Source organism: Carassius auratus, chromosome 10 (genome assembly GCF_003368295.1).
Source record: "Carassius auratus strain Wakin chromosome 10, ASM336829v1, whole genome shotgun sequence".
Lineage (NCBI taxonomy): Eukaryota > Metazoa > Chordata > Actinopteri > Cypriniformes > Cyprinidae > Carassius > Carassius auratus.
The window spans coordinates 17,436,456-17,508,544 of record NC_039252.1 but is presented as its reverse complement, the minus strand read 5'-3'; the positions used below and the strand labels follow the sequence as shown (position 1 = coordinate 17,508,544).

The 72,089-nt window shown below is 37.1% G+C and overlaps 1 protein-coding gene and 2 long non-coding RNA genes across 12 annotated transcripts; 2 read left to right on the top strand and 1 right to left on the bottom strand.

The window, feature by feature from the left end:
• The first annotated feature begins 20,510 nt into the window (after positions 1 to 20,510).
• On the top strand, positions 20,511 to 21,970 carry LOC113110486 (uncharacterized). The gene is made up of 5 exons (XR_003293157.1): positions 20,511 to 20,656; positions 20,762 to 20,884; positions 21,014 to 21,096; positions 21,404 to 21,490; positions 21,905 to 21,970. It is a non-coding gene; the product is annotated as an uncharacterized LOC113110486 (long non-coding RNA).
• A 14,023-nt stretch (positions 21,971 to 35,993) lies between these two features.
• LOC113110117 (uncharacterized) lies at positions 35,994 to 39,109 on the bottom strand. Of its 3 annotated transcripts, XR_003293073.1 has the most exons (6): positions 38,919 to 39,107; positions 37,612 to 38,040; positions 37,324 to 37,429; positions 36,739 to 37,002; positions 36,389 to 36,554; positions 35,994 to 36,281 (listed from the first exon to the last, which is right to left on the bottom strand). It is a non-coding gene; the product is annotated as an uncharacterized LOC113110117 (long non-coding RNA). The 3 variants fall into 3 exon arrangements; XR_003293072.1 differs by having other exon boundaries at positions 35,994 to 36,554; positions 37,546 to 38,040; positions 38,919 to 39,109; XR_003293071.1 differs by having other exon boundaries at positions 35,994 to 36,554; positions 38,919 to 39,105.
• A 13,067-nt stretch (positions 39,110 to 52,176) lies between these two features.
• LOC113110114 (uncharacterized) lies at positions 52,177 to 67,707 on the top strand. 8 transcript variants are annotated; one of them, XM_026274123.1, is made up of 11 exons: positions 56,630 to 60,978; positions 61,114 to 61,366; positions 61,477 to 61,646; positions 61,758 to 61,842; positions 61,918 to 62,020; positions 65,595 to 65,722; positions 65,891 to 65,967; positions 66,070 to 66,178; positions 66,568 to 66,805; positions 66,921 to 67,071; positions 67,162 to 67,707. In XM_026274123.1, the coding sequence occupies exons 7-11, from the start codon at positions 65,893 to 65,895 to the stop codon at positions 67,432 to 67,434; spliced, it is 846 nt and encodes a 281-aa protein (XP_026129908.1). In that variant the 5' UTR covers positions 56,630 to 60,978; positions 61,114 to 61,366; positions 61,477 to 61,646; positions 61,758 to 61,842; positions 61,918 to 62,020; positions 65,595 to 65,722; positions 65,891 to 65,892; the 3' UTR covers positions 67,435 to 67,707. The 8 variants fall into 8 exon arrangements, 5 of the variants coding, with proteins under 5 accessions (XP_026129908.1, XP_026129909.1, XP_026129907.1 ...); XM_026274124.1 differs by having other exon boundaries at positions 66,057 to 66,178; XM_026274122.1 differs by having other exon boundaries at positions 65,816 to 65,967.
• Positions 67,708 to 72,089: the final 4,382 nt, after the last annotated feature.

Below are 72,089 nucleotides of genomic sequence, written 5' to 3'. Positions count from 1 at the left end.
TGCTTTGTCTGCTACTTCCAACCTACTTACCTGCCTGCTACCTGCCTTGCTCTGCTTACCTGCCCTGTTTATCTATCGGCTGGAATCCCGTCTCATCCACCTCAAAAAAGGTACAATTTAAGTTTCTCTGTGTTGGATAGCTTGTCAAAGAAGCTAAGCAATACGTCCCAGCTAAGAGTGGTCCGCCAATACAGTACATGATGCTGATGTCAATAGCAGGTGAGTAGATAATGCTGATTTCACTAGTAACAGGTGAGTAGATGATGCTGATGTCACTAGCAGGTGTGTAGATGATGCTGATGCCACTAGCTAGTGAGGAGGAGCATGATGTTAGTAGCAGGTGTGTAGACGATGCTGATGTCACTAGCAGGTGTGTAGATGATGCTGATGCCACTAGCAAGTGAGGAGGAGCATGATTTCAGTAGCAGGTGTGTAGACGATGCTGATGTCACTAGCAGGTGAGTAGATGATGCTGATGTCAGTAGCAGATGTGTAGATGATGCTGATGCCACTAACAGGTGAGGAGGAGCATGTCACTAGCAGGTGTGTAGATGATGCTGATGTCAGTAGCAGGTGTGTAGACGATGCTGATGTTACTGGCAGGTGAGTAGATGATGCTGATGCCACTAGCAAGTGAGGAGGAGCATGATGTCAGTAGCAGGTGTGTAGACGATGCTGATGTCACTAGTAGCAGGTGAGTAGATGATGCTGATGTCACTAGCAGGTGAGTAGATGATGCTGATGTCAGTAGCAGATGTGTAGATGATGCTGATGCCACTAACAGGTGAGGAGGAGCATGTCACTAGCAGGTGTGTAGATGATGCCGATGTCACTGGCAGGTGTGTAGATGATCCTGATGTCACTGGCAGGTGAGTAGATGATGCTGATGTCACTAGCAGGTGTGTAGATGATGCTGATGTCACTAGCAGGTGTGTAGATGATCCTGATGTCACTGGCAGGTGAGTAGATGATGCTGATGTCACTAGCAGGTGTGTAGATGATCCTGATGTCACTGGCAGGTGAGTAGATGATGCTGATGTCACTGGCAGGTGAGTAGATGATGCTGATGTCACTGGCAGGTGTGTAGATGATGCTGATGTCACTGGCCTGGCAGATGTGTAGATGATGCTGATGTCACTAGCAGGTGAGGAGGAGCATGATGTCACTAGCAGGTGTGTATATGATGCTGATGTCACTGGCAGTTGTGTAGATGATGCTGATGTCACTAGCAGGTGTTTACTCCTGCTCACTCACGCCAAAAAACTCCCTGCTCAAGCTTGCCGTCTCTGCAAGATTAATCAGAATCAGAATGAGCTTTATTGCCAGGTATGTTTACACATACAAGGAATTTGTTTTCGTGACAGAAGCTCCGCAGTACAACAGAATGACAGCGACAGAACATAAAACGCGTAATAAAAGAATAAAAAATACAAATAAGTAGATAAGTGACAATTGTAGGCAGGTATATTACAGAATGCAGTTATGTATGTATGTATGTGCAAAATTTAAGTGTATACTAAGTATGTGTGTTAGATAAATAAGTGTATGTGTATATAAATATAAATACTGTAGTGTGTTCGCAGTTATTATCAGCTGTTCATAAGATGGATTGCCTGAGGGAAGAAACTGGTCCTGTGTCTGGTCGTTCTGGTGCTCAGTGCTCTGTAGCGTCGACCAGATGGCAACAGTTCAAAGAGGGAGTGTCCTGGATGTGAGGGGTCCAGAGTGATTTTGCCAGCCCTTTTTCTCACTCTGGATAAGTTCAGTACTTGAATAGAAGGGAGGGTTGTAACGATGATTCGCTCCGCAGTCCGGATTACCTTCTGTAGTCTTCTGAGGTCAGATTTTGAAGCTGAGCTGAACCAGACAGTTACTGAAGTGCAGAGGATGGATTCAATGATGGTGGAATAGAACTGTTTCAGCAGCTCCTGTGGCAGGTTAAACTTCCTCAGCTGGCAAAGGAAGTACAACCTCTGCTGGGCCTTTTTCACAATGGAGTCAATGTGAATGTCCCACTTCAGGTCCTGATAGATGGTGGTGCCCAGGAATCTGAATGACTCCACTGCGGTCACAGTGCTGTTCATGATGGTGAGTGGGGGGAGTGCAGGGGGGTTTCTCCTGAAGTCCACTATCCTCTCCACTGTTTTGAGCGTGTTAAGCTCCAGGTTGTTGAGACTGCACCAGACAGCCAGCTCTTTAACCTCCTGTCTGTAAGAAGACTCGTCACCGTCCTGAATAAGGCCGATGAGTGTGGTGTCATCTGCAAACTTCAGGAGGTTGACAGAGGGGTCCTTAGATGTGCAATCGTTGGTGTACAGGGAGAAGAGCGGTGGGGAGAGAACGCAGCCCTGGGGAGCTCCGGTGCTGATTGTACGGGTGCTGGATGTGTATTTTCCCAACCACACTAGCTGCTGCCTGTGTGTCAGGAAGCTGTTGATCCACTGACAGATGGAGGTGGGCACGGAGAGCTGATTTAGTTTGGGCAGGAGGTTGGGGATGATCGTGTTGAAGGCCGAGCTGAAGTCCACAAACAGGATCCTCACATAAGTCCCTGGTCTGTCTAGGTGTTGCAGAACATAATGCAGTCCAATGTTTACTGCATTGTACACAGACCTGTTTGCTCTGTAGGCAAACTGAAGAGGATCTAGCAAGGGCCCACTGATGTCCTTCAGGTGGGCCAGCACCAGTTTTTCAAATTACTGCATGACTACAGACGTTAGAGCTAGGGGTGTGCCGGTTTCAGAATTGGTGATGACGGTTATGACGTGAGTCAAATGTGACGGTTCATAACATAACCGTCGGGGGGGTGTTTCAAACACCAGATAGGGGGTTTCATTTTGTTTCATATTGTCTCGCCACCATGCTAGTGGATCTGCCGTAGAGTCAATTGGTTGATCTTGGAGATAGCGGGTTAACTCCGTTTCAGCGCGCGCTCTGATCGGTAAAGGGGCAGAGATTTCAGACCTCCGTTTATTAAGGAGATCTGTCACAAAACTCATCATCCGCGCCAAAGTTTTTTGAGCAAATTTCAAAGCCGCACCCGCCCGCCATCCACTGATTGTTTTGCGGTCTATGCTTTGCTGATGCGAGCCGCAAAAAAAAAAGCCATTGTCTGTTCTGGAAAGGATGCAGCAAAAATATTTAATGCTAGAGTATGAGGCATAGGCCTACGCTGAGTTTCATTTACAATGAGATCTAGTTCAGTGCAGTGCAGTGCAAGTGAACGCGGCGCGCTGGTGCTTCCATGTCACGGTTATCATTGTCTGCTATATTTGCTTTTTATTTATTAAAATACATGCAATTGGTTGATGAAACATCTATTAAAATTAAGATAAAATTTGTTCAAAACGAAATTCGTTTTTAAGAAAGGTTTTCTACAAAGCAAAATTTAATGAAGTGGTAAATATCATGTCTGACAATTTACAAAACTTCATTAAGTGGTAAAAACCATGTCTCCCGATATATTGCGCATCTGATGATCCTATCTAAAAAATGAAAATAATTTTAGATAAATGTTTGTAAAAAATATTTTAGTGACACGGTTTTGGCGGTTATAAAGTTCTAATGACGGTGTTCAACTATAACCGCCGGTCTCACGGTTATATACTAACCGTCACACCCCTAGTTAGAGCCACAGGCCTGTAGTCATTTAGTCCTCTAATTTTGGATTTCTTAGGGATGGGGATGATGGAGCGTTTGAAGCATGAAGGGACTTCGCACAGCTCCAGCGATCTGTTGAAGATCTGTGTGAAGATGGGGGCCAGCTGGTCAGCACAGGATTTCAGACAGGCTGGTGTAACACAATCTGGGCCTGGTGCTTTTTTCCTTTTCTGCTTCCAGAAGACCTGGCGCACCACATCCTCGCTGATCTGAATTGCAGGTGTGGGGGAGATGGGGGATGCAGGAGGTGTGAATGGTGAGAGTGCTTGATTGGAGAGGTGTTCAGGATGGGTTCCAGGAGTTGTGAGTGGTGTGAACGTTTGTTTGGAGAGGCATTCAGGGCTGGTTGCAGGAGTTGTGAATGGTGTGAGTGGTTGTGTGGGGAGGCATTCAGGGCAGGTGATGGGTGTTCTTTCAAACCTGCAGTAAAACTCGTTCAGATCGTCGTTGATTCTCCACAGTGCTGGGGGGTGGTGTCTTGTAATTGGTGATCTTCCTTAGACTTTTCCACACTGCTGCGGAGTCGTTACATATAATAAAATATTTACATATTTTAAAATATTTACCATTTTAAAATATGTAAATATTTTAAAATATATACAGGCATGTGTGTGTATTTATATATGCATAATAAATATACACGGTACACACACACATATATAAACGAAAACTTTTATTTTGGAAGCAATTAATAGTTTGAAAGCATTAATATATACCAGAAAACAAGACAAATAGTAAGGAAGAAAATCTCTGTATTAATCACTTAATCGTTTGATTCTGATTCATTCAGACATTTCTAATAATGTTAATACAAATGCTAAAACTGCACTGATGTTTATAATAAAAGATGACCTAATCATTCATAAAACTTTTAAACCCAGCAAAGAAATAATGGATGTTGCATTAAATAACTTCATTTCTCATTACATACAGTCAAGTATATTACAGATCTCTTCATACTCTTCATACTTCGAATTAGATCTATTGGCGTATATATTCCGATTTGAGAGCTTAAAGGGCAGAGAGCATGATCACTATACAGCGGATTCCTCACTGCTTCACATCAGCAATAATCTGGGGAAGACAAAATGATTACGCTCTGTATTCCAGTGCTAATATATGAACATCACGAAACAAAGACATTTGCAGGAGATGCATAATGACCTCATATATTAATTTTTATTATCTACTCAATATATTTATTTTTGGATTTTTATGGGTTAATGCTTCGAACGATGGAAAAAAAATCTGCCAAAGGTGAAAACTATTGTTTTTCTGAGCCGCTGACAGATATTTGTTCTTGTTTTAAACATGAACTCATTTATATTTCAGTAAATGCTTCTCGATTTAAGGATGTTAAGATATTTGAGCTGGAAAACAACAGGAAGAGCATCATTCTCTGGGATGGTACTGAAATGGTTCAGGTCATACTTAGAAGGGAGAGGCTAGGAGAGCATAAGTCTAAATGGATGTCCATGTCATGTGGAGTCCCACAAGGCTCAATTCTTGCACCACTCTTGTTTAGCCTGTATATGCTTCCACTGAGTCAAATAATGAGAGAGAACCAAATTGCCTATCACAGCTATGCTTATGATACCCAGATTTACCTAGCCTTATTTCCAAATGACTACAGCCCCATTGACTCCCTCTGCCAATGCATTGATGAAATTAATAGTTGGATGTGCCAGAACTTTCTTCAGTTAAAATAGGAAAAAACTGAAGTCATTGCATTTGGAAACAAAGATGAAGTTTTCAAAGTGAATGCATACCTTGACTCTAGGGGTCAAACAACTAAAAATCATGTCAGGAATCTTGGTGTGATTCTGGAGACAGACCTTAGTTTCAGTAGCCATGTCAAAGCAGTAATCTAAATCAGCATACTATCATTTAAAAAACATGGCAAGAATCAGATGTTTTGTTTCCAGTCGGGACTTGGAGAAACTTGTTCATGCCTATATCACCAGCAGGGTGGACTATTGTAATGGGCTCCTCACTGGCCTTCCCAAAAAGACCATTAGACAGCTGCAGCTCATCCAGAACGCTGGTGCCAGGATTCTGACTAGAACCAGAAAATCTGAGCATATCACACCAGTCCTCAGGTCCTTACACTGGCTTCCAGTTACGTTTAGGATTGATTTTAAAATACTTTTACTCGTATACAAGTCACTAAATGACCTAGGACCAAAATATATTGCAGATATGTTCACTGAATATAAACCTAACAGACCACTCAGATCACTAGGATCGAGTCAGTTAGAAATACCAAGGGTTCACACAAAACAAGGGGAGTCCGCCTTTAGTTACTATGCCGCCCTCAGTTGGAATCAGCTTCCAGAAGAGATCAGATGTGCTAAAACACTAGTCACATTTAAATCTAGACTCAAAAACCATCTGTTTAGCTGTGCATTTATTGAATGAGCACTGTCCAATGTCCGAACTGATTGCACTATATTTTCAATTTTTTATATATATATAAAATCATTTTCTAACTGTTTTTAAATTGATTTTAAGTAAACGTTTTATTCATTTTAAAAGTTTTAATATTGCTTGTTTTATTTTGTCATTTTTCTTCATGATTATTTTACTTTCTTTGATGTAAAGCACTTTGAATTACCATTGTGTACGAAATGTGCTTTATAAATGAACTTGCCTTGCTTTGCCTTGAAGAAGAACACCATGACCTTCATCAAATTAATTAATTTAATTTGTGTCCAAGTCGAACGGTGGCAGGTAAAAGAAAAGAGTAAAAAATAAACCCTGGACAATTTTCCCGAAACATATGTCTGCAGGAGCCTCGATGTTTATAAATATGCCGTATCTTTATCACAGTATCATTTCATCACGCCTGGTGTTCAACTCAATATTTATACTGAAAATAAAAGCAGCTGTGATCTCATTCTAGTTAGGGCTCTGAAATCAAGTGACAGCTGATTGGTTGATTCACAAATATCTTCACACACAAAGTGCTTCATATTTAAACACAGTTTAGATTAACACTCGTATAACTGTATGGTCTGTGTGAGAGGAATCAAATCCTGCGATCGTTTACTCTTCCTCAGCCTGAGCAAATGTTTTTTTTTCTGCTGAACACTAAAGAAGATGTTTTTTTTGAGAGCAAACAGTTGACGGCACCCATTGACTTCTATGCTACAGGAAGAAATACTATGGAAGTGAATGGGTACCATCAACCATTTGGTGTTTAAAGCATCATCTTTTTAGCATTCAACAGAAGACAGAAAATTATAAAAAAATATATATTTATTTATTTGTAAAATAAGCACACACAGTTAAACTTTTATTCCTAACTAGTAATTCCCAAAGCAACCAACTATGTGTCATTGTTGTTAACTAAGACTGAAACTACTAAAAACAGTTTTCTGTAATTGTAATAAAGCTAAAGTAAAATGATATAGATAAATCGTGTAAGCTACTACTAAATATTGTAGAAACTTAATTTTCTGTAAAGTTGCTTTGCAATGATTTGTAAAGTAAAAAGCACTATAAATTAAATGAAAACAGTACTAAAATTAAAGTATTAACTTTTTACAAAAAAGTTGAAATGCCAAAATGACTAAAACTGACATAAACATAAAGGCAATTTTTTTTTTATAAAACTAGTTCCTAAACCTCAAACTGCAACCATGAGGCTAAAAGCTATGCTATGTGTCACTCTGAGTAAGTGCTGTAACAGTTTATAAAGACCTTGATGTTGTTTGGACGCCAGAACCGTGTGTGTGTGTGTGTGTGTGTGTGTGTGTGTGTGTGTGTGTGTGTGTGTGTCTCCTGTCCGTCCTGCAGTGAACAGTCCACCTGGATGTTCCCGTGTTTGGCTCCTGGGATGATCTGAATCCTCTCAAAGTCCCTCCCCAGGATGATGTTGTCACAGACAGAGTAGTACGCCTGTCCCACGAGCCCCGGACTAAACAACACACACAGTCTGACACTGATAATCACCGAGAGTTCTACATATCATCTGAATGTAATGTTTTGCTAAATTTTTATTTATTTTTTTTAAAGCGAGGAATCAGAGTTTTAAATGTTTTCATTTACAGTTAATAATCTCTGCTGCTGCTGTTACACTCACAGTCACCAACAGCTTGAATCATCTGGACTTTTTGAGTCAAATATTTTGCCAATTTTTTTAGCATTTGTATTTTATATTATTTCTTAATATATCAGACAATATCTTCCTTCATTTTGCATGCATCTTGTTTATTCTCGCTTATAAAGTTTTTGTTGTGTAGTTTTTTTTTTATCCTCATTTGTATGTCGCTTTGAATAAAAGCGTCTGCTAAATTAATAAATGTAAATGTAAACTTATCAAATTTGCTTCGTTTCCTTACATGAATATCGAAATATTCAACTCAAATAAACACTTGTATGATGCAGTATTAGAATTAGAATTTAATTTGGGGTCCTGAAATACCCTGAACACTGCACAGAGGTTAAGCTGACCATTGCTACATAAAATTAAAATTGAAACTCATCCTATTTTGTTTGAATTTTCCCTTACTAAATTATACAGTTACTGGTGGACTGTGTGATTAATAACAGGCTATTAACAAAATTGTGTCTCTATACCTCTTTTCTCTTTATTAAAACTTGATCGAGTAGCCTATGTGATAGAATCAAATGTTTTGCAAATCTGCTAGAAAGACCTGATCTCAAATGATTTGCGAAGCGCGATTTCGGAGTCCCGATCTGAATCAAATGTTTTGCGAACTCCGAAGCCCGGATCAAATGATTCGTGAAAGGCCATTCGGAGTGCCGATCTGAAAATGTTTTGCAAACTCCGAAGCCCGGATCAAATGATTCGTGAAACGCGATTTGGAGTCCCGATCTGAATCAAATGTTTTGCGAACTCCAAAGCCCTGATCAAATTATGCGCGAAACGCGATCCGGAGTCCCGATCTGAATCAAATGTTTTGCAAATCCGCTACGAAATGTGCATCAGCTGGAGACTCCTAGGCGGATCCGCTTTCAAGTCGCCAAACCCGCGTGACTGTCAAATTCGTTTGGCCGTCAAACAGCGGATCCTGGGACCCGTGTAGGATGCTTGGACACGAACGTGCACGCAACCTTATTGCAACGGTTGAGTACAGCACATCAAGAGCCGACATTAGTCGAGAATTTCTTTGCTGGGACAAGGTTGCGCTGAACCCTCTTTTGAGTAAGTATTGATATATTGCGACATTCACAGCATTGGGTTTTTAAATCATCCTGTATATTAAATATTGTAAGACGTTGTTTGATATTAGGAACATTTTAACATGTTCACTTGTGGATAATGGTTTAGCGGTAGCTTCTAGCTAGCTGTGCATTATTAAGTTTGCATTTTTGTAATTTTGTTCTCGTGTGTGTGTAAAGTTATCTGCCTCTTTATAATGAAAATTAAGCTTCAGCATTTTAATCACTGTTTGAGTTGGTTCAGACAATAGGCCGCCTGTTTGAATGTCAAAAAGTGCGGGCTTAGCTGCTAATGTTAGCTTGAAACCATCCAGCATTGATTTAACATAACAGCTAATTTTACACAGTTTAACAACAATTAACAGTAAATAAATCAAATTCAGTGTCCCCAAGCTGTCATATTTTACGCATAGAAAGTAAAATAAATGGACACAGCGACGCCATTGGATTCAACGAAGAAAGTTTTTTTTTTTTTTTTTTTTTTTTTTTTTATTGAACACACTTATTTACAAAATCTCTCAATGGGAGACTTATTGGCAGGACATATATAAACACAATTAAATCAAACAAATTTCGATAAAGAAAATAAATAGAAATAAATGTAAAATAAAATAAATTAAGCAAAGGCACTTCAGTCAGTAAGGCATGACAAAATTGTGTATATACATATATTGTCCTCAGTCAACATATATTCTTCAACTAAAGTTACATGGAAGCTTAACAAGTTATAATGACAAGTATTTTGAGACATCTTCACATAGCAAGTAAATGTTATCATTGGAGCCTTTCAGACGTTTCAAAGAAGCAAAATATTCCCTCAGTTCAATTGTAAACACCACTAGGGATGGATTTTTGTTTTGCCATTTACATTTATGAATATGGTATTTACCCATAATTGTTATGATATTGGACACCCTAAAAAGTTCCATCGGAAGGTTTTCATTACCAAAAATAATTTGCTCTAACTTTGTGTAATTCTCTCCATTTTTGTTTCCACCCTAAAAAGTTCCTTCGGAAGGTTTTCATTACCAAAAATAATTTGCTCTAACTTTGTGTAATTCTCTCCATTTTTGTTTCCAGCCAATTCGTGACATTTTGCCAGAATATTTTTACGGTCAATAATCTCTGCTGCTGCTACACAGTCACGAACAGCTTGAGTCATCTGGACTTTTTGAGTCAAATATTTTGGCTATTTTTTTTTAGCATTTTTATTTTATATTATTTCTTAATATATCAGACAATATCTTCCTTCATTTTGCATGTATCTTGTTTATTCTCGCTTATAAACTTTTTGTTGCTCTTTTTGCTGTGTAGTTTTTTTATCCTCCTTTGTAAGTCGCTTTGGATAAAAGCGTCTGATAAATGAATGAATGTAAACTTATCAAATTATTGCTTCGTTTCCTTACATGAATATCGAAATAGTTAACTCAAATAAACACTTGTATGATGCAGTATTAGAATTAGGATTTAATTTGGGGTCCTGAAATACCCTGAACACTGCACAGAGGTTAAGATGACCATTGCTACATAAATAAAATTAAAATTGAAACATCCTATTTTGTTTGAATTTTCCCTTACTAAATTATACAGTTACTGATGGACTGTGGGACTACTAACAGGCTATTAACAAAAATGTGTCTCTATACCTCTTTTCTCTTTATTAAAACTTGATCTAGTGGCCTACATGATAGAATCAGATGTTTTGCAAATCTGCTCGAAAGACTGATCTCAAATGATTCGCGAAACGCTATTCGGAGTCCCGATCTGAATCAAATGTTTTGCGAACTGCTAAGCTCCGATCAAATGATTCCCGAAACGGGATTCGGAGTCCGGATCTGAATCAAATGTTTTGCGAACTCCGAAGCTCCGATCAAATGATTCGCGAAACGCGATTCGGAGTCCGGATCTGAATCAAATGTTTTGCAAATCCGCTCCGAAATGTGCATCAGCAGGAGACTCCTAGGCGGATCCGCTTTCAAGTCGCCAAACCTGCTTGACTGTCAAATTCGTTTGGGTGCCGCCCAGAAGATCAGCTCCGCCTCTGAGCGGCGCCGTCAAACAGCGGATCCTGAGCGGACCAGTGTCGGATGCTCGGACGCGAAGGCGCACACGACCTTATTGCAACGGTTGAGTACAGCACATCAAGAGCCGACATCAGTCGAGAATTTCTTTGCTGGGACACTGTTGCGCTGAACCCTCTTTTGAGTAAGTATTGATATATTGCGACATTCACAGCATTGGTTTTTAAATCATCGTGTATATTAATGATTGTAAGGCGTTGTTTGATATTAGGAAAACTTTAACATGTTCACTCATGGATAATGGTTTAGCGCTAACTTCTAGCTAGCTGTGCATTATTAAGTTTGCATTTTTGCTATTTTGGTCTCGTGTGTGTGTATCTGACTCTTTATAATGAAAATTAAGCTTCAGCATTTTAATCACTGTTTGAGTTGGTTCAGACAATAGGCCGCCTGTTTGAATGTCAAAAAGTGCGGGCTTATCTGCTAATGTTAGCTTGAAACCATCCAGCATTGATTTCACATAACCGCTAATTTTACACAGTTTAACAACAATTAACAGTAAATAAATCAAATTAAGTGTCCCCAAGCTGTCAAATTTTACGCATAGAAAGTAAAAGAAATGGACACACCAATGGACACACCATTGGATTCAACGGAGAAAAATTAAGTCTTTTTTTTATTGAACACACTTATTTACAAAACACAATTTACAAAATCTCTCAATGGGAGACTTATTGGCAGACCATATATAAACACAATTAAATTAAACAAATTTCGATAAAGAAAATAAATACAAATAAATGTAAAATAAAATAAATTAAGCAAAGGCACTTCAGTCAGTAAGGCATGACAAAATTGTGTATATACATATATTGTCCTCAGTCAACATATATTCTTCAACTAAAGTTACATGGAAGCTTAACAAGTTATAATGACAAGTATTTTGAGACATCTTCACATAGCGAGTAAATGTTATCATTGGAGCCTTTCAGAAGTTTCAAAGAAGCAAAATATTCCCTCAGTTCAATTTTAAACACCACTAGGGATGGATTTTTTTTTGCCATTTACATTTATGAATATGGTATTTACCCATAATTGTTATGATATTGTACATCCTAAAAAGTTCCTTCGGAAGGTTTTCATTACCAAAAATAATTTGCTCTAACTTTGTGTAATTCTCTCCATTTTTGTTTCCAGCCAATTCATGACATTTTGCCAGAATATTTTTATCACTGGACAAGAGAAAAACAAATGTTCAATAATCTCATCTTCCTGGGAAAAGAACACACATTGCTCCACTTCAAAACCAAATCTCTTTTTAAGCATAGCTGCTGCTGGATAATATCCATTTATAATTTTAAATTGAATTTCTTTAATTTTAGAAGGTAAAGGCCATTTCATAAATTTTATATTTTTGTTATTTTATCATCATCATGCATTATTTTTATATTTTGGTCAAAATCATGAAAATAAAAGTAGCTGTGATCTTATTCTAGTTAGCGGCTCTGAAATCGAGTGACAGCTAAATGGTTGATTCACAAATATCTTCACACACAAAGTGCTTTTATATTCAAACACAGTTTAGATTAACACTCATAAAACTATTTTCTGTGTAAGACGAATCAAACAATCAAATCCTGCGATCGTTTACTCTTCCTCAGCCTGAACAAGTGTTTTTTTTCTGCTGAACACTAAAGAAGATGTTTTTTTGAGAGCGAACAGTTGACGGCACCCATTGATTTCTATGCTACAGGAAGAAATACTATGGAAGTGAATGGGTACCATCAACCGTCTGGTGTTTAAAGCATCATTTTTTTTTAGCATTCAGCAGAAGACAGAAACTCGTACAAAAAAATATATAATTTTTACATTTTATTTAAAAAATAAATAAATATGTAAAATAAGCACACACAGTTAAACTTTTATTCCTAACTAGTAATTCCCAAAGCAACCAACTATGTGTCATTTGTTGTTAACTAAGACTGAAACTACTAAAAACAGTTTTCTGTAATTGAAATAAAGCTAAAGTAATATGATATAGATAAATCGTGTAAGCTACTACTAAATATTTTAGAAACTTAATTTTCTGTAAAGTTGCTTTGCAATGATTTGTAAAGTAAAAAGCACTATAAATTAAATGAAAACAGTGCTAAAATTAAAGTAATAACTTTTTACAAAAAAAAAGTTGAAATGCTAAAATTATTAAAACTGACATAAACATAAAGAATAAAAAAAATTGATAAAACTAATTCCTAAACCTCAAACTGCAACCATGAGGCTAAAAGATATGCTACGTGTCACTCTGAGCCCCGGACAAAACAACACACACAGTCTGACACTGATAATCACAGAGAGTTCTACATATCATCTGAATGTGATGTTTTGTTACATTTTTATTTGTTTTTTTTAAATCGAGGAATCAGAGTTTTAAATGTTTTCATTTACGGTCAATAATCTCTGCTGCTGCTGTTACACTCACAGTCACGAACAGCTTGAATCATCTGGACTTTTTGAGTCAAATATTTTGCCCATTTTTTTTAGAATTTTTATTTTATATTATTTCTTAACCTATCAGACTATATCTGCCTTCATTTTGCATGCATCTGTTTTATTCTCGCTTATAAACTTTATGTTGCTCTTGTTGTGTAGTTTTTTTTATCCTCATTTGTATGTCGCTTTGAATAAAAGCGTCTGCTAAATGAATAAATGTAAATGTAAACTTATCAAATTATGGCTTTGTTTCCTTAAATGAATATCGAAATATTCAACTCAAATAAACACTTGTATGATGCGGTATTAGAATTAGAATTTAATTTTGGGGTCCTTAAATACCCTAAACACTGCACAGAGGTTAAGATGACCATTGCTACAGAAATAAAATTTAAAATTGAAACTCATCCTATTTTTTTTTCCCCTTACTAAATTATACAGTTACTGGTGGACTGTGTGATTACTAACAGGCTATTAACAAAAATGTGTCTCTATGCCTCTTTTCTCTTTATTAAAACTTGATCTAGTAGCCTATGTGATAGAATCAAATGTTTTGCAAATCCGCTCGAAAGACCTGATCTCAAATGATTCATAAAATGCGATTAGGCATCCCGATCTGAATCAAATGTTTTGCTAACTCCGAAGCCCCGATCAAATGATTTGCGAAATGCGATTCGGCATCCCAATCTGAATCAAATGTTTTGCGAACTCTGAGGTCCCGATCAAATGATTCGCGAAATGCCATTGGGAGTCCTGATCTGAAATGTTTTGCAAACTCCCAAAGCCCCAATCAAATGATTCGCCAAACGCGATTGGGATTCCCGATCTGAATCAAATGTTTTGTGAACTCCGAAGCCCCATCAAATGATTCGGAAACGCGCTTTGGAGTCACGATCTGAATCAAATGTTTTGTGAACTTGCTCTGAATCCCAGATAAGTTATTTTCTGGTGAAAGCGCTATAGCGTTCATACGCTTGCCGAAAATGGCGGAGACTAATATGTAGTGTGTGTTTTTATTTATTTTTTTAAACAACCTTATTTATAATTTCATAGTTTTCCCACCGACGAAAATTGTTTTTTAAAAAAAGCGTTGAAATTGGGCTATATGGCTAGAGGAGGAGGCAACAATTACTGTGAGGAAAGGTAGGCTACTTTAGTGTGTGCTAAGCACTTCACGGAGGATGAGGTCCGTGTCCAACCGGAGTAGACTGGTCGATCTCGCACTGTGGGCTGGGCCTTCCAGGTTTGCGTGGAAAAGTTGCGGAGACGTTAAATCACGCGTCAAAACGGAATGTTTGTGGTGCAGAGCAGTAAATGTCCAGATGGTACAGGAGCACGATTACAACAGCCGTCCAGTCCCAGGTGAGTGTAATGTGTTAACTAAAACAATAACTTATATTAAAAGCTAAACGGCAACTGTATAGACATTAATCAAATATATTATGTTTTATTTGTTTTGTTCGATGTAATGTTATAGGCTACATTTAATGTAGCACATGGTAGCAGTTATGCTAACAGTCGAGCAGGTTAGTGAAGCTGTGTTTTTATACTTTTGCCATCATCCTTTTATACTGCTCTCTTTCTGGCTTAAGTCACACAAAATTAACAGACATTTAAAGTTATCAATAAAATCCACAACAATGTAGGAAATATGAGCAGTTGAACAAACATCTGTTGTACAAGCAGAATTCAAATTATTTTATAATGGTTTGTAGGTTATTTACCTTTGAATTGATGTTCATAAATGCATAAATGTGATAATAACTTTCCAAATAAATGAGTTTTTTTTATTTATTAAAGTGTTATATTTAGCACAAAATAATACATGTATTCCCACATAGGAGGGGACGTTCTCGCGACCTTGTGCAACGTTCCCTAAAAGTTAACATTCCCTCTTTTGGTTATGAAAGTGCTGTAGTTTAAGGTCCTGTAGTTAAGGTCACATAGCAAACGTTAGAAAAAAGAGGACATTTGAGACGTTAACAGAACGTTCTCGCATGGTCCGTTGTTCGTCATATAATAACGTTCCCAATGTGGTTATTATATGGTGACACAACAACGTTACAAAATATGACAAATTAATGAACGCAAAGATGTATTAAATCTACATCTAATTCATGAAAATATTAAATAATAATAGAATAAGTATTAAACTTATATGTTAAATAATAACACTAACATGCTAGCCAATTTATTAATTTTGGTGGTAGGATTTAATATTTGTTACTTCAAAATAAAAACTATGACTTTTACTCTACAGATCTAAAATCCTTGATGTGTCCATAAATCCCTTATTAACAAATAGACATACAAAACAATAGATTTACATTGGAAAATTGTGGAGTTTTGCGGAGCTCTGACACTCTCTAATAGCACCCGCTTCGAAGTCGTGCGTTAAATTTGAATTTATCAAGTGCATTTACGACTAATATAGTCTAAAAATACTATAATAATAATAAAAAACATCCCTGCAGAATGGTGAACACATTTACCATTTATTTTTTTCTATATAAATGTCTTGTATAAATGTCTATAGACGGTTTCAACGGCATCAACATAAACAAACGTTAATGCCCGTGAGCGCTTTTGTGGACCTAACTTAACTTCCGGTAGACTCCAAATAGAATCAATAACAACAGCCAAGTCCCTCTAGAGTAGATATTTTTTGATAACAAACAAAATGTGTTTTCTGTGTGGATCCACCTTGCCTAGTTAGTTTTGGCTACGTTCCTATGGCCCAATGACGCTACGATGAGCATGTATTGCTTTTTACAAATGCGGGTAGGGTACAATATTTAATTGTTATTTTTTTGCGGTCCGAGTTGCGGGCGGGTTAGTTGAAAACGTCGGTCTGGTACAGGTTATTAATACATCGACCCGCGCATCACTGGTGCGAGTGGATAGATTCGCGCTTGCGCATTATTTTAATGTGCTTTAATTTGCGCGACTATAATGCACTCTCGTTGCTGCTTCTGAACCGCTTACACATAGGATTAACTTACTGTATACGCACTGCAGATGCTACAGTGACCCTTGGGCAATAAATATATTGGGCAAAACATACAACACCTGAGGCACCGCTACAGTAAGCTAGAGATAAAGCTCTCATTGGTTTTCTTTTGGAAATGTTTAAAATTTATACTGGATGCATTTATGACTGTAAAGCATGTCTGTGTGTGTCAAAATCGTGATTAAAATCGAAATCGCAAAATGGATCAAAAAATCGTGATAGGTTTTTTTTGTCCGTATAGCACAGACCTTACTGTACATTTCTATACAGATATTAAAAATGAATATTTTGGAGAGGCACTGCCACACCCACGGCTGACTGTATTCAGAAGGGAGAGCTGCAGCCCAATTCAACTCTGAGCCACTGCTGCTGGTGCATTGGCATTTCTTTATGTGCGGAGTGGGGAGCGCGCGCACTGCAGGGCATGGAAGCAGCCATGCAGTCGCTTGCAGTTTTTTCCTGTCAACAGTGTAAACAACTTAAAATACTAAATTTTTGGTCAGAAGAATAATACATTATTTAAAGCTTTTATTTGTGTGAACTCACAATATCAAGAAAACTTTAGCAAAATAAACCACCACAAAAAGGACTGTTTTAAATCTGCTATGCATATGAAGTTTGAAGATTGTTGTATTGTACTGTATCTTCTATAAAGATGAATTACATTTCGTCAATTTAAAAAGCACTTTAATGTTGTATAAATAAATAATAAACTTTTGTATTGTTAGGTGTGTTTTGGCTACTTTTTGTATGTTGTATAATCATAATATATGTATCTAGGTAATGAAAAAAAATACAAAAAAAAAAACCATTATAATCTTATACATTACAACAATGAACGATTTGTCTGGGGTCTGTGACCATCGCGCTCACACACAGCGTACTCACACCTCACTCACTCAGTGGACATCCCAACTTTCAGTTTCTCTGCGGTAAATCTTTTAATTAACCATTCTATTTAAATTAAAAACACAAAACAAAATGACATGTAATTTACTTTACATTATAGAAATAATAATAATGTGGAATTATAAGGACAGTAGCTTTTGAGCGAAATTTTCTCATGGTAAAACGGCCGTTTCCACAAGAAATTTAATAAATAGTTATAAAATTGATTGACTCTCTTTTCCAGTAATAAATGTACCACATTTACTCCGTCTTTAACTTTATACCAGTCGTCCGCACTGTCGTCGCCGTTATTTGTCGTTAAATACCGTTATGTTTACGTGACGTCATTTGGTATAGCTTATCCTTGCAGATAAGCTCATTAATATTTTAGGGTCTGTCATGTTAACATTAAAGTAACATTAACGTTACTTTAAAATAAATTATGAATATCATTATTGTAAATTATACTTTATTTAAAAATTAACGCGCCTTCTCACAGGCTTGGCTGTGAGCGCGCACGCCTCTCTCAACCTCCGCACGAGCGCGACGGTGCACAGTGGGCGCGAGACCCCATTTCGCGCAAATGTGTGCACGGCATATTTTGTAACTTTGCACGAAACTCCGCTTCCAGAGGTGCACGACCTCGAGCTTATTCTGGCCAAACAGCCAGCACTCAGTTTGCGCTAACATAAAAAAAAAAAGAGCCTAGAAAAAAGCAGAAATAAGCCTTTTTGGTGAAAATAAAGGTCCATATTTATAAATACAAAACACACAAACAAAATAAAAACAAAATAAAATAATAATAATAATAATAATAATAATTGTTATAGAAATTACACTTTAATGCACAAGCGGGTAAGCAATTCACAATTCAGGCATGTATCCAATATCATCTGTATCCTTTGAAGTAACAAGTGTAAATTAAATTGTCCCACGTCGACGTATATGTGATTTCAACTCACTTTGTCTCTTTTCTGTGCTTTCCAGACCCTGCCCTACAGACAGATTACCATGATGTCATCTCAGATGGTAGGCTTGTCTTGCAAAAAAGGTTTTCAAATTTACAGCATATTGCTGACATGTCAGGAAAAAGGGATCGATTTCACAGCAATGTGATAAGTTCAATGTTATATTAAAATGTTTTTCACCTAATAATGTGGCATGAAAGATCGCTTTATTTGCCTAAAAAATTATGATCTTTAGGTTTTTTTCTTAAATTACATGCGTGTACCCATTTTGCAGAGAAAAAAAAAACACATAGCTGTGTCACACAACTGGATGCCTGCAGAAGCTAGGAAAAGAGAATAAAAACGACTTTGGCAGAGGGTACAACGGAAAATGAGAAATGTGCACATTAACGCAGCTGGTCCTAGTACTGTGATAAACAGTGAAGCACACAATCCCAGGGACACTATGCCAATCTGGAACCCAGGCCTAAAAAATGCAATGACTGGAGAATCATTGGATGGAGAGTTTTTTCAGAATACTGCCAACATTTATATCCCCACTGAAATTTTAGAAGAAGAGTTAAAGAGGTGGATCACTGAATATAATATCAAGCACAAAGCTGCAGAAAAACTGCTCAAAATTCTCAGGAATCACAGGCATAAACACCTGCCATCTACTACTAAAACATTATTAAAAACGGATCCTGTTGAAAGCCAAATGGTGTCTGGTGTGGAATGCATTACATTAGGAGTGACTGAACAATTAATCATGTGCTTGAATCAAAAAACATCACTGAGCTTGAGATTTCCCTCAATGTAGATGGACTGCCACTCTTTAAGAGCACTGGTAAAAGCCCAAATCACCGGACTTCATTAGAGTAATGTCAGATGAACTGAAAATGATTCTAATGAATGGCTTAGCATGGGGAGAAACAACACTCAGTGTAAGATTGAGATGCATTACCTGTGATACACCAGCAAAAGCCATGCTGAAGTGCATCAAACAATTCTCAGGTTACTGTGGCTGTGATGAATGCACCCAAAAAGGCAACTGGGAGGGGCGCATCACTTACCAACAAGTCCATGACCTCACTTTGAGGAACGTTGTCTCATTTAGAGAGCAACACCAGCCAGAACATCATCACGAAAATGCTGTGTCCCCTTTCAGCAATCTCCAAATTGTCATGATCAAGTCTTTCCCTGCTGACTACATGCACCAGTGCTGCCTGGGAGTGATGAGAAAAATGCTCCTACTATGGTCATGGGGCAAGTCGGGCATCTGCTATCGCCGGCTCAGCTGAGGGAAGTCAATCAGAGGCTAAGGAACTTGAGAAGTGACATACCCCATATTTTTGCCAGGAAGCCACGCAGTCTGGAGGAATTGGAGAGGTGGAAGGCCACTGAATCCAGGCAGTTTATGCTCTACACTGGCAAAGTTGTTCTCCGGGGAATCCTGCCAGAAACCCTGTACAGTCATTTCATGGCCTTTAGTGTGGCTTTGTGTATACTAGTGTCTCCACATTTAACACAAGCCCACAATGTGTATGCCCATGAGCTCCTCACATATTTTGTAGAACAAGGCCGGCACACATATGGGAAAGAATTCCTAGTGTACAATGTGCACTCACTGCTTCACCTCACTGCTGATGCCACCACATATGGATCATTAGACAAATGCAGTGCCTTTGCGTTTGAGAGCTCCATGCACCAGCTGAAGAAGATGGTTAGATCAGGAAACCATGTTCTAGTCCAAGCAGCAAAACGGCTCCAAGAACGATCACAGATTCCTATACAAACAAGTGAAGAGAAATCAATACAATTGAAACATCCTAATAATGTTTACATTGTTAGCCCAACATCCTGCTGTGAAGTTCTGGAGAGGACCAACTCCGGAAAGCTCTTATGTAGAGTCTTCTCGCACTTAACGTCGTACCTTTACGAGCCATGTGACTTGATGATCTATGGAGCCTGTGTATGTGGTCCATCAAAGATGGAGATCCTGGACAAGACAAACTTGCAAGGAAGGGCAATGATCCTTGAGGACGGGCATGGCCGCAAAGTTGTCTTTTCTCTCCTTCATGACCTTGATTAATGAAATATGGAAATATGTACATAGTATTATTTATTTTTTCTGTCATTGCTTTAATGTCTTAACTTAGATTTCATATACTGTATATTGGCCCTCTTTTCTAAGGAGTGTCTGTTCTTCTGTTTGTAATGTAGGTTGGTTTTTACATAGTTATTTTTGAACAAGAAAATGCAATTGCTGTGGTGCCTGCATTATGGGTAGAGGAGGTGAATGGGGTAAGGGTACATGTGTGCACACACACACACGTAATACCATAAATAACATATTCCCTGAAATGTTTTAGGTTCTGATTTGGCAAAGCCCCCCCAAAGTCCAGTTAAGGAGCTCTGGAAGCGGCACAAAATAAGAATACTCTCCCAGACTGGTGAGAAAACTGAATAAATATATAGTCATGTGGAGGTACACTGCCTTTACACAGTAAAATGATTACAAAAACTAAAAGGACAACTCAAATTTACTCTGTCCTTAGACAACTATAAGACAGCCAGAGAACGAGCCAAAAAAGCTGTAGAAAGTTCAAACGTGGACACAGAAGAAGAGGTGGTAAAAGAGCGGGAAAAAGTACCATCAAAATACTGGAGCGAGAGTTCAGGTAAACACACGTGATTGCTTTTGTCATGCATTACTCCACTGTTTATGTATAAAAATCATGCCATGATTACAGAGAAAAGTACTGTATAAAACTAAATTATATATAAACTATTTCATCCTGAATAAATAGGAGAATGTGAGATTCCTACCAAAAAAGAAGAATAATGTCCACATCCTCTCAGAAGCCATCAAGCCTCCCAAAGCCTCCAAGTTGTAAGTAACAGATTGAACTTTTGGTGTCATTTCTTGTGTTGTGATTTGATGGTGGTGCGTCAATTAGTGAACAGGTAAAATAAGTGCATTGCCAGCTGACGGGAAGAAGCTATTTTGTGTGAAATACAAACAGATTTCTAATATAAAAATCCTATTTTAAAAATGTTTTGAATTTGGTTGGAGTGTCTTATATTGTGTGAGTTGTAGGTTGGTATTTTTTGTCATTGCATTTTGTGTAAAATTCCTTGTGAAAGAACTCAACTCCCCTGAACTGAGTTTATCCCATGCTTTCAATGTCTGTTTTTAGACAAACCACCTCCTGACATCACAGCTCACTCACCTGAGGAAGAAGAGCCATCCCTGCCAAATCTTTCAGCTAATAATACTTTTCATGGTATGTATTTTTAATGTTGATATTCTATTCATCTGTTAAGATAAATGTTTTTTTTTTTAATCTTCAGTAAATTAAGATTATGGCTGCATTTTTTTTTACTGTCTTCTAATCTCAATCTCTGTTACCTTAAATTATACATTCATCTCTGTAAAGCTGCTTTTAAACAATCTGCATCGTTAAAAGTGCTATATACATGAAGATGACTTGACTTACTATCCAAATTAGACCATAGCTATTGCATCTGGCAATACAGTCATGCCAATGTCTATATTTTATTTCTTGAAGAACCACACATATGTGGGAAAAAGGATGGTATGTTGATATAGCACAGGGGTTGTGTGTCAGCATTTAATCCTGCTCCATGTGCCATTTCAACACTAACATTAGCTTTATTTATCTTTATATGTTGCGTAGATACAGTTTTTGAGCCTGATGGGAGGTAGCAACATTGGAGACGCTGTGAGGAGAATCCTTCGGAAAATAGCCACCATCGAGGCCTGGTCAAATTACAGCCTTAAAGGCCGAAAAGGAAAACTGAACTTCATTGGGACAGCCTTCCACCATATTGTTTTAAGTATGCTTTTTAAAACTTCTCTCTTCTTTTCACTTCATCATGCAACTTTTTAAAGAGCAAATGATAAACAGAAACATGTCTGTACTGTCCCTGTACCTTCGAATAATTTGTTTTCTCGTTTTTGACTTCTAAACGAAAATAAAAACCAAGTATAAAAAAATCACACTGTAAAAAATGTACTGTAGAATTTACAGGATTTTACTGGCAAAAAGTTGCAAATAAAATCCTGTAAAAATGATGTTAATTGCTGTAAAATGGATTACAGGAAATTACTGCAAAACAAATTACAGTTAATTGCTGTACACTATAAAAATAAAATAAAAGTAGTAGTAAAAAAGAGTAGTGTTCATCATTTATGCTGCGGCACCCGGGGAGCAGTTGGTGGTTCAGTGCCTTGCTCAAGGGCACCTCAGTCGTAAATAAATACAAGACCATAACATGGGTCAAATAACTTTTTTTATTATTGAAAGTTTGTTTCCAAAGCACAGTGTTTGTGAAATACAGTAGTTTGTAGTATTTTTTTCTAGTAACATTGAATTTAACTTGTAGTTTATTTAACAGCAATATTTTGTAATTTCACTAAAGTACAATATTTACCTGGCAAAAAAAAGTTGCCAATAAAATCCTGTAAATACCCCTTAATACAATATGATGTTGTAATAATTTAACAATGAAACCGCTTTAGAATCAGAATCAGAATCAGAATGAGCTTTATTGCCAGGTATGTTTACACATACGAGGAATTTGTTTTCGTGACAGAAGCTCCGCAGTACAACAGAATGACAGAGACAGAACATAAAACACATAATAAAAGAATAAAAAAATACAAATAAGTAGATAGTGAATGACAATATACAAATGACAATTGTAGGCAGGTATATTACAAAATGCAGTTATGTATGTACATGTAAATTATGTGCAAAATTTAAGTGTATACTAAGTATATGTGTTAGATAAATAAAGTGTATGTGTATATAAATATAAAGTGAAGTGTGTTCGGCGTTATTATCAGCTGTTCATAAGATGGATTGCCTGAGGGAAGAAACTGGTCCTGTGTCTGGTCGTTCTAGTGCTCAGTGCTCTGTAGCGTCGACCAGATGGCAACAGTTCAAAGAGGGAGTGTGCTGGATGTGAGGGGTCCAGAGTGATTTTGACAGCCCTTTTTCTCACTCTGGATAAGTACAGTTCTTGAATAGAAGGGAGGGTTGTACCGATGATTCGCTCAGCAGTCCGGACTACCCTCTGTAGTCTTCTGAGGTCAGATTTAGAAGCTGAGCTGAACCAGACAGTTACTGAAGTGCAGAGGATGGATTCGATGATGGTGGAGTAGAACTGTTTCAGCAGCTCCTGTGGCAGGTTAAACTTCCTCAGCTGGCAAAGGAAGTACAACCTCTGCTGGGCCTTTTTCACAATGGAGTCAATGTGAATGTCCACTTCAGGTCCTGAGAGATGGTGGTGCCCAGGAACCTGAATGACTCCACTGCAGTCACAGTGCTGTTCATGATGGTGAGTGGGGGGGGTGCAGGGGGGTTTCTCCTGAAGTCCATGATCATCTCCACTGTTTTGAGCGTGTTAAGCTCCAGGTTGTTGAGAGTGCACCAGACAGCCAGCTTTTTTACCTCCTGTCTGTAAGCAGACTCGTCACCGTCCTGAATGAGGCCGATGAGTGTGGTGTCATCTGCAAACTTCAGGAGCTTGACAGAGGGGTCCTTAGATGTGCAATCGTTAGTGTAAAGGGAGAAGAGCAGTGGGGAGAGAACGCAGCCCTGGGGAGCTCCGGTGCTGATTGTACGGGTGCTGGATGTGTATTTACCCAGCCTCACTAGCTGCTGCCTGTCTGTCAGGAAGCTGTTGATCCACTGACAGATGGAGGTGGGTACAGAGAGCTTTACTGTTAAAATTAAAGAATAAGTTCAGATAAATGCTGCTTTTTTTTTTTTCTTTCATTCATCAAATAACCCTGAAAAAAACACAAAAATGTGAAGAAGCACAACTGTTTTCATCACTAATAATCATAAATGTTTCATATGGTTTTAGTTTTACTTATTCACTTATTCATATTGCTCATAAAGTGTACTTTTGGATGTCAAAACTTTATTAAAATAAATTAAACAAATAAATGTGAATATGAGAATTTAAAAAATAAGAAAATAACAGATGCATTGTGATATAGGTGACAAAATATTTTGAGAAAAAGGATATGAAGTTATTTAATGAGCTTCCTCACTTAACCAGTTATCTGTGCTTCCTCACTGTGACGTACACTTTTCTGTAAACTGAGCCAAATATTTTTTCACCGATTTAGGGTAGAGTAAGAATATTTCCTGTATTGTGCAAGTTAGTTCATAGATATAATTTTATTTGCAATATTACCTTTTCTTTTCATCATCATATTTAAGAGTTCATGATAATTAATGTTCAACTTAATTTCTCAGTTGATTAATCCATCCACAATTCATAAAACACAACACATGCAACTGAGGTACAAGAAGTATTGACATCCAAAAGGCCTTGAAATCATTAAAAATCACATCGACAGGTAAAAAAAAAAAAGCCTCAGGTCAAATATTCATTTATCACAAATTAACTTTGACAAACACTTCCTGCTCCGAAGTCCCGATCTGAATCAACCGCGATCAGGCTCCGAAGTCCCGATCTGAAAACTTGGACCAAAGAATGTAAAAAATAACTCTATTTCTCTAATAACTCTACAACTCTATGAAAGACTCAGATCACGTATCTAAAAATAAATCGCTATAGTAAAAGAGAAATAAGAAGAGGAGTGAAGTTTCCTACTGTTCTGCTGTGTTTGGTCCTCACTCGCGTCTGACGCTCCATGTCGCGTCTCCGCCCCTCACACGGGCGTTTACAGCGCTAATTAATCATCTTTGTTAATTATTATACATTTACTTCATTGTCAGCTTCAGGTACTTCATTTATTATTGTTCAATGAACTGTTTGAAACAAAATGTTGTATTTCAGTAATAATTCAAAATTATCAAAATAAAATTCATAAAAATAATGGTTTATATTTTAATATCCTTTAAAATATAATTTATTTCTGTGATGTGCAGCTGTATTTTCAGCATCATTCCAACAGTCTTCAGTGTCACATGATCTTTAGAAATCATGAGAATATGATGATTTATTATTAGAACTATTAATAGTTGTGCTACCCAATATTATTTTGGAATCTGCGATACTTTTTTAAGGATTCTTCGATGTATATATTTTTTTTTAAAGAACATTATTTATTCAAAATATAAATCTCTTCTAACAATATTAATCTCTGATATCACTTCTTATCAATTTAACACATCCTGAATAAAAGATTCTAAAATCTAATAAAGAATACAATTTCTTTAAAAAAAAAAGAAAGGATAAAAATTTACTGAACCCAAACTATTGAACTGTAGTGAATATTGTTAGATAATATTTATATTTTAAATAAATGCTCTTCTTTTTAACTTTTTATTCATCAAAGAATCCTTCCAAAATAATATTTATCGGCAAAACTGTTGATAATTCTAATAATAAATCATCATATTATTTGATTTCTGAAGATCATTTGACAATGAAGACTGGAGGAAAGATGCTGAAAATACAGCTGCACATCACATGAATAAATTACACCTTCATGTATATTAAAATAGAAAAATGTTAATAATATTTCACAATATTATGTTTTCCAGTATTTTTGATCAAATAAATGCTGTCTTGATGAGTAAAATAAATTCCAGTAAAAAAACATTAAAAATCATTCTGATCCCAATCTCTGACCGGTAGTGTGTGTATGTGTGTGTGTTTATATATATATATATATATATATATATATATTTATAAGCCCACTAACACACTAGGCAAGGAAAGTTTATTTATATTTCATACACAATGGTAATTCAAAGTGCTTTACATAAAATAAAGTAAAATAATCATAAAGAAAAATTATAACAAAAATAAAACGAGCAATTTTAAAACTTTTATAATGATTAAAACATTTACTTAATTAAAATTAATTTAAAAACAGTTACAAAATTATTTTACATTAAAAAAAACAGTGAAAATATAGTGCAATCAGTTCGGACATTGCACAGTGCTCATTCAATAAATGCACAGCTAAACAGATGAGTTTTAAGTCCAGATGTAAATGTGACTAGTGTTTTACATCTGATCTCTTCTGGAAGCTGATTCCAACTGCGAGAGGCATAGAAACTAAAAGCAGATTCCCCTTGTTTTGTGTGAACCCTTGGTATTTCTAACTGCATTACTTGAGGATGTGCTAATCGCCTTCCTGATATTGATGATCTTCTCAGAAAAGAAGGATGCAAACTCATTGCATTTGCTGTCGGAGAGCATTTCAATGGGAATCTTACTTTAGTCTATGTCTCGTAACTTTGAACGCTCCTCTGTGCAGTGCAGATCTGAATCAACCAAGGCCGCGAACATGCTCCGAAGGGCCGATCTGAATCAACCGAGAGCGCGAACATGCTCCGAAGTACCGATCTGAATCAACCGAGAGCGCGAACATGCTCCGAAGTGCCGATCTGAATCAACCGTGTCGTGAACATGCTCCGAAGTGCCGATCTGAATCAACCGAGGGCGCGAACATGCTCCGAAGTGCCGATCTGCAATCAACCGAGTCGCGAACATGCTCCGAAGTGCCGATCTGAATCAACCGAGGGTGCGAACATGCTCCGAAGTGCCGATCTGAATCAACCGAGGGTGCGAACATGCTCCGAAGGGCCGATCTGAATCAACCGAGTCGCGAACATGCTCCGAAGTCCCGATCTGAAATCAACCGAGTCGCGATCAGGATCCGAAGTCCCGATCTGAAAACTTCGACCAAAGAATGTAAAAAATAACTCTATTTCTCTAATAACTCTACAACTCTATGAATGACTCAGATCACGTATCTAAAAATAAATCGCTATAGACAGTAAAAGAGAAATAATAAGAGGAGTGAAGTTTCCTACTGTTCTGCTGTGTTTGGTCCTCACTCGCGTCTGACGCTCCATGTCGCGTCTCCGCCCCTCAGACGGGCGTTTACAGCGCTAATTAATCATCTTTGTTAATTATTATACATTTACTTCATTGTCAGCTTCAGGTACTTCATTTATTATTGTTCAATGAACTGTTTGAAACAAAATGTTGTATTTCAGTAATAATTCAAAATTATCAAAATAAAATTCATAAAAATAATGGTTTATATTTTAATATCCTTTAAAATATAATTTATTTCTGTGATGTGCAGCTGTATTTTCAGCATCATTCCAACAGTCTTCAGTGTCACATGATCTTTAGAAATCATGAGAATATGATGATTTATTATTAGAACTATTAATAGTTGTGCTACCCAATATTATTTTGGAATCTGCGATACTTTTTTAAGGATTCTTCGATGTATATATATTTTTTTTAAAGAACATTATTTATTCAAAATATAAATCTCTTCTAACAATATTAATCTCTGATATCACTTCTTATCAATTTAACACATCCTGAATAAAAGATTCTAAAATCTAATAAAGAATACAATTTCTTTAAAAAAAAAGAAAGGATAAAAATTTACTGAACCCAAACTATTGAACTGTAGTGAATATTGTTAGATAATATTTATATTTTAAATAAATGCTCTTCTTTTTAACTTTTTATTCATCAAAGAATCCTTCCAAAATAATATTTATCGGCAAAACTGTTGATAATTCTAATAATAAATCTTCATATTATTTGATTTCTGAAGATCATTTGACAATGAAGACTGGAGGAAAGATGCTGAAAATACAGCTGCACATCACATGAATAAATTACACCTTCATGTATATTAAAATAGAAAAATGTTAATAATATTTCACAATATTATGTTTTCCAGTATTTTTGATCAAATAAATGCTGTCTTGATGAGTAAAAAAAATTCCAGTAAAAAAACATTAAAAATCATTCTGATCCCAATCTCTGACCGGTAGTGTGTGTATGTGTGTGTGTTTATATATATATATATATATATATATATATATATATATAAGCCCACTAACACACTAGGCAAGGAAAGTTTATTTATATTTCATACACAATGGTAATTCAAAGTGCTTTACATAAAAGAAAGTAAAATAATCATAAAGAAAAATTATAACAAAAAGTAAAACAAGCAAATTTTAAAGCTTTTATAATGATTAAAACGTTTACTTAATTAAAATTAATTTAAAAACAGTTACAAAATTATTTTACATTAAAAAAAAAATTGAAAATATAGTGCAATCAGTTCGGACATTGCACAGTGCTCATTCAATAAATGCACAGCTAAACAGATGAGTTTTAAGTCTAGATGTAAATGTGACTAGTGTTTTACATCTGATCTCTTCTGGAAGCGGATTCCAACTGCGAGCGGCATAGAAACTAAAAGCAGATTCCCCTTGTTTTCTGTGAACCCTTGGTATTTCTAACTGCATTACTTGAGGATGTGCTAATCGCCTTCCTGATATTGATGATCTTCTCAGAAAAGAAGGATGCAAACTCATTGCATTTGCTGTCGGAGAGCATTTCACTGGGAATCTGTCTTCAGTCTATGTCTGATCTTTGAACGCTCCTCTGTGCAGTGCACATCTGAATCAACCGAGTCGCGAACAGGCTCCGAAGTGCCGAATCAACCGAGTCACGAACATGCTCCGAAGTGCCGATCTGAATCAACCGAGGGCACGAACATGCTCCGAAGTGCCGAATCAACCGAGTCGCGAACATGCTCCGAAGTGCCGATCTTAATCAACCGAGGGTGCGAACATGCTCCGAAGTGCCGATATGAAATCAACCGAGTCGCGAACATGCTCCGAAGTGCCGAATCAACCGAGTCGCGAACATGCTCCGAAGTCCCGATCTGAAATCAACCGAGTCGCGATCAGGCTCCGAAGTCCCGATCTGAAAACTTCGACCAAAGAATGTAAAAAATAACTCTATTTCTCTAATAACTCTACAACTCTATGAATGACTCAGATCACGTATCTAAAAATAAATCGCTATAGACAGTAAAAGAGAAATAATAAGAGGAGTGAAGTTTCCTACTGTTCTGCTGTGTTTGGTCCTCACTCGCGTCTGACGCTCCGTGTCGCGTCTCCGCCCCTCACACGGGCGTTTACAGCGCTAATTAATCATCTTTGTTAATTATTATACATTTACTTCATTGTCAGCTTCAGGTACTTCATTTATTATTGTTCAATGAACTGTTTGAAACAAAAAAGGTTGTATTTCAGTAATAATTCAAAATTATCAAAATAAAATTTATAAAATAATGGTTTATATTTTAATATCCTTTAAAATATAATTTATTTCTGTGATGTGCAGCTGTATTTTCAGCATCATTCCTCCAGTCTTCAGTGTCACATGATCTTTAGAAATCATGAAAATATGATGATTTATTATTAGAACTATTAATAGTTGTGCTACCAAATATTATTTTGGAATCTGCGATACTTTTTTAGGATTCTTCATGCATAATTTTTTTTTAAAGAACATCATTTATTCAAAATATAAATCCTTCTAACAATATTAATCTTTGATATCACTTCTTATCAATTTAACACATCCTGAATAAAAGAATCTAAAATCTAATAAAGAATACAATTTCTTATAAAAAAAAAGAAAGGATAAAAATTTACTGAACCCAAACTATTGAACTGTAGTGAATATTGTTAGAAAATATTTATTTTAAATAAATGCTCTTCTTTTTAACTTTTTATTCATCAAAGAATCCTGAAAAAAGTATCACAGATTCCTAAATAATATTTATCAGCAAAACTTTTGATAATTCTAATAATAAATCATCATATTATTCAGATTTCTGAAGATCATGTGACACTGAAGACTGGAGGAAAGATGCTGAAAATACAGCTGCACATCACATGAATAAATTACACCTTCATGTATATTAAAATACAAAAATGTTAATAATATTTCACAATATTACATGTTTTCCAGTATTTTTGATCAAATAAATGCTGTCTTGATGAGTAAAATAAATTCCTGTAAAAAAACATTAAAAATCATTCTGATCCCAAACTCTGACCGGTAGTGTGTGTATGTGTGTGTGTGTTTATATATATATAAGCCCACTAACACACTAGGCAAGGAAAGTTTATTTATATTTCATACACAATGGTAATTCAAAGTGCTTTACATAAAATAAAGTAAAATAATCATATAGAAAAATTATAACAAAAATAAAACGAGCAATTTTAAAACTTTTATAATGATTAAAACATTTACTTAATTAAAATTAATTTAAAAACAGTTACAAAATTATTTTACATTAAAAAAAACAGTGAAAATATAGTGCAATCAGTTCGGACATTGCACAGTGCTCATTCAATAAATGCACAGCTAAACAGATGAGTTTTAAGTCCAGATGTAAATGTGACTAGTGTTTTACATCTGATCTCTTCTGGAAGCTGATTCCAACTGCGAGAGGCATAGAAACTAAACACCCGATTCGAACGTTATCACTCGATTGAATGGGGCGTTATCAGCAGTTATCAGCCCATAGAAATGGGCCAGGAGGGGCCTCCTGTGCCTACTAGTAGGCTCAGAAGGCCGTGATCATCCATCCAAATGGTTGATCACCCACCTCTTGCAAATATACAAGAGAAGACTCCAGATCCAATCCCAGAATTCCTGCTCCCAGGTAATCGGAAGTCTACTGGACGAATGCGGGAACGTTGCGATATTTCCTGCTTAATATTTTCAGGTAAGACTATTAAAATTATAAAACTGAGCATTTAAACTGTAATGGAAAACAATACATACACTCGTATTGCGTGTCATGATTGTTGACATGAGATAACCGTATTGCGATGTGTCTGCAAACGTTATCGCTAGATCATATTACGTTATTAGCGTGTTGTTATGTTAACGTTGGATGCTTTATGTGAGCATTAACGTTGCTAATATGAGTGTGTATTTACGTCTGAAGCTAATGGGGGAATTTAGTTTCTAGTTAAACTGTCAAAATGACTTTTTACACTCTTACAGGCTATTGTGTATGCTCGATAACTCCTCACTGAAGCCAGATCATAGGACTAATATAACCCATATCGACTTGAGAGAAATATTAAACACTAGACGTATTTTACGGCTGTTTGGAAACCTTGGGATCTTGACTAGAGTGTAAAATAAAGTTCTGTGGGTTTGGATCTATCTATCTATCTATCTATCTATCTATCTATCTATCTATCTATCTCTCTGTCTGTCTGTCTGTCTGTCTGTCTGTCTCTCTATACTAGCTAGCTAGCTGTGTATATATTTATAGAATCTATCTATCTATCTATCTATCTATCTCTATATATATATATATATATATATATATATATATATATATATATATATATATATATATATATATATATATAGCTGTCTGTGTCTATCTGTCTGTCTCTCTCTTTCTCTCTCTCTCTAAAGCTTGCTAGCTGTGTATATATTTATATAATTGATCTATCTATCTATCTATCTATCTATATATATATATACATGAAGCGTCATGAAACAGATTTTCATGATAGTATTTGGGAAGTACTTCACTCACACAAATTGCATTCATCAGTTTAAGAATGCTGAGTGTATTGAAAAGAATCATCAGGTCATCTACTTTACACGTTATCTTGTTTTTACAGAGTTGTTACAGATAAATGGTTTTCACAACCCAAGTACTGATTGTCGTTGTATGAATTTACTTTAAAAGGAGATGCTGACTAATGCGTTAAGTTTTCTGTGCATCTATTTTTTCTTCAGGCACAATGAATGATATTAAGGGCAGGTGCGCCACATTGGGGGAAGATGCAAAGCAGAAATACATTCAAGAGGAAGCAGGACTGAGGGCACATGGGCAGGCGCAGGACCTAAACCCTGAGGTGAGGGATGCCCAAATTACAATGCACTTAAAGAAGCTGAAGTTAGAGGTTTGGAAACAGGATTCATTTGCTAAGCATTAGTGGTATTCTTAAAGTATTAGATGGAAGGATGATCAACAGCAATTGTGGTGTGTGCAGAACATTGTGTTAGACAACTGGATTGTTTATCTCTAGTTTTTATCATAATTTCAAATGAGTTCGTTACAAAAAAATATTCCAGCTGATTTTTGTTTACAAGGCTATCAACATCAAATATTCTCACATTGAAGAAATTGTCAAAGACTCATACCACCATATCAAACTTGAAGCAGCTGAAGAAAAAAGTGGTCATGAGATTTGTTAAATTAAAATGTAGTTACCCCTCTGTTTCAGGTTTGATTTACATCCATTTCTGAAACGAAAAACCCAGAGTTTTCCTAAAGATCTGAGATGAATTGATGTGCAATACCCACATATTCCTTTGGCAACAGTTCAAAATGAACAAGCTGCCTTTGAGATGTTGCTTTAAATATAGTGATGAGTATGATTTAAACTAACTGGCTTGACTTTCAAAATATTTGTGTTTTTTCTTTGGTAGATGGAGGCAATTTGTGCTGTGTCTGCTGCGTCCATTTTATGATAAGAAGAAGAATGCAAGAAAGAAGTGGCATTCATGGTCTCAGTGCACAGTGTGCCAATCATGGTCACACACAGCATGTGGCTTTAAAAAGAACATGTGCGTTCACTGCCAGTGTCAAGACACCATGCAAACACCCTGAAGATGTATCTTGTTCCTTGTTTGGGTTGTTTTTACTGTGTTGACGGCCCCCAACCCATCCATACAAACACACACACACACAACACACACACAATACATACATATGCTGCAAATGTATTAATGACCACACTTCACACGAAAGAAGAAAATTGTGATCTTTTTGTTATTTTCATTCACCCCATTTTTATTTATTATTGTTGTTTGTTGGCACCATCAATGTGTTCTCCTTTATACAGGACTTATGTGGGGACCAATAAAGTTATATTGTACTGAATTGAGTCTACATGTTTTTATATATATATATATATATATATATATATATATATATATATATATATATATATATATATATATATATATATATATATATATATATACCTGTTTCATCATTGGTTCAGTAGGGCTGGGTTTTAGCAAGGACCTCACCTTAATATTCACAACAGTGGGTCAGAGTATGATTTCATGTTAGGATTAGATGCTTCACATAACTTTACATTTTTCACAGTTTTGCTGTCAGTAGGAGATGCTTGGCAAAAAAAATATATTGAAAAGATGGTTACTGGTACTTGTAGAAACTTTGGTATACAGCTGAACACTACAATTTATTTATTTTAAATTTAAATGGTTTCTATGGCATTGCTTACTTCCACTCTGAAGTATTTTCTTCACAATTACTGTTACGCTTTTATTTTAATGATAAACATTTAAGAGAAAATGTGAAGGGTATCATTTTATCTGTGTTAAGGATATCAATTGTTTCTCCTTGGATTCAGATAAATAAAGTTTATTGTCAGTTTATGTGAGGGAGGACTGGTGTGTTCCACTTTTGTTTGCAGTTGTCTGCCATGGGTAGACTACATTTAATTCAAAGTGCTGTCGTTCAATTATATATATATATATATATATATATATATATATATATATATATATATATATAATTAATTATACATTTTAAATCTGATTAGTTTATCTGGTTTGCAAATTAGGGTTGTAAAATTATATATTTACTGAACAAATAAAATATCTAGTATAGCCAAAGTATTAATTACATTGCATCTAGATGAATGCAAAGAAATTAATTGACATGCTTTCAAACATGCTTTTTAAATGACACATGAGTTTTGGTAACATGGACAGAGAAAACATTTAATGATCTTCTGCTCAGAAACCTTGTAAAAACTTTAACTTTTACCAGCCATTACCAGCATTCTTCAAATTATCTTTTTTTATGTTCAACATAAGAAAGCAACTCATACAGGTTTGGAATGACATGAGGGTGAGTAAATGATGACAGAATTTTCATTTTTGGGTGAACCATCCCATAATTAGATTTGCCACATGGGAACCAAACAGAAATGCAAAATGAGTCTCTCTGTGTGTGTGTGTGTGTGTGTGTGTGTGTGTGCGGACAGGGTATTTGTCATGTTGTGGGTTCATAAATCTGTTTACAAAGTCAGAAACAAACAAACAAGCAAATAGCTTCTTTTTATATAGGCTATGGCTATTGAGCCTTCAAATAGCTCTCTGAAACTACACCCGAGATGGCTTGTGCATGTGAAATGAGAAAATTAAAACTTTGTCGTAGAGCTAAACCATATACATTGTTAGAAAGGTCTTGACCCAGAGAGTAACATATGTAAGTATGAAGATTCTACATAGCTCCTGTTTTGAAATACTGACCTTTGAAACATCACCTTGGTGCATATTTGAAGGCTTATAATAAAGCAATAAAAAGGGCTACACACATGGGACTAACTGTTATAGAGAGCTCTTGTCCTCATTTATGATGTAAATATAGTCAACAGCTCTGGATATTGTCAAATCGGGTTAAAAGTCATTTGAACCCATTTAAAATTTAGACATTTAAAATCTGTTTACATAGATATGTTTACAATCCGCCTAAACTCCACACTGTACTCTCAACTCACTATTTGCAATATCCAATTCTAAGAAATACACGATTTTTTTTAAAACTACAATTCCCTATAGCTACTCAGTGCAGCTTGATACAAATCAAGCACTGCAGTTGTAGTATCTGGTTTGCGAATTAGGGTTGGAAATTAGGGTTGTAAAAAGATATATCTACTGAATATATCAAATATCTAGTACAACCAATCTATTAATTACGCTGCATCTAGATGATTTACGTTAAGAAAATCTAAATATATTTGTTTATTTAAGACTTTTTAGCCGAAATGTAGAACGCGCAAACCCCGCCCACAACACAATGCACTTCCGTAACCTTCTGCTACCAAAAATGTATTTCTCTGAATCGAAGGAGAAATGTGCAAAAGTTATATTAACATATCTTATTGTTGAGTTATCTGTTTGTTGTTGTTTTTTCGTGGACAAATGTTGAATTCATCATTTTAAAAAAAGTGTCTTGTGAATAAAATACTTTTGGACGGAAGTACGTTATGCAAGCCACGTGGTTTCAGCGATAGCAACGTAACAACCATGGCAACAAACAACGAACAAACTAAATGTAATATACATTCAATGAAAGAAGAAAGTGAAAATAAAACGAAAACAGCCAATGGGAAGAAGAGAAAAAATGTGTTAAATTACATAGGCTTGGATCTGGAGAATTTCAAGCCAATAACAGTTATGTAGGAACCTACTGAATGTGGCACACTGTCACATACGGATTTTGACTGTAAATTCATTGTATGTTATTTAGTAAATTACTTTTAATTGACTTTAAATGTGCTGTGAATAAGTGCAGAGCACCATGGCTGAAAACATGGCTGTAACTCGTAGAGTCAATACACCTCTATGTTCCCTTTTATTTTATGTTTTTACAAACTCATAGTTGCTTCAGAGGATTCAAGATCCAATAATTTATTTTCATTTCAACTCAGTCGAAGGGGATTTTGATGGTGAGCTCACAAAAAACAAAACACCTCCCACACATTTGTACATTACAGTAAATAACATATTACATTATGGTAAACACATTTTTTTTTTTAGATTAGATTAGATTCAACTTTATTGTCATTATGCAGAGTACAAGTACAGAGCTAATGAAATGCAGTTAGCATCTAACCAGAAGTGCAAGAATATAGTGTTTTATATACATAAAAGTGCTGAGTAAGTAAAGCTATGATATACAGAAAGTACAGTGGAGTTGCTATATACAATATTGATCAGAGTATATACAGAATATAAATATGAATGCAATGTAGGGATTGTATGTACATTATGAACAGAGCAATGAAGGATTATATACACATTATGAACAGCAGCAACGTGAGAGCAGTGGTAATAAATGCAGTTGGATGAGTGTGCAAAAATATTGTTGAACAATGTATTCTATGCAAAATAACAGTAGTGCAATATTTTTTATATAAATATTTTACTGTGCTTGTACAGTAACAATTATAGACAGTTTATTTTTTAATTTTGTACTCATACAGACAGACTAGTGGTGTATATGTATGCTTAAATACAGTGCCTAAGCTTTAAAATAGATCAGACCTAGTAAAACAACATGTCTGCACAAGTAACGCAGTAAAGTAATTATATTATATAATATTATAATACCTTGAATGAGAGCAGCTTACTGCAGTCCTAAAGATTTAAGGAAAACATAGATTTATGAGGGGAATAGTGATCTTTTTTCACAAGTTTAATTAATATTTCATGGACTCGAATGAAATTCTGCAACAATGATTAACCTCGAGGCTTTGAGCTGTCAAGATGTGATAGCAGGTATTCCTCTACATCCTTTTCATCAACAAACACGTGGGTTCCGTGTAATGGATCAACTGCACTTGTCCCAGAGCTTTGATTCCTCACAAGGCCAAAGTTGGCATCCAATGTGACAATCATATCTCCATCCGCCTGGAAAACAAACACTTACAGTAACACTGGTTTTGTACCCGCATCAGGTTTATACATTTATACTATTACTATTCTATTACAATACTACATACACAAATTAACTTTTAAGTTTGATATTAATTCAGATTTTATTTCTATGCCATTAATTTAATCAAACAAGAACCACGCTGGAATTATAACCAACCTTTGGACATGCTGGGCATATGGTGCCATCATTTAATTGTGGGCAAATATCAACCAAACTTCTTTGTCGGAAGTGGTGATGCCTAAAATGGGATATGGGGTGTTGCGAAAAACCCTCAACAGAAACCTGACACTCCAGTGACAGAGAAACAGAAAGCTCTAGCAGAGGGATGGAGAAGGCTGTCTAATCAGAGCCCATACCTTAGCAGAGTGCAGGTTTCTGGTTCACACGCACACATGTTGACTGTAACGGTGCAGAGCCGTCCTGCCAAATATAAAGAGGAAAATAACATAAAAACATAACCTAGTAGTACTATAGAGACTACCATATCAGTATAAATTAAATTAAATGTATGCATTTAGCAGACGCTTTTATCCAAAGCGACTTACAGTGGATTCAGGCTATACATTTTTACCTATCATGATAGTATATAAACTATAACTATCATGACTTTTTTTTTATTGCATCACAAATTTGATTAATTCCTTAAAGGAAATCATTACTCCACATGTAATATGATTGAATTCCTTAACCTGTCAATAAAATTAAATACATTAAGATTTTGTATCAGGTAAAATGACAAACCTGTGCTGACAATGACCTTCATGTCCTTTGTGTACACAGCATGGGTGCCATGGGCTTCAGGTAAATATAAGAATAACCCCAGGGACGATGGCTCATAGTAAACATTCTGTAAGAAAGATGGATAGCTCTAATGTTTTTAAAACAACAAACTTGTGACACTAACAGTTGATACTGCATAGTGCCAAAACAATTTGAAGTATCTAATGAATCTGTTGAGATTACTGTGAGTTTGCTGTCTGTATGCAAGTATAGCAATAGCAATGTAAGACTGTATGCTATTGTTCTTACATTCCACTTTTCAGGAAGATGCAGTAAATTTCTGTGAATCCTCTTCAGGCAAACCTCACAGAACACTGCAGTGGAGCTGCACTCAATGCACCTATAATCAGCATGTTCTCGGCAGACAGCACACTGGGTAGTGATCGGTGCTGAACATTCAAACGACACCTTAAGCATCTCATCCTTGACTGCATCCCAGGCATGAAGCTCTCTCTTCTTTGCCTTACTGTATGCACTCTCAGAACAGCTTGTGTCGCATCATCAGGTTCAGCAGGTTGAGATGTAATAGAAGGGTCTGAAGGGTGGGTCTGTTTGTAGCTGGGCTGGGGAAGACCTTGACTGAGGTAAGAAAACTTGCAGGGCCCACCATAGACCTCCTCACCAACTTAATTTTAACGTTCCTGAAACGTGTGCTCATCTTAAGTGCTTTTCCCATATCTGAAATCAAAATATTTGACAATTATTACATAAAGCAAAGTGCAACCCGTACCGTACTTCTTATTACAGCCTTAAAGACAGAAACACACGAGTGAAAATGGGATGCAGTCAGATGAGGGATATTTGGTGCGATAGTTAGATAGATCCAGCTAGCTAGATAACTAGATATATAGATTGCAAGATAGATAGATAGATAGATAGATAGATAGATAGATAGACATCGAGCTAGATCTATATCTAAAGATAGATTATATAAATAGATAGATACACAGCTAGCTAGCTATATAGATAAACTGCTCAAAAAAATAAAGGGAACACTTGTGGGTTATATTGTGTTGTTAAGTATTCCCTTTATATTTTTGAGAAGGTATATAGATAGAAAGACAGATCCAAAGCTTCCTGATATAGGATCAAATCCAGCCAAGCTTTGTTCAAACCCACAGAACTTTATTTTACACTCTAGTCAAGATCCCAAGGTTTCCAAACAGCCTTAAAATACGTCTTGTGTTTAATATTTCTCTCAAGTCGATATGGGTTACATTAGTCCTATGATCTGGCTTCAGTGAGGAGTTATCCACAATATGCAATAAGCCTGTAAGAGTGTAAAAAGTTTTTAAATGTTTACAGTTTAACTTTGCGTTTAACTAGAAACTAAATTCTCCCATTAGCTTCAGAAGTAAATACAGCAACGTTAATGCTCACATAAAGCATGCAACGTTAACGTAACGACAGGCTAATAACGTAATATGGCCTAACGTTAGCGATAACGTTTCACTATACGGTTATCTCATGTCAACAATCATGACACGCAATACGAGTGTATGTATTGTTTTCCATTACAGTTTAAATGCTCAGTTTTATAATTTTAATACTCTTACCTGAAAATATTAAGCAGGAAATATCGCAACGTTCCCGCATTCGTCCAGTAGACTTCCGATTACCTGGGAGCAGGAATTCTGGGATTGGATCTGGAGTCTTCTCTTGTATATTTGCAAGAGGTGGGTGATCAACCATTTGGATGGATGATCACGGCCTTCTGAGCCTACTAGTAGGCACAGGAGGCCCCTCCTGGCCCATTTCTATGGGCTGATAACTGCTGATAACGCCCCATTCAATCGAGTGATAACGTTCGAATCGGGTGAACTAAAAGCAGATTCCCCTTGTTTTGTGTGAACCCTTGGTATTTCTAACTGCATTACTTGAGGATGTGCTAATCGCCTTCCTGATATTGATAATCTTCTCAGAAAAGAAGGATGCAAACTCATTGCATTTGCTGTCGGAGAGCATTTCAATGGGAATCTTACTTTAGTCTATGTCTCGTAACTTTGAACGCTCCTCTGTGCAGTGCAGATCTGAATCAACCAAGGCCGCGAACATGCTCCGAAGTGCCGATCTGAATCAACCGAGAGCGCGAACATGCTCCGAAGTACCGATCTGAATCAACCGAGAGCGCGAACATGCTCCGAAGTGCCGATCTGAATCAACCGTGTCGTGAACATGCTTCGAAGTGCCGATCTGAATCAACCGAGGGCGCGAACATGCTCCGAAGTGCCGATCTGCAATCAACCGAGTCGCGAACATGCTCCGAAGTGCCGATCTGAATCAACCGAGGGTGCGAACATGCTCCGAAGTGCCGAATCAACCGAGTCGCGAACATGCTCCGAAGTCCCGATCTGAAATCAACCGAGTCGCGATCAGGATCCGAAGTCCTGATCTGAAAACTTCGACCAAAGAATGTAAAAAATAACTCTATTTCTCTAATAACTCTACAACTCTATGAATGACTCAGATCACGTATCTAAAAATAAATCGCTATAGACAGTAAAAGAGAAATAATAAGAGGAGTGAAGTTTCCTACTGTTCTGCTGTGTTTGGTCCTCACTCGCGTCTGACGCTCCATGTCGTGTCTCCGCCCCTCAGACGGGCGTTTACAGCGCTAATTAATCATCTTTGTTAATTATTATACATTTACTTCATTGTCAGCTTCAGGTACTTCATTTATTATTGTTCAATGAACTGTTTGAAACAAAATGTTGTATTTCAGTAATAATTCAAAATTATCAAAATAAAATTCATAAAAATAATGGTTTATATTTTAATATCCTTTAAAATATAATTTATTTCTGTGATGTGCAGCTGTATTTTCAGCATCATTCCAACAGTCTTCAGTGTCACATGATCTTTAGAAATCATGAGAATATGATGATTTATTATTAGAACTATTAATAGTTGTGCTACCCAATATTATTTTGGAATCTGCGATACTTTTTTAAGGATTCTTCGATGTATATATATTTTTTTTAAAGAACATTATTTATTCAAAATATAAATCTCTTCTAACAATATTAATCTCTGATATCACTTCTTATCAATTTAACACATCCTGAATAAAAGATTCTAAAATCTAATAAAGAATACAATTTCTTTAAAAAAAAAAAGAAAGGATAAAAATTTACTGAACCCAAACTATTGAACTGTAGTGAATATTGTTAGATAATATTTATATTTTAAATAAATGCTCTTCTTTTTAACTTTTTATTCATCAAAGAATCCTTCCAAAATAATATTTATCGGCAAAACTGTTGATAATTCTAATAATAAATCATCATATTATTTGATTTCTGAAGATCATTTGACAATGAAGACTGGAGGAAAGATGCTGAAAATACAGCTGCACATCACATGAATAAATTACACCTTCATGTATATTAAAATAGAAAAATGTTAATAATATTTCACAATATTATGTTTTCCAGTATTTTTGATCAAATAAATGCTGTCTTGATGAGTAAAATAAATTCCAGTAAAAAAAACATTAAAAATCATTCTGATCCCAATCTCTGACCGGTAGTGTGTGTATGTGTGTGTGTTTATATATATATATATATATATATTTATAAGCCCACTAACACACTAGGCAAGGAAAGTTTATTTATATTTCATACACAATGGTAATTCAAAGTGCTTTACATAAAAGAAAGTAAAATAATCATAAAGAAAAATTATAACAAAAAGTAAAACAAGCAATTTTAAAGCTTTTATAATGATTAAAACGTTTACTTAATTAAAATTAATTTAAAAACAGTTACAAAATTATTTTACATTAAAAAAAAAAATTGAAAATATAGTGCAATCAGTTCGGACATTGCACAGTGCTCATTCAATAAATGCACAGCTAAACAGATGAGTTTTAAGTCCAGATGTAAATGTGACTAGTGTTTTACATCTGATCTCTTCTGGAAGCGGATTCCAACTGCGAGCGGCATAGAAACTAAAAGCAGATTCCCCTTGTTTTGTGTGAACCCTTGGTATTTCTAACTGCATTGCTTGAGGATGTGCTAATCGCCTTCCTGATATTGATGATCTTCTCAGAAAAGAAGGATGCAAACTCATTGCATTTGCTGTCGGAGAGCATTTCACTGGGAATCTGTCTTCAGTCTATGTCTGATCTTTGAACGCTCCTCTGTGCAGTGCAGATCTGAATCAACCGAGTCGCGAACAGGCTCCGAAGTGCCGAATCAACCGAGTCACGAACATGCTCCGAAGTGCCGATCTGAATCAACCGAGGGCGCGAACATGCTCCGAAGTGCCGAATCAACCGAGTCGCGAACATGCTCCGAAGTGCCGATCTTAATCAACCGAGGGTGCGAACATGCTCCGAAGTGCCGATATGAAATCAACCGAGTCGCGAACATGCTCCGAAGTGCCGAATCAACCGAGTCGCGAACATGCTCCGAAGTCCCGATCTGAAATCAACCGAGTCGCGATCAGGCTCCGAAGTCCCGATCTGAAAACTTCGACCAAAGAATGTAAAAAATAACTCTATTTCTCTAATAACTCTACAACTCTATGAATGACTCAGATCACGTATCTAAAAATAAATCGCTATAGACAGTAAAAGAGAAATAATAAGAGGAGTGAAGTTTCCTACTGTTCTGCTGTGTTTGGTCCTCACTCGCGTCTGACGCTCCGTGTCGCGTCTCCGCCCCTCACACGGGCGTTTACAGCGCTAATTAATCATCTTTGTTAATTATTATACATTTACTTCATTGTCAGCTTCAGGTACTTCATTTATTATTGTTCAATGAACTGTTTGAAACAAAAAAGGTTGTATTTCAGTAATAATTCAAAATTATCAAAATAAAATTTATAAAATAATGGTTTATATTTTAATATCCTTTAAAATATAATTTATTTCTGTGATGTGCAGCTGTATTTTCAGCATCATTCCTCCAGTCTTCAGTGTCACATGATCTTTAGAAATCATGAAAATATGATGATTTATTATTAGAACTATTAATAGTTGTGCTACCAAATATTATTTTGGAATCTGCGATACTTTTTTAGGATTCTTCATGCATAATTTTTTTTAAAGAACATCATTTATTCAAAATATAAATCCTTCTAACAATATTAATCTTTGATATCACTTCTTATCAATTTAACACATCCTGAATAAAAGAATCTAAAATCTAATAAAGAATACAATTTCTTATACAAAAAAAGAAAGGATAAAAATTTACTGAACCCAAACTATTGAACTGTAGTGAATATTGTTAGAAAATATTTATTTTAAATAAATGCTCTTCTTTTTAACTTTTTATTCATCAAAGAATCCTGAAAAAAGTATCACAGATTCCTAAATAATATTTATCAGCAAAACTGTTGATAATTCTAATAATAAATCATCATATTATTCAGATTTCTGAAGATCATGTGACACTGAAGACTGGAGGAAAGATGCTGAAAATACAGCTGCACATCAAATGAATAAATTACACCTTCATGTATATTAAAATACAAAAATGTTAATAATATTTCACAATATTACATGTTTTCCAGTATTTTTGATCAAATAAATGCTGTCTTGATGAGTAAAATAAATTCCTGTAAAAAAACATTAAAAATCATTCTGATCCCAAACTCTGACCGGTAGTGTGTGTATGTGTGTGTGTGTTTATATATATATAAGCCCACTAACACACTAGGCAAGGAAAGTTTATTTATATTTCATACACAATGGTAATTCAAAGTGCTTTACATAAAATAAAGTAAAATAATCATAAAGAAAAATTATAACAAAAATAAAACGAGCAATTTTAAAACTTTTATAATGATTAAAACATTTACTTAATTAAAATTAATTTAAAAACAGTTACAAAATTATTTTACATTAAAAAAAACAGTGAAAATATAGTGCAATCAGTTCGGACATTGCACAGTGCTCATTCAATAAATGCACAGCTAAACAGATGAGTTTTAAGTCCAGATGTAAATGTGACTAGTGTTTTACATCTGATCTCTTCTGGAAGCTGATTCCAACTGCGAGAGGCATAGAAACTAAAAGCAGATTCCCCTTGTTTTGTGTGAACCCTTGGTATTTCTAACTGCATTACTTGAGGATGTGCTAATCGCCTTCCTGATATTGATGATCTTCTCAGAAAAGAAGGATGCAAACTCATTGCATTTGCTGTCGGAGAGCATTTCAATGGGAATCTTACTTTAGTCTATGTCTCGTAACTTTGAACGCTCCTCTGTGCAGTGCAGATCTGAATCAACCAAGGCCGCGAACATGCTCCGAAGTGCCGATCTGAATCAACCGAGAGCGCGAACATGCTCCGAAGTACCGATCTGAATCAACCGAGAGCGCGAACATGCTCCGAAGTGCCGATCTGAATCAACCGTGTCGTGAACATGCTCCGAAGTGCCGATCTGAATCAACCGAGGGCGCGAACATGCTCCGAAGTGCCGATCTGCAATCAACCGAGTCGCGAACATGCTCCGAAGTGCCGATCTGAATCAACCGAGGGTGCGAACATGCTCCGAAGTGCCGAATCAACCGAGTCGCGAACATGCTCCGAAGTCCCGATCTGAAAACTTCGACCAAAGAATGTAAAAAATAACTCTATTTCTCTAATAACTCTACAACTCTATGAATGACTCAGATCACGTATCTAAAAATAAATCGCTATAGACAGTAAAAGAGAAATAATAAGAGGAGTGAAGTTTCCTACTGTTCTGCTGTGTTTGGTCCTCACTCGCGTCTGACGCTCCGTGTCGCGTCTCCGCCCCTCACACGGGCGTTTACAGCGCTAATTAATCATCTTTGTTAATTATTATACATTTACTTCATTGTCAGCTTCAGGTACTTCATTTATTATTGTTCAATGAACTGTTTGAAACAAAAAAGGTTGTATTTCAGTAATAATTCAAAATTATCAAAATAAAATTTATAAAATAATGGTTTATATTTTAATATCCTTTAAAATATAATTTATTTCTGTGATGTGCAGCTGTATTTTCAGCATCATTCCTCCAGTCTTCAGTGTCACATGATCTTTAGAAATCATGAAAATATGATGATTTATTATTAGAACTATTAATAGTTGTGCTACCAAATATTATTTTGGAATCTGCGATACTTTTTTAGGATTCTTCGATGCATAATTTTTTTTAAAGAACATCATTTATTCAAAATATAAATCCTTCTAACAATATTAATCTTTGATATCACTTCTTATCAATTTAACACATCCTGAATAAAAGAATCTAAAATCTAATAAAGAATACAATTTCTTATAAAAAAAAAAGAAAGGATAAACATTTACTGAACCCAAACTATTGAACTGTAGTGAATATTGTTAGAAAATATTTATATTTTAAATAAATGCTCTTCTTTTTAACTTTTTATTCATCAAAGAATCCTGAAAAAAGTATCACAGATTCCTAAATAATATTTATCAGCAAAACTGTTGATAATTCTAATAATAAATCATCATATTATTCAGATTTCTGAAGATCATGTGACACTGAAGACTGGAGGAAAGATGCTGAAAATACAGCTGCACATCACATGAATAAATTACACCTTCATGTATATTAAAATACAAAAATGTTAATAATATTTCACAATATTACATGTTTTCCAGTATTTTTGATCAAATAAATGCTGTCTTGATGAGTAAAATAAATTCCTGTAAAAAAACATTAAAAATCATTCTGATCCCAAACTCTGACCGGTAGTGTGTGTATGTGTGTGTGTGTTTATATATATATATAAGCCCACTAACACACTAGGCAAGGAAAGTTTATTTATATTTCATACACAATGGTAATTCAAAGTGCTTTACATAAAATAAAGTAAAATAATCATAAAGAAAAATTATAACAAAAATAAAACGAGCAATTTTAAAACTTTTATAATGATTAAAACATTTACTTAATTAAAATTAATTTAAAAACAGTTACAAAATTATTTTACATTAAAAAAACAGTGAAAATATAGTGCAATCAGTTCGGACATTGCACAGTGCTCATTCAATAAATGCACAGCTAAACAGATGAGTTTTAAGTCCAGATGTAAATGTGACTAGTGTTTTACATCTGATCTCTTCTGGAAGCTGATTCCAACTGCGAGCGGCATAGAAACTAAAAGCAGATTCCCCTTGTTTTGTGTGAACCCTTGGTATTTCTAACTGCATTACTTGAGGATGTGCTAATCGCCTTCCTGATATTGATGATCTTCTCAGAAAAGAAGGATGCAAACTCATTGCATTTGCTGTCGGAGAGCATTTCAATGGGAATCTTACTTTAGTCTATGTCTTGTAACTTTGAACGCTCCTCTGTGCAGTGCAGATCTGAATCAACCAAGGCCGCGAACATGCTCCGAAGTGCCGATCTGAATCAACCGAGAGCGCGAACATGCTCCGAAGTGCCGATCTGAATCAACCGAGAGCGCGAACATGCTCCGAAGTGCCGATCTGAATCAACCGTGTCGTGAACATGCTCCGAAGTGCCGATCTGAATCAACCGAGGGCGCGAACATGCTCTGAAGTGCCGATCTGCAATCAACCGAGTCGCGAACATGCTCCGAAGTGCCGATCTGAATCAACCGAGGGTGCGAACATGCTCCGAAGTCCCGATCTGAAATCAACCGAGTCGCGAACATGCTCCGAAGTGCCGATATGAAATAAACCGAGTCGCGAACATGCTCCGAAGTGCCGAATCAACCGAGTCGCGAACATGCTCCGAAGTCCCGATCTGAAATCAACCGAGTCGCGATCAGGATCCGAAGTCCCGATCTGAAAACTTCGACCAAAGAATGTAAAAAATAACTCTACAACTCTATGAATGACTCAGATCACGTATCTAAAAATAAATCGCTATAGACAGTAAAAGAGAAATAATAAGAGGAGTGAAGTTTCCTACTGTTCTGCTGTGTTTGGTCCTCACTTGCGTCTGACGCTCCGTGTTGCGTCTCCGCCCCTCACACGGGCGTTTACAGCGCTAATTAATCATCTTTGTTAATTATTATACATTTACTTCATTGTCAGCTTCAGGTACTTCATTTATTATTGTTCAATGAACTGTTTGAAACAAAAAAGGTTTTATTTCAGTAATAATTCAAAATTATCAAAATAAAATTCATAAAAAAATGGTTTATATTTTAATATCCTTTACAATATAATTTATTTCTGTGATGTGCAGCTGTATTTTCAGCATCATTCCTCCAGTCTTCAGTGTCACAGGATCTTTAGAAATCATGAAAATATGATGATTTATTATCAGAACTGTTAATAGTTGTGATACCAAATATTATTTTGGAATCTGCGATACTTTTTAAGGATTCTTCGATGTATAATTTGTTTTAAAGAGCAGCATTTATTCAAAATATAAATCTCTTCTAACAATATTAATCTTTGATATCACTTCTTAGCAATTTAACACATCCTGAATAAAAGATTGTAAAATCTAATAAAGAATACAATTTCTTATAAAAAAAGAAAGGATAAAAATTGACTGACCCCAAACTATTGAACTGTAGTGAATATTGTTAGAAAATATTTATATTTTAAATAAATGCTTTTTTTTTTTTAAACTTTTTATTCATTTATACTGTATATAAGCCCACTAACACACTAGGCAAGGCAAGTTTATTTATTTTTTTAATACACAATGGTAATTCAAAGTGCTTTACATAAAAGAAAGAAAAATTATAACAAAAATAAAACAAGCTATTTTAAAACTTTTATAATGATTAAAACATTTACTTAATTAAAATGAATTTGCTCCGAAGTGCCGATCTGAATCAACCGAGTCGCGAACATGCTCCGAAGTGCCGATCTGAATCCACCGAGTCGCGAACATACTCCGAAGTGCCGATCTGAATCAACCGAGTCGCGAACATACTCCGAAGTGCCGATCTGAATCCACCGAGTCGGGAACAGGCTCCGAAGTCCCGATCTGAAAACGTCGACCAAAGAATGTAAAAAATAACTCTATTTCTCTAATAACTCTACAACTCTATGAAAGACTCAAATCACGTATCTAAAAATAAATCGCTATAGACAGTAAAAGAGAAATAATAAGAGGAGTGAAGTTTCCTACCATTCTGCTGGGTTTGGTCCTCACTCGGTCTGACGCTCCGCGGCGCGTCTCCGCCCCTCACACGCGCGTTTACAGCGCTAAATTAATCATCTTTGTTAATTATTATACATTTACTTCATTGTCAGCTTCAGGTACTTCATTTATTATTGTTCAAAGAACTGTTTGAAACAAAATGTTGTATTTCAGTAATAATTCAAAATTATCAAAATAAAATTCATAAAATAATGGTTTATATTTTAATATCCTTTAAAATATAATTTATTTCTGTGATGTGCAGCTGTATTTTCAGCATCATTCCTCCAGTCTTCAGTGTCACATGATCTTTAGAAATCATGAGAATATGATGATGTATTATTAGAACTATTAATAGTTGTGCTACCCAATATTATTTTGGAATCTGCGATACTTTTTAAGGATTCTTCGATGTATAATTTTTTTTAAAGAGCAGCATTTATTCAAAATATAAATCTCTTCTAACAATATTAATCTTTGATATCACTTCTTATCAATTTAACACATCCTGAATAAAATATTCTAAAATCTAATAAAGAATAAAATTTCTTATAAAAAAAAGAAAGGATAAAAATTGACTGACCCCAAACTATTGAACTGTAGTGAATATTGTTAAAAAATATTTATATTTTAAATAAATGCTTTTTTAAAAAAAAACTTTTTATTCATCAAAGAATCCTGAAAAAAGTATCACAGATTCCAAAATAATATTTATCAGCAAAACTGTTGATAATTCTAATAATAAATCATCATATTATTCTGATTTCTGAAGATCATGTGACACTAAAGACTGGAGGAAAGATGCTGAACATACAGCTGCACATCACATGAATAAATTACACCTTCATGTATATTAAAATAGAAAAATGTTAATAATATTTCACAATATTACATGTTTTCCAGTATTTTTGATTAAATAAATGCTGTCTTGATGAGTAAAATAAATTCCTGTAAAAAAACATTAAAAATCATCCTGATCCCAAACTCTGACCGGTAGTGTGTGTATGTGTGTGTGTTTATATATATATATATATATATATATATATATATATATATATATATATATATATATATATATATATATATATATATACTGTATATAAGCCCACTAACACACTAGGCAAGGCAAGTTTATTTATATTTCATACACAATGGTAATTCAAAGTGCTTTACATAAAAGAAAGAAAAATTATAACAAAAATAAAACAAGCAATTTTAAAACTTTTATAATGATTAAAACATTTACTTAATTAAAATGAATTTGCTCCGAAGTGCCGATCTGAATCAACCGAGTCGCGAACATGCTCCGAAGTGCCGATCTGAATCAACCGAGTCGCAAACAGGCTCCGAAGTGCCGAATCAACCGAGTCGCGAACATGCTCCGAGGTGCCGATCTGAATTAACCGTGTCGCGAACAGGCTCCGAAGTCCCGATCTGAATCAACCGAGTCGCGATCAGGCTCCGAAGTGCCGAATCAACCGAGTCGCGAACATGCTCTGAAGTGCCGATCTGAATCCACCGAGTCCCGAACAGGCTCCGAAGTGCAGATCTGAATCAACAGAGTCGCGAACAGGCTCCGAAGTGCAGATCTGAATCAACCGAGTCGCTAACAGGCTCCGAAGTCCCGATCTGAAAACTTCGACCAAAGAATGTAAAAAATAACTCTATTTCTCTAATAACTCTACAACTCTATGAAAGACTCAGATCACGTATCTAAAAATAAATCGCTATAGACAGTAAAAGAGAAATAATAAGAGTAGTGAAGTTTCCTACTGTTCTGCTGTGTTCACTCGGTCTGACGCTCCGCGGCGCGTCTCCGCCCCTCACACGCGCGTTTACAGCGCTAAATTAATCATCTTTGTTAATAATTATACATTTACTTCATTGTCAGCTTCAGGTACTTCATTTATTATTGTTCAATGAACTGTTTGAAACAAAAAAGGTTGTATTTCAGTAATAATTCAAATTAATCAAAATAAAATATATATTAAAAAATATATGAATAAAATAATGGTTTATATTTTAATATCTTTTAAAATATAATTTATTTATGTGATGTGCAGCTGTATTTTCAGCATCATTCCTCCAGTCTTCAGTGTCACATGATCTTTAGAAATCATGAAAATATGATGATTTATTATTAGAACTATTAATAGTTGTGCTATCAAATATTATTTTGGAATCTGCCATACTTTTTTAAGGATTCTTCGATGTATATTTTTTTTAAAGAACAGCGTTTATTCAAAATATAAATCTCTTCTAACAATATTAATCTTTGATATCACTTCTTAGCAATTTAACACATCCTGAATAAAAGATTCTAAAATCTAAAAAAGAATAAAATTTCTTATTAAAAAATAGAAAGGATAAAAATTGACTGACCCCAAACTATTGAACAGTAGTGAATATTATTAGAAAAGTATTCTATTTTAAATAAATGTTCTTCTTTTTAACTTTTCATTCATCAAAGAATCCTGAAAGAAGTATCACAGTTTCAGCAGCACATAATAAATCATCATATTATTCTGATTTCTGAAGATCATGAGACACTGAAGACTGGAGGAATGATGTTGAAAATCTCAGATATACAATAGATTTTAATGTATATTAAAATAAAAATAATGTTGTTTTACTTCATAATAATATTTCAAAATTTTTCTGTATTTTTGATCAAATAAATGCAGAAAATAAACAACATAAAAAATCATTCTGGTCCCAAACTCTGACCGTTGTGTGTGTGTAGCACTTACACACTAATCCCCACAATAATAAAGATGTTAAATACTCATCTGAGGAGAAAACTATGTTGCATCATAATGAAAGGATCCTCAGCAATGAAGTTCCACATTTCCGAACACGAAAATGCATGCAGCAAAAGCTATTCTTTTCTTAAACTCCTCAGCATCCATCTCGACGACTGCAAGCAGATCGCGCGCGCGGTTATAATGAATTTTTAAAAGTGGAAGTAACGTTATAGCCTAGAATCCTGGGAGGGCGTGGAGCGTGGACACAAATAAACTGATATGGATTTTAAATTATTTTATTCAAAATTATTTTAGCAACTTGAAATACAGGCATATTTTTGTAGATGTGTTCCTAAAAATATCCATTACGTTTGCATGTGATTGTTTTAAAATTGTTTCCCCTGTGTTCGACCCGATCTGCACCCTATCCGACAATATCCTAGGTGGATATTTTTCATCCGTTTGAGCAAAAACCTACAGGTACCCGAACCCGTGCAGGACTCTAACTGTACATCATATAGGCCTATGCTTATATTTAATTTCACGAAAACACAAAAGCATTTGCAATATTAATACAAAAATTATTATATCACAAGAACCATTTGTGAATTAGTTAATAGTTTTTCCGATTACAAAATCAAGTCGTTATTTTAGTAGCATGGAAAAAAAAACAAAAAACAATAGGATTATAAATTACTATCTCACGTACATATACAGTTTTCCTCGAGTGAATTCAGTGAAATCCAGATTGTGTCTGTCTGTCTGTCTCTGTCTGAGGTGAGCGGCACTGGCGTGAATGCAGCAAAAACTCCCGCGAACCAGCAGGTTTCTTTCTTCACTCTTATCTAAACTCATATGATTGGTTATTGCATCATGAGCTCATCAGATTCGTGTCTGATTGTTTATAATGCTCAACGCTCAAATAAAAATTCATATTTTGCATGTCATTTATAGGCTTACTGTAATATGGCGTAACACTTTTAATTTATTTTCACATTTTATGTCAATAGTGATAATCGTCATATATTTATTTAGATTATTTTAACCCACTAGAATATGCATTTGTATCCATTTTGGAGGGAGCAGGGCCAATTGTGTCATCATCAGCAATATTATTTCCACATCGCGCCGTTCCCCGGTGCTGTCCGAGGCGATGGTGCTGAATCTGTAGATATCAGTTATTATTATTTAATCAATTATTCTCTCGTGCAGGACTGCTTCACTGCGTTATGTGAGAAATCGGTGTTCTTTATAAAAGCACTACAGAAATAGCTGAAATCACATCTTATGGGATATTGTAACAAATATAAAATAAAAATATACAATAATCCAAACTATAATAATAACTATAATAGCCTAGTCTACATATTTAAAAATGTAATCATGTATAACAATAACGTCATAATAATGGTCCATTTTAAATGTTAAATGTTTTACGTGTCTCTTTTTTCAATTTTTGTTCGGTGGAGCTGTGACTACTGTTCTTGTAAAAGCTTTTCATTTTTATTTTTATTTAACCTTTATCTAACCAGATAAAAAACTCATTGAGATTAAAAATCTCTTTTTCAAGAGTGACCTGGACGAGACAACAGCATTACATACAATTTAAAAACATACATGACATCAAAAAAAACAAATGATATTTATTCAATGTGTACAAGTTTAGAAACAGTTACATTTTCCAAGTTCATTGAGTTCACGCTTCTTTAGAATAGATTTAAATTCTCCCAATGTCACAAGTTCAGAAAGATTTAGGTCCTTTTGCAGTTCATTCCATGCACGGGGGGCAGTGTACTGAAATGCTGCCTTACCAAACTCTGTTCTCACTCTGGGAACCACCATCCGTATGTTCCTCTGAGAACGCAGAGCATACTGTTGTTGTTTTTTTCGCATGTATTTGCAGAGGTAAGATGGAAGGAGCCCAAGAATACATTTATAAATGAAAGTCAACAAATGAGACCACCTGTGTATGAAATGCTCCTAGAGAAATTAGGTCTTTTATTGAAGGGACTCTTATTTTGATAATTGTAGACTGTATTTCGACGTACATCCAGTAGGAGGCATTATTGTACTGGTTTGCTGCCTGATGACTGCTTGTATTATTACTGAGAGAACGGCAGCTGTGCTCAAGGTATCCTCAGCTGCGCACCGAAGTTTTCCTGCCTGTTATTTTGGATGTTTGTCGGCGTTTGGTGTTTCAAAGTGTTAGTTCATGACCATAAAGTAAGTTCTCTTCAGTTTACATATGTTTTAAATGCGTTTTGAAGTGTATTATTTAACATTATAGTTTACACAGGCATGTATGGGCATGTAACGATTCACGTGTGATCGTCGATAGATAAACAAGATATGATGTGCAATTTCTACTAAATACAGCTTTTGATGTTACAGTTTACATAGTAATTGGTTATGTCTTGATACTGTGTAAGGATTAACCAGTATTGCTGCGTTTTTGATGATGTTATTTGAGATTTGATAAACGGTTTAATTGACCTGGATTTATTAATATATTAAGACTGAAACCATTTTGTGGGACCAGATCAATAGTTATATTGTCTTTAATTGCATCCTCTGCATATTGAAAACTACAGCTGTTATTTAGATTATAATGAAAATGCTGTTATTCTTGATTAAGAAGTGTCTGATTTATTTGTAAACCTGTTTTACTTATACTGTTATGTTTTGTTATTTTTAGACTCATTTTGAATACACTTTGGAAAGAAGCTCCAGTCTCCTCATTCATTGTGTCCTGACCGACACACCAGGAGTGTATACTGCTGATAATTAGAACCCAAGCCTAGCAGTCTCTTTCCTCTCCAACAACTGGTCCTTCGAGCCGGAGGCTGTGTTCATTCAGGGCACCATGGAATCTGATGAGGAGATCGTTGGAACATCCAGACCAAAACGGCAAACACGTCCACCAGTACGTCTCCATGACTTCGAAGTGCAGTATGTAGGTGGCAGAGCTGTAACGGAACCTGCTATTTCACCCCACTGGGAGGTACCAGCCCCTTTGACACCTCTCCAGTCATCATGGCACAATCCTAATTACCTCTGTGATGATGCTGCGCTTCCCACAGGCCCTCGGTTGAGATCACCAAGCTTCAGTTCTGCAGAGCATAGTGAAAACCTTCCTCAGTCATTCATGTCAGCCCAGCAGCCCAGATACCCTAAGCCTGAGTACTATAATGAGCTACAAGCCATTCTCAGAGAGAATGCACAGCTGCTGCAGACACACCAAGCCTTTCGTGATGACATGATGGAGTTGAAAGCAGTTAGTATTGAGTTCAAAGAACTAGTTAAAGTTGCTCAAGCCTTGAGAGCAGAGCTCAGTCCAAGTTAAAGCCATGATAGTCCTCCAGTGCGATCAGATCCCAAATTGCCATCCCGTCCTTCCTGCCACGTTGACCAGACAGAGCAGGCCACACCAGCTGAGGATAAAGAATGGCCTGAGCTTCCACCCTGGCCTGAGCCCGAGTTAGAACTGAGAAGGGGCATGGAGACTTTAAAGTTATCAAAACCCTGCACAGCTACATACCAACGAGAGGTACCGAGGTACTCGAAGGCCTCCAAGTCTCAATCTTCCCAATCATATCTGCCTCCTCAGTATTATTCTCAAAGTACAGATGTGCTACCTCCGCCACCAACCCCTGAAGACCTCAGAGAGTTGTTATCCTCAACTGCACAGTCCTTATATCGGAAACCTTCACAGGTTCAAATCCCAGTTTCTTCTCCTCGATATGGAGCCATGCCAGCTCAGCCAAGTCATCCAACACCTGCAGTTAAAGTAGAGTCCAATATACCACATTTTACCCACACCTCAGGGTCAGAGTATGTCTATAGAGGGCCTACCCCTACCATCCCCAAGTTCAGCCGGCCAGATCCAAGCGAGTTCGCCAGACTTCGAATTGCCTTAGAGAATTTGCTTCCTCCAGATGGGACTGAACTCTTTAAGTATCAAATACTGGTGGACCATTTAAAGTTGGATGAAGCTAAGCTGATTGCGGATGCCTTTCTGAACTCGCCAACCCCATTTACTGACACCATGGTGGCCCTCCATGAGAAGTTTGGTCAGCCCCACCAACTAGCATTGAGGAAAATTGCCAGTGTTTTAGAAGCTCCTGATGTAAGGCGTGGGGATACTGTTGCATTTCAAAAGTTTGCTCTGCAGGTACAGTCGTTGGTGGGTTTGTTGAAAACTTTAGGACCTGAAGGTGACATTGAATTGAATTGTGGGTCACATGTGGCACGCCTTGTGAGTAAACTTCCTACTGAGCAACGAGCTGAGTTCCGCCGTCACATGTTCTGGCAACCTGGAACTGTACCTACTCTGCACGACCTTTCAAACTGGCTCCGCTATGAAGCTTGGTGTCATGACTTTGATGTTGAAATTGTCTCACGAGGAGTCCAAGACCGTCAGACTTTCCGACCTGTACAGAGTAAAAGGACTGTAGCCGTTCTTCATGGAGTTGGAGAGGCTCATAATTTAACTTCCCTATCACCTCAGAAGGGTACTACTCAAAGGACCAAGTCAAGTGAAATGAAACGGTTCTGCCCATTCTGTGATAGCACAGAGCTTTATTTGAGTCAATGCAAAGCATTCGCTAAACTTACCACTGATCAGGCCAAAGACTGGATTCGAGAAAATAATCGTTGTTGGCGCTGTGCCAGGACTCACCACGCTGCTCAGTGTGACCTGAAGAAGCCCTGCAACCTATGTCAAGGCAAACATCTTCGACCTCTGCACAATGTAAACGTTAGATCTTCCCAAGAGGATACAGTTAGTAGTGAGAAAACCTGCCTTACCAATTCCTCTCCAGACAGATTTTACCTGGACAAACCAGTGGTTGGGAACCGTGTAATGCTGAAGGTAGTACCTATCCATGTTCATTATGAAGACCGCACTTTAGATACATTTGCACTTCTGGATGATGGCTCTGAGAGGACCATCTTGCTCCCTACTGCTGCCAAAGCCCTCGGTATACAGGGTACACCTGAAGATCTCTCCTTGCACACTGTTCGACAAGACATTGAAGTTCTTCGTGGGTCATCTATCTCCTTTCAAGTATCCTCAACCCACAAGCCTCAAATTCTTTACAAAATTGAACATGCCTTCACTGCTGATCGCCTCAATTTGTCACGACAGTCTTATCCTGTGGATCATCTGCAGAAGAAGTATCACCACATACATGGTCTTCCCATCCTGCAAATTAAAGATGTTCAGCCTCTACTTCTGATTGGGTCAGATCAGCCCCATCTCATTACCCCAATTGAACCTGTCAGATTAGGTTCTCCAGGTGGACCTGCTGCTGTCCTCACACTCCTGGGATGGACCCTCCAGGGCCCTGCATCATTCATGGGGCGGCCTGCATCCTCCCAACAATGCCTGCTGACATCAGTCCTTCCACCTCAAGATGAGCTCTTTAAGAATGTCCAAAGGCTCTGGCAGATGGAAACTGTTCCACACAGAGATGAGAAAGAGGTGACTCGATCTAAACAAGATCAGGAAGCTTTAAAGTTACTCGAAACCAAGACCATCCACACCGAAGTCAAAGGCATTCTTCGACTTGCAACACCCTTGTTACGGCAGAAAGATATGCCTATGTTGCATGCCCCTAAGGAATCAGTCATGCCTAACCTGCGCAGTATTGAGAAACGTTTGTTGAAGGATACGGTGAAAGCAGAGATCTACAGAGCTGAGATGGAGAAGCTCAAGCAGACAGGAGCTGTCCAGGAAGTAAATAAAGAAACAACAGACTCAGAGGAATGTTGGTATATACCTCACCACATTGTCAGTCATAAGGGGAAATCTCGTGTGGTTTTCAACTGTTCCCACCAATTTCATGGGCAGAGTCTCAATCAGTATCTGCTGCCTGGCCCTACACTTGGCGCATCATTGCTAGGTGTGCTCATCAGATTTAGGGAGCATTCAGTCGCAGTAAGTGGTGACATCAAGGTGATGTTCCATCAGGTCCGCCTCCTTCCCAAAGATCGTCCCCTACTGCGTTTCCTGTGGCGTGATCTGAAAGTGGGAGAACCACCTAAAGTTTTCGAATGGCAGGTGTTACCATTTGGCACTGCATGCAGTCCGTGCTGTGCCACTTATGCTCTGCAGCGCCATGTGACCGAGCACAGTGTGGCTGATGAGTCCATCAGGTTCTCAGTAGAGAAATGTTTTTATGTGGACAATTGCCTTCAGAGTCTGAGCACCCCTGAAGCGGCGAGGTGTCTGGTTGATGGATTGAGAGAGATGCTTTCTACAGCTGGATTTGAGATACGACAGTGGGCCAGCAATGTTCCCGGAGTTCTGAGTCATTTACCCACAGAAGCTCAAGCTGAGAGCTTGGAACTTTGGTTAGCTCAAGACAAGACTGACATATCAGAATCAACCTTAGGTCTACACTGGAACTGGCAGACTGATAAACTGTCATTCAAGAGCTGACCTGTCGTGTATAAGACTCCCACCCTCAGGAACATCTACAAGGTCCTAGCCACTCAATATGACCCTCTCGGACTTCTTTTGCCGTACACTACTCGAGCCAAGGTCATCATTAGGCAGCTATGGAATAAGCAGCGGGGTTGGGATGATCCAAACTTACCTCCTGAACTCTTGCAGTCATGGCACGTCTGGGAGAATGAACTCCAGTACCTACCAAACATAACCCTCCCTAGGACTTATGTCCCTCTTGAGGTGGAGAAGGATGGTGCCATACATGAAGTTCACATCTTTTCAGATGCCTCAGAACAGGCATATGGAGCTGTGGCATACATGAGGACCACTGACAAAAGAGGCCAAGTGTACCTGTCTTTCATGGTAGCTCGATCCCGAGTAGCACCCAAACGTTCTCATTCCATTCCTTGATTGAAACTTTGTGGAGCTCTTGTGGCTTTTCAGTTAGCCAGATTGCTTCAGAGGGAACTGACCTTGCAAATTGAGACCACGGTGTTGTGGACAGACTCCTCCACTGTCCTTACCTAGCTGAACTCGGAATCATGCCATTACAAAGTTTTTGTTGGCAATAGAGTTGCCGAAATCCAGGAGCTAACAGGGAATTGTTCTTGGCGCTATGTGGATTCTGCTAGCAATCCTGCCGATGACCTCACCAGAGGCAGACCACTGAATGTTCTTTCAGGGATGAATAGATGGTCTCAAGGACCTCCCTTTTTACTCCAAGATCCAGCCACCTGGCCAGTAATGCCAGGAACAGACCTGACAGATGACCCCACAGAGCTACGGAAGTCTGCATTTTGCGGTACCGCTGCAGTACCACCCCGATCCAGTATACCGGATGCTTGGAACTATCACACCTGGCAAGAACTCCTGGATGCCACTGCTAAGGAAATTCAGGTAAACTCTACCTCTGATTCCTTTCCCGATGCAAATGATTATAATCAAGCGGAGATCCTTATTCACAAGCGAGTACAGCAGGAGTCTTTTCCCAATGACTATCAACATTTGGAGAAAGGGAAGCCAGTGTCTGCTGACAGTAATCTTCTTACCTTAGCTCCTGAACTGGACAGATTTAGTGGTTTAATCAGAGTGGGAGGTCGATTGAGGAGAGCTGAGTCAATAGAAAAATGTACCTTACACCCCATTGTATTGGACGCTCATCATCCAGTCACCCGTCTACTGATTAAGCATTATGATTGCAAGTTACATCACCCAGGAGCTGAGCGTGTGTTTGCCGAAATCCGACGCCATTATTGGATTCTTCGTGGTCGTGAAGCCATTCGTCGGCACCAGCATGGGTGTCCAGAATGTCAGCGTTGGAGGGCACAGCCAACTATTCCTAAAATGGCAGACTTGCCTTCTGCCCGTCTCCGTCTCCACAAACCTGCCTTTTACTCATGTGGTGTAGATTGCTTTGGGCCAATGCTTATTAAAATTGGGAGATGCACAGAGAAATGCTGGGGGATAATCTTTAAGTGTCTAACTACTAGAGCGGTGCACTTGGACCTCCTCAGTACCATGAATACTGATTCCTTCCTGATGGCCTTTAGGCGGTTTGTTGCACGAAGGGGAACACCAATGGAACTGTGGTCAGACAGGGGAACAAATTTCAAAGGGGGTGAAAGAGAACTGAGAGAAGCCTTCGCTGAAATGGCTCCTGACTTACAGAAACAGCTTGCTCGACAGAGGATACAATTTCATTTCAATCCTCCAGCAGCCCCACATTTCGGAGGAGTGTGGGAGAGAGAGGTACGATCGGTAAAGTCAGCCCTTTATACTACTGTGGGAGCTCAGTCCGTTCCGGAAGAAGTCCTGCTGACAGTTCTCCTAGAGGTAGAATCTATTCTTAACTCAAAGCCTTTAGGGTACGTGTCTTCGGATGTTGCCGACATTGACCCAGTGACCCCAAACAGTTTGCTCATGGGGCGGCCAGATGGTTCCTTGCCACAGGTAATCTACCCGGAGTCTGAATTGTTAAGTCGCAGACGCTGGAGGCATTCGCAAGTCCTGGCGGATAACTTCTGGTCCAGGTTTATCCGAAACTACCTCCCAGGCCTCCAGACACGGCAAAAGTGGCAGTCCTCACCCCCAGATCTAACAGAGAAAACGGTTGTTATGATTGTAGATCCACAGATGCCTAGGGCCCTCTGGCCTGTTGGACATGTCATCAGGACGCACCGCAGTTCGGATAGACATGTCAGGTCTGCTGATGTGGATATAAAGGGGCAAGTCTACACCAGACCCGTAGCACGGTTGGTGATCCTTCCAGCTCTGCCAGATAACGAAACCCATCCTACCAACTCATCCTAAGTTAAGTCGCCTTTTAGTAGGAGCAAAGTTGCACAGCACCTTTGGGGGCGGCTGTATGAAAGGCTCCTAGAGAAATTAGGTCTTTTATTGAAGGGACTCTTATTTTGATAATTGTAGACTGTATTTCGACGTACACCCAGTAGGAGGCATTATTGTACTGGTTTGCTGCCTGATGACTGCTTGTATTATTACTGAGAGAACGGCAGCTGTGCTCAAGTTTTCCTCAGCTGCGCACCGAAGTTTTCCTGCCTGTTATTTTGGATGTTTGTCGGCGTTTGGTGTTTCAAAGTGTTAGTTCATGACCATAAAGTAAGTTCTCTTCAGTTTACATATGTTTTAAATGCGTTTTGAAGTGTATTATTTAACATTATAGTTTACACAGGCATGTATGGGCATGTAACGATTCACGTGTGATCGTCGATAGATAAACCAGATATGATGTGCAATTTCTACTAAATACAGCTTTTGATGTTACAGTTTACATAGTAATTGGTTATGTCTTGATACTGTGTAAGGATTAACCAGTATTGCTACGTTTTTGATGTTATTTTAGAATTGATAAACGGTTTAATGGACTTGGATTTATTAATATATTAAGACTGAAAACATTTTGTGGGACCAGATCAATAGTTATATTGTCTTTAATTGCATTCTCTGCATATTGAAAACTACAGCTGTTATTTAGATTATAATGAAAATGCTGTTATTCTTGATTAAGAAGTGTCTGATTTATTTGTAAACCTGTTTTACTTATACTGTTATGTTTTGTTATTTTTAGACTAATTTTGTATACACTTTGGAAAGAAGATCCAGTCTCCTCATTCATTGTGTCCTGACCAACACACCAGGAGTGTATACTGCTGATAATTAGAACCCAAGCCTAGCAGTCTCTTTCCTCTCCAACAACCTGCGAACATACAGGGACGGAAACTCAGCTGCAGCATACAGTGTACAATGGTGAACACGATTTCCACAGCCAGTCATAAAACGTAAAGCTTTTTTAAAAGATGGTCCGATGCATTCATAAAAAGGAGATCTCCGTAATCCAATAAAGGTAAAAAAGTTGCAGAAATCAAACGTTTCCTTTTATAAACAGAGAAACGTGATTTATTTCTGAAAAGAAAACTGAGCTTTAGCTTCAGTTTACGTACAACATGTTCAATATGCTGTTTAAAGGACAAATTTTCATCAATAACAAAGCCTAAATACTTATAAGAAGAGACCATTTGGATTTCTTTTCCATCAGCTGTTTTTATTTTAGGAAGCTGAGAGGGTAGCTGATTTCTGTTTGAGAAAACCATAGCTTTAGATTTGTCCGCATTTAACACTAGTGTCAGCTGATTTAGATGAGACTGAACAGCATCAGTTTTATATAAGAGACTTCTATAATAGGCCTATCCATTATACATGATAGTAGGCCTACCCATAATAGTTTGAATTATTTTTGTTTTTTCTTTCTTTTTATTTCTACTGAACAACCTCCTGGTCCCCATTGGGAAAACGTTCTGCCTAGGCTATTTCATTATATTTTATCCAATGTAAAATACTGATTATTCCATTTGTCAAAATTTTAAAGATGTCAGGGAAGAGGCAAAGGAGCATTCTTTCATGCTTTGCTCTAAAAGATCAGCTCCCTAAAAAGGTGGCTAGGTCAGAGGAGGAGACTGTGGATAAGAGAGTGGAGGAGGCAGTTAGGGAACCAGTAGAGGATGGGTCCATGAAAGAGACTGTGGAGGACACCATAGAGGAAACAGTGGAGAGCCCACTGGAAACAGGGAGAAAGAGAGGGTTAAGTGGAGCAGCCACCTATAGGTGTTCCTTTAAGAAGGAGTGGTCAACCCAATGGCCGTTCATCACAATGGGAACCACCAGCTCTTTTTACTGGTGCTCAGTCTGCAGACAAGAGAGCTCCTGTGCCCATCAAGGTGTGAGGGACATCAAACCAAGGAACAGGCTCTAAAATCAGTTAGCAGTGTTGCACAGTTCTACACACCAGCAACTTCTGTTGGAGGCATGAGTGTACAAGAGGCCAAGGTACATAGCAAAGGAAAACCAAAAGGCTGTTGGCAATGTTTGATAAATTGCATTTTCCTTTAAAATTGTAGGTTATATTACACTGAACACTTATCTAATGCTTTGAGTTATTTAATTAATTTGTTTCTGTTGCAGACCAGGAGGGCTGAGGTGAAGGTTGCCGTTGCAATGGTGCAGCACAATGTTCCAATTGCCGATGCTGAACATTTCAGCCCCTTGTACAAATAATGTTTTGGAGACTCCCCCACGGTTCATAGCTTTCAGAGAGCAAGCACCAAAACAACGTGCATCATAAATGAAGCAGTGGCACCTCATATTAAGAAGGAACTGGTGATGAAGATGAGAGAGAATCCCTTCACACTTGTCACAGATGGCTCAAATGATACTGGTATGAGTTTAACAACTACCAGTTATTTGTATTTTTTATCCATTTCTACATGCACACTCATACAATTTTTGAACAACATGTTGGTTTAGTTATGCACTTTATTGTTACAGGTCTAGAGTAGATGAATCCCCTCACAGTACGAATATTTGACAGCAACAAAGTTGTGCACAGATTCTTTGATATGTGCACCACAAGTGAGCGGTACTGTGGAACTGCTGAAGTTATTTATAAAAAAATCAATGACACCCTGTAGGAAAGCAACATCCCTTGGAGAAACTGTGTAGGTCTCTCTATTGACAGTGCTCCTGTAAATACAGGTGCCACAATTTAATTGCAGCCAGAATGCTGAGGAAAAAGTGTTGTATTAATTATTGTAATTCATGTATTTCAGATATCCGGTTTTGATCCTGAAGATCTGGCAGTGGATGTTGGGTATTGGTTTAAGGGAAGCACCAATCGTAAAGGTTACCTGGCAGGTTTGTGGTTCAACCAGCTCTACTTTTATACAACAAAATGCAGACTTTTTTTTAATATTGATGTTATATATATAGCTTTAGGTGGTGTTGGCGCAGTGGATAAGACACATGCCATTGGCGTCAGGAAGCAGACAGACTGGCTAAAACAGCCTTGTGCTAGCTGCCTCCCGTCACAGAGGTCAGTTAATTCTCAGCACATAGAGACTCTTTCACCTAGATATCACACTATAGAGACTGTGTCTGTTGCCCGAACTAGAAAATACAAAAAACGTCCAAACCAAGTTAAGGCTAATAAAAAACAAATGCAATATGGATAAACAAATGATAAAGCTTGGCCTATTGAATATCAGATCCATTTCTACGAAAACACTTTTTGTAAATATGATAACTGATCATAATATAGATGTGCTCTGTTTGACAGAAGCTTGGCTAAAACCTGATTATTACATTATTTTAAATGAGTCCACCCCCCAAGATTACTGTTATAAACACGAGCCGCGTCTAAAAGGCAAAGGGGGAGGAGTTGCTTCAATTTATAACAACGTTTTCAGGATTTCTCAGAGGGCAGGCTTCAAGTATAACTCGTTTGAAGTAATGGTGCTACATATAACATTATCCAGAGAAACCAATGTTAATGATAAATCCCCTGTTATGTTTGTACTGGCTAATGTATACAGGCCACCAGGGCACCATGAAGACTTTATTAAAGAGTTTGGTGATTTTACATCCAAGTTAGTTCTGGCTGCAGATAAAGTTTTAATAGTTGGTGATTTTAATATCCATGTCGATAATGAAAAAGATGCATTGGGATCAGCATTTATAGACATTCTGAACTCTATTGGTGTTAGACAACATGTTTCAGGACCTACTCATTGTCGAAATCATACTCTAGATTTAATACTGTCACATGGAATTGATGTTGATAGTGTTGAAATTATTCAGCCAAGTGATGATATCTCAGATCATTATTTAGTTCTGTGCAAACTTCATATAGCCAAAATTGTAAATTCTACTTCTTGTTACAAGTATCGAAGAACCATCACTTCTACCACAAAAGACTGCTTTTTAAGTTATCTTCCTGATGTATCCAAATTCCTTAACATATTCAAAACCTCAGAACAACTTGATGATGTAACAGAAACTATGGACTCTCTTTTTTCTAGCACTTTAAATACAGTTGCTCCTTTACGCTCAAGGAAGGTTAAGGAAAACAGTTTGACACGATGGTATAATGAGCATACTCGCACCCTAAAGAGAGCAGCCGGAGGAAAACAAAACTAGAGGTATTTCGTATTGCTTGGCGGGAAAGTAGCATATCCTACAGAAAAGCATTAAAAACTGCCAGATCCGATTACTTTTCTTTTCTTTTAGAAGAAAACAAACATAACCCCAGGTATTTATTCAATACAGTGGCTAAATTAACGAAAAATAAAGCCTCAACAAGTGTTGACATTTCCCAACACCACAACAGTAATGACTTTATGAACTACTTTACTTCTAAAATCAATACTATTAGAGATAAAATTGCAACCATTCAGCCGTCAGCTACAGTATCACATCAGACAGTGCACTATAGACCCCCTGAGGAACAGTTCCACTCATTCTCTACTATAGGAGAGGAAGAATTGTATAAACTTGTTAAATCATCTAAACCAACAACATGTTTGTTAGACCCTATACCATCTAATCTCCTAAAAGAGGTTCTTCCAGAAGTCATAGGTCCTCTTCTGACTTTTATTAGTTACACATTTTATTAGGATATGTCCCCAAAACCTTCAAACTGGCTGTTATTAAGCCTCTCATAAAAAAAAAAAAAACACAACACAACTTGACCCCAAAGAACTTGTTAATTATAGACCAATCTCGAATCTCCCTTTTTCTGTCCAAGATACTAGAAAAGGTGTCATCCTCACAATTATATTCCTTCTTAGAGAAAAATGGAATATGTGAGGATTTCCAGTCAGGATTTAGACCATATCATAGTACTGAGACTGCTCTCCTTAGAGTTACAAATGATCTGCTCTTATCATCTGATCGTGGGTGTATCTCTCTATTAGTTTTATTGGATCTTAGTGCTGCGTTTGACACAATTGACCACAGCATTCTTTTGCATAGACTTGAACACTTTGTTGGCATCAGTGGAAGTGCATTAGCATGGTTTAAATCGTACTTATATGACCGCCATCAGTTCGTAGCAGTGAATGAAGATGTATCATATCGATCACAAGTGCAGTATGGAGTACCTCAAGGCTCAGTACTAGGGCCGCTACTCTTCACGCTTTATATGTTACCCTTGGGAGATATCATCAGGAAACATGGTGTTAGCTTTCACTGTTATGCTGATGATACTCAGCTCTATATTTCCTCGCAGCCCGGTGAAACACACCAATTTGAAAAACTAATGGAATGCATAGTCGATATAAAAAATTGGATGACAAGTAATTTCTTACTGCTAAATTCAGAAAAAACAGAGGTGTTAATTATAGGGCCTAAAAACTCTGCTTGTAATAACCTAGAACACTGTCTAAGACTTGATGGTTGCTCTGTCAATTCTTCGTCATCAGTTAGGAACCTAGGTGTGCTACTTGATCGCAATCCTTCCTTAGAAAGCCACGTTTCTAGCATTTGTAAAACTGCATTTTTCCATCTCAAAAATATATCTAAATTACGGCCTATGCTCTCAATGTCAAATGCAGAAATGTTAATCCATGCATTTATGACTTCAAGGTTAGACTATTGTAATGCTTTATTGGGTGGTTGTTCTGCACGCTTAGTAAACAAACTACAGCTAGTCCAAAATGCAGCAGCAAGAGTTCTTACTAGAACCAGGAAGTATGACCATATTAGCCCGGTCCTGTCATAGCTGCACTGGCTCCCTATCAAACATCGTATGGATTTTAAAATATTGCTTATTTTGCTTATTTTGCAGAAGGAAACATGATGCATTAAGAGCTGGGGGGGTGAAAACTTTTGGACACAATGAAGATTGCCAAATTTGTCTTATATTGTTGAAATATAATTGTTTTCCATTTAGTTCTGCCCTTCGTAAGCAACAGAAGATACTTGTATGTTTCCCGGTACACAAATTAAGTAAAATTTACCTTGATCTTCAAATTCCAAAAGTTTTCACCCCCAGCTCTTAATGCATCTTGTTTCCTTCTGGAGCATCAGTGAATGTGTGAATCTTTTTAAATAGTTGTGTTTGAGTCCCTCAAATGTCCTCAGTGTGATAAGATGCATCTCAAAATCATAAAGTCACTGCTGGAAAGGGTTCAAATATGCAAAGATACTGGAAAACTGAAGAATATGCAGGACCTTAAAGATTTTTCTGAAGAACGCTGCTCAGTTTAACTGTTCAGAACAAACAAGGGACTCATTCACAACCATCACAAAACAGAAAGACAGTCGAGGATCATCAGGTAACAGAACACAGTGCTAAGAACCAAGGGTTCCCAAACTTTTGAGTGGGGTTATTTTAATAATTTCAGCATTTTTTTTTGTCTTGTGGACTAAATGTTAATATCTTTTATGTACAATATCTTACTCAGGACAGTACTAAATAAAATATAACATGCATTTAATATGATCTCTCTTATTTTTTGAAAATTACTCATATTTTCACAGATTCTGCAAGGGGTGCCCAAACTTTCGATCCCCACTGTATATATATATATATATATATATATATATATATATATATATATATATATATATATATATATATATATATATATCATTATTATTTTTTTCAGAATTTTGTGACTTCCATGACAGTGAGTACATGGAAATGCTGCTGCACATTTCAGTGAGAGGGTTAAGCCTGGAGAGGTGTATAACCCAAATTCTGCGACAGTATGGGCCACTTACCAGCTATCTTTAAGTATGTTGCTTATTTCATTGACAGTAGTACAGGTGCATTACACCAAACTAAATATATATTTTTAAGCACAATCTGTTTTTATTTACATATGAGAAACAACCAAGGTTTAGAAGGCTGGTGGATGCTTTTTCCAAGCCCCTGACTGAAGTTTACCTCCTTTCTATCAAGCGATGCTGCCAATGTTCTCCACACTGAACCTCCTCCTCCAGAGGGAAAGGTCTTCCATCTTCCAGCTCCATGGAGAGGTAACATGCAAGGGTTGGCCATCCTGCTGCTTATTTTTCATTGGCTGATATGTCCTTTTTCTGGTAATACATGTAAATCTTTTATGAAGTACAAATTTGCAGATGACAAAGTTCATCATGAAACTGTTTGCGAGGTTCATGAAGCCGTTAGCACTAGAGGGCCGACAAGTCCATGACATCCTCTACATGGACCCACTAAACCAACTGCCAGGTAAAACTTCCAAGTCTCACATAAGGAGATAGACCTGTACTTTTTGGGAATATTGTTACCGGGCAAGTTGGGTGATATCTCTGATGTTATGGAAAAGGCATAAAATGTGTGTAGGCATACAATGTCTATGTAGTCTATGGTTAAAATACTGTAGCATGCTTACATGCTGTAGCATGCTTACATAGAGGAATACCTTCAACCACTTGCACTTATTGGTCATTTCTTGCATGAATATATGTGCACTTAGTGTTTTTTTCTAGTTTTCTAGGTAAAATTCCTCTGTGTCTACCTGATGCATTTGGTGAATAAAAAGTGATTTTTAATCTGATATACTGTTTAAACTACCTGGACTTAACTTGCTTGATCTCTTTTTGTTCTCTGTCTGTCAGGAGAAAAACTAAATATTGGCTTCACCACCAGAGCTACCCTCAACAGGCTGCTTGAGGCTGGAGACATCACACCTCAAGAGGTGCATCTATTCCAGCAGGCAGCATTTCTGGTTAGGGCTGTGGAGTATTGGATCAAAAAACTCTCCCTGAAGGAGGCCCTGCTGAAACACGCTCAATTCCTTGATGTGCAGCAGAGGACGGAGTGTGGGGTGGAAGATGCCCTATACTTCGTAGACAGGCAAGGGTTTCACATTTTCCAAGATTTCAACATATTTAATACTTTAAGTTTAATTTGGACCATGGTCACAAAACAAATGCTAAATCCGTTCTTTACACATGGTGCTCTTTTTCAGATTTCAGGAACTACTTCCTTTCAGTGGGCCAGAGGAACAGGACAAGGACAAGTTCTTGGAATTTCAACTCATGGATATTCCCATGCCACAAGATCCCACCACCTTTAATGTTGAGGAGTTTTGGGGGAGTATGTCCTCAATCAAGTGCAAAGTAAGAAATATTTGGCATCACATGACATACAACTGAAATCATAAAAGCAGGCATTTGAGTAATAGAGGCTCTTGGTTCCTTTTTTAAAAGGTGTCCGGTTTGAGCCGGTTTGGGAGGCTTTCTAAAATAGCTTCATTGGTGTTAGTGCTCCCTCATTCAAATGCCGACGCTGAAAGGGTTTTCTCCATGGTGGGATTAAACAAGAACAAAACCAGGAACAGCTTAGCACTTGATGGAACCCTGTCACCCATCATGACAGTAAAAATGGCTGGCATGGAACCACAGTGCTTCAAATGGGAGCCACCAACCCCTGTGCTGAAGGCCTCAAAACCAGCTACCAACACCTACAATAAACAACACTGACCATTATCTCTCTCTCTCACACACACACACATAAATAAATGTTGAATTAAATAAATATTATTTTATTTGTAAGAATATGTGTCATTTATGAGATTAGACACCTGTCCCCATCAAACCCCTGCCGCCGCCAAAATCTCACTCTAAACTCATTTCAAAACTTGAGAGCCCTGCGTGTGTGTGTGTGTGTGTGTCTCCTGTCCGTCCTGCAGTGAACAGTCCACCTGGATGTTCCCGTGTTTGGCTCCTGGTATGATCTGAATCCTCTCAAAGTCCCTCCCCAGGATTATGATGTCACAGTCAGAGTAGTACGCCTGTCCCACGAGCCCCGGACAAAACAACACACACAGTCTGACACTGATAATCACAGAGAGTTCTACATATCATCTGAATGTAATGTTTTGCTACATTTTTATTTATTTTTTTAAATCGAGGAATCAGAGTTTTAGATGTTTTCATTTACGGTCAATAATCTCTGCTGCTGCTGTTACACTCACAGTCACGAACAGCTTGAATCATCTGGACTTTTTGAGTCAAATATTTTGGCAATTTTTTTTAGCATTTTTATTTTATATTATTTCTTAACATATCAGACAAAATCTGCCTTCATTTTGCATGCGACTGGTCAAGGTAACACACTCTAGCCCAAAAGAAGGGCATGTGAAAAAGCTGTGTTGTGGTGCTTTTGCAGACAGCCTGAAGAGCTTGATGACATGTTTGCTTGCGATAATCAGAACTGTCCTATACAGTGGTTCCGTTTAGACTGCGTGGGACTCAACAGCACCAGCCAGAGAAGAGTCATGTGTCTGTGACTTATCACCCACAACCTACCTCATACATTTTCAGTTTCTCATCATTTCTCTGGACTCTTTATAAATGTAAATGTTTTAATCTAAATGTATTTACATGTTAAATATGTAAAGAAACTGAAATTAAGTTGGTTGTTACTACTATTTAAGTTATGTAATTGGGTTAGCAACCTAAGAACACTTATTTCGCACAATTCTTCCTTAATACAGATAAAGGAGGCAGAATTTCATTCAATCTTTGTGTATTTTATTTACAGATATGGCTAAAATAAAATACATGTGAGAAGAGCCATTACAAAATCTTTTGGAAAACAAAAAAAAACCATTTATATATTAGATGTGAGCATGGTGTATAATTCTAACATGACGCCTTCACAACAATACTTGGACACATATTGGTCAAAGCACAGCACACAATCACAATTTTATCCAGTAAAGTCTTCATCTCAGTCTCATGACCGGTGTTCTGTCGATTTGTCCTACCTCGTCAGATTTTCCTACGGTAGCGCAAAATTTTAGCTATATCTATCGATATATCCTACCTCATCGAAAAAACTAATGCGTACTACTGCTTCACTCCTGTGACTATACGTAAAGTAACTTTATTGAAGATTTTTATTAGGCAATGGTATAGGCTATTTACAGTGCCAAGAACATCATCAGATTGTCCTACAACTATAAAATAAACACGTAGGATGATTTTACAGCGCAAAATACCTCATTAACCACCATTTTTTTCAACCACTTACCAATCGTTTGTTGGACTACTGGAGTCCATGCTTTGTCTGCTACTACCAACCTACTTACCTGCCTGCTGCCTGCCTTGCTCTGCTTATCTGCCCTGTTTATCTATCGGCTGGAATCCCATCTCATCCACCTCAAAAAAGGTACAATTTAAGTTTCTCTGTGTTGGAAAAGCTTGTCAAAGAAGCTAAGCAATACGTCCCAGCTAAGAGTGGTCCGCCAATACAGTAGATGATGCTGATGTCACTAGCAGGTGTGTAGATGATGCTGATGTCACTAGCAGGTGGGTAGACGATGCTGATGTCACTAGCAGGTGTGTAGATGATGCTGATGTCACTAGAAGGTGTGTAGATGATGCTGATGTCACTGGCAGGTGTGTAGATGATGCTGATGCCACTACCAGGTGAGGAGGAGCATGATGTCACTAGCAGATGTGTAGATGATGCTGATGTCACTAGCAGGTGTGTAGACGATCCTGATGTCACTAGCAGTTGAGGAGGAGCATGATGTCACTAGCAGGTGTGTAGATGATGCTGATGTCACTAGCAGGTGTGTAGACGATCCTGATGTCACTAGCAGGTGAGGAGGAGCATGATGTCACTAGCAGGTGTGTAGATGATGCTGATGTCACTAGCAGGTGAGTAGATGATGCTGATGTCACTGGCAGGTGAGTAGATGATGCTGATGTCACTGGCAGGTGTGTAGATGATGCTGATGTCACTAGCAGGTGAGTAGATGATGCTGATGTCACTGGCAGGTGTGTAGATGATGCTGATGCCACTAGACTATAGAACTACATTCACTATAGAACAGGAACATAATTTGTTGGTAAATTTTTCTTGCCTATTTTCTTCCTAACAAAAAATGAATGTATATGCCAAAGTAGAATTCAACAACTTTAGCCGTGATCTCTGTGATCAGCTCATCATCTCTCCATACCCTCTCCACATGTAAGTCACCTCTTGAACTTGTCACAAGATCACACCAGGTTAACTAAGCCAGTAACCATCAGCTGACCGTGGACTGCCAATTGTGTGTTTCTTTCTCAGTTTTGCATGGTCCCCAATAAACTAAACGTGGGATGCCTCCGATTTATTTCATGTCAGGGCACTTAACCTCTACCAGGCCACAGGGAGGTTCTTCATTTGGGTCCACCACTGTGCCATCTGCACCAAGGTGTGGAGCATCAGGGTGGATGATGAGACCAGATGGAAGAACGTTAACGTCAAAGGTCTCCTCATAGCGGTGAAGAACCTCTGCCTCAAGTTTTAATCCTCTACACATCGCTCTCTAGAGACCCCGACAGATGTTTACACACACTGTTTAATGCAAGATATAAATACATTTAACCTGCAATTACAAATGCATAATGTTTTGATGTTTTAATCCCAAAATGTTGAATACTGATATTTGCAATGATATAAGAAAGTGCTTTAAGAGGTGAAATTAAAAACACCAATATCTAGACAATCATGAATTGTAACATCACTTCCTTTAATGTTTTTACTATACAGTTGATATGGAATTTGTTTAAATGTTACATTTTTGTTACTTAGTATTACATGTTTATGTGAAATGCTTATACTAAATAAATATGTAGTTAACTTTAAAGTATATCAACATTTCTTGCTTTCATACATGGTCATATGAAAAATTTACTGGAAAACATTTAAAACTAAAATTTTAAACAAAAGCACTATATGAACATTCTGAGTGATTTTATTACACTAATATGCAATCAGACATCCCAATTTCTGTTTTGGTAAAGTCATTAAGTGTCATGTCATTTAGATGAATTAGAATTTAATTTAGGGTCCTGAAATACCCTGAACACTGCATAGAGGTTAAGATGACCATTGCTACATAAATAAAATAAAAATTTAAACATCCTATTTTGTTTAAATTTTCCCTTACTAAATTATACCGTTACTGATGCTATGGACTGTGGGATTACTAACAGGCTATTAAAAAAATCGTTGTCTAAAAAACCTCTTTTCTCTTTATTAAAACTTGATCTAGTTGCCTACATGATAATAATATGCTTTGCAAATCCGCTCGAAAGATCTGATCTCAAATGATTCGCAAAAACGCGATTCGGAGTCCCGATCTGAATCAAATGTTTTGCGAATTCCGAAGCCCCGATCAAATGATTCACGAAACGCAATTCGGATTCCCGATCTGAATCAAATGTTTTGCGAACTCCGAAGCCCCGATCAAATGATTCGCGAAACGCGATTCGGAGTCATGATCTGAATCAAATATTTTGCGAACTTGCTCCAAAGCCCCGATCAAATGATTCGTGAAAAGCGCTTCGAGTACCCGATCTGAATCAAATGTTTTGCTAACTCGCTCCGAAGCCCTGATCAAATGATTCGCGAAACGTGATTCGGAGTTCCGATCTGAATCAAATGTTTTGCGAACTCGCTCTGAAGCCCCGATCAAATGATTCGCGAAACGCACTTCGGAGTCCCGATCTGAATCAAATGGTTTGCAAATCCGCTCCGAAATGTGAATCAGCAGGAGACTAGGTGGATTCGCCTTCAAGTCGCCAAACCCGCGTGACTGTCAAATTCGTTTTGGTGTTGCCCAGAGGATCAGCTCCGCCGTCAAGCTTGCATTAGTCGAGAATTTCTTTGCTGGGACACGGTTGCGCTGAACCCTCTTTTGAGTAAGTATTGATATATTGCGACATTCACAGCATTGATTTTCAAATCATCTTGTATATTAATGATTGTAAGACATTGCTTGATATTAGGACAACTTTAACATGTTCACTCGTGGATAATGGTTTAGCGCTAGCTTCTAGCTAGCTGTGCATTATTAAGTTTGCATTTGTCATCATCTACTCAGGTGAGTAGATGATGCTGATGTCACTAGCAGGTGAGTAGATGATGCTGATGTCACTAGCAGGTGAGTAGATGATGCTGATGTCATTAGCAGGTGTGTATATGATGCTGATGTCATTAGCAGGTGTGTAGATGATGCTGATGTCATTAGCAGGTGTTTAGATGATGCTGATGTCACTAGCAAGTGTGTAGATGATGCTGATGTCACTAGCAAGTGTGTAGATGATCCTGATGTCACTGGCAGGTGAACAGATGATGC

What these genes read in the sequence shown, in the direction of transcription:
- LOC113110114 (XM_026274123.1), top strand. Translation starts at nt 65,893, where the DNA reads ATGCTGCCAATGTTCTCCACACTGAACCTCCTCCTCCAGAGGGAAAGG. An exon ending in CCCACTAAACCAACTGCCAG is followed by an intron (nt 66,179 to 66,567) that starts GTAAAACTTCCA and finishes TCTGTCTGTCAG; the next exon opens with GAGAAAAACTAAATATTGGC. An exon ending in GCCCTATACTTCGTAGACAG is followed by an intron (nt 66,806 to 66,920) that starts GCAAGGGTTTCA and finishes GCTCTTTTTCAG; the next exon opens with ATTTCAGGAACTACTTCCTT.